This window comes from Bufo bufo, chromosome 2 (genome assembly GCF_905171765.1).
Source record: "Bufo bufo chromosome 2, aBufBuf1.1, whole genome shotgun sequence".
NCBI lineage: Eukaryota > Metazoa > Chordata > Amphibia > Anura > Bufonidae > Bufo > Bufo bufo.
In genome coordinates, this window is record NC_053390.1 from 40243593 (window position 1) to 40315681 (window position 72089).

Below are 72089 nucleotides of genomic sequence, written 5' to 3' on the forward strand. Positions count from 1 at the left end.
GGGTTGCTTTGTCCATCTGCTTTATTAAGCTTTGGATGTCGGGTGAGTCCTGTCACCCTCCCCAGTAGGAGACCTCCTTTTGATTTTCAAATATTGACATTACTATGGATATTTGCATGAAATTATTGTCAATTATGTCCACAGATTAGAATTGGCGGATTTATGGAATTTATAATATCAAGCATGTAATATGGATTTAAATTTTTGTATTATAACAATAAAATATTAAAATTAAAAAAATTAAAAATGGTTTTGAGAAACATTCTCTATCTAAACATTTAGCTTTTGAAAAAAATAGAAAAACATTGGAGAGGAGGAAATCACATCTCAAGAATGTCTCATTCAGAATCTAGGAGAATTTTTGACTTTGACAGACAGATACCTGGGGGACTCAATGCAGAGTTAGAACTAATTGGCTTTTTATGAAAATGTAGATGGGTGTCCCTCACCGACGAGACATCAGAGTCCGGCTGTTTTTACCAGCACTCCGATTTCTCCTTGTGAGGGGATCCCCAACCTAACACATACGAAAAAGAAGATAGGAGATCTTTATCTCAATATTATTAATACTCTTAATATATCATTCCCAATCTATCATCCTAATATTTCAATATATCATCGCAATATATTTTCGATTACTTGGGGATTACTGTAGAAAATGAAGATAGAAGTTCTCTCATCATCTCTTCCTAATATGTATGCATCTTGTGTGGAAGATAGATGAGAGATGAGAACATAATAGGATTTATTATTATAAATAAAGTTAAAAATATGAAAACATTATGTATCCACCATCCTATTATCTCACTGCATGTGTATCATTTTTTACATTTTCATATATTTTTCATTTTTACATATATTACTTTATATTTATATATATTTTTATAAATCTAATATATTAGAGTGAAAGAATAAGTAAGAAGGCAATCATTCCCAAAAAAACGCATATATACATAAAAAACGCATTGAAATCGCAATGTGTTTTTGGATGCAAAGTTGAGAAGACACTCTGAGGATTAACCATTTTAGGTCTGATAATGGATGAAGAAGAATATTCTTTGAGATCTCTTCCTAAAAAAAGGTGGATATCATATTATATAAGAAATAGAAGTCCATTGAGGTTTTGGTGGGGACTGGAAGAGTGGGTATAAAGTGGAGGGTTTCTAATGTATTCATGGCCACTGAAGAAGGAGGCAATAGAACTCCGAAACGGGTTTGGTATAAGTAAAGACTGCCCAGCAACATTAGCGCAATACGTTACCATAAGCAGATTGATACAAACTGCTACAGATTATTCATGAGAACTGTCTGCTTAGTGAGGAACTAACAGAGATGGTAACAGTTTAGAATTTTGGACTGGCATGCAAGGACAATAATCAAAGACATTTATTTACTGATCAAGTATATGAATGAAGATGAAAAGACTAACGTGCTATGTTTATAAAGGAGTTATTTCAAGGGGAATATTTGCACAATAAGATATAAATAATCACATAAACTTCTATGATTGTTTCAACTCACTCCCCTCATTAGTCCGCACACAGTGAGGGAAGTGACGAGAAATAAGTAGTCTGTTATGCAATACATTTAATGAATTGCAATTCATGTACACCATTTTTATTATATTTATTACATTTTATTATTATACATTTTTACTTTATTTTTTTATACTGTGTTATAATTAATAAATGAGATATTTGAATGGTATGGATAAGATCTTTCTGGATTTCTCCAAATGAAGTGTGCCTGTCTACAGCTATAAATTAAATGATACCATATAACTGAATAGGGTGAGTTATAAAGCCAGAGCACCTTATACAATACAGTTGCAAGAAAAGTTGTGAACCCTTTGGAATGATATGGATTCTGCACAAATTGTTTCATTAAAATGTGATCTGATCTTCATCTAAGTCACAACAATAGACAATCACAGTCTGCTTACACTAATAACGCACAAAGAATTAAATGTTACCATGTTTTTACTTGAACACACCATGTAAACATTCACAGTGCAGGTGGAAAAAAGTATGTGAACCCTTGGATTTAATAACTGGTTGAACCTCCTTTAGAAGCAATAACTTCAACCAAACGTTTCCTGTAGTTGCAGATCAGACGTGCACACGGTCAGGAGTAATTCTTTGACCATTCCTCTTTACAGAACTGTTTTCAGTTCCGCAATATTCTTGGGATGTCTGGTGTGAATCGCTTTCTTGAGGTCATGCAACAGCATCTCAATTGTGGTTGAGGTCAGGACTCTGACTGGGCACTCCAGAAGGCGTATTTTCTTCTGTTTAAGCCATTCTGTTGTTGATTTTACTTCTATGCTTTTGGGTCGTTATCCTGTTGCAACACCCATCTTCTGTTGAGCTTCAGCTGGTTGACAGATGGCCTTAGTTCTCTGCAAAATGTCTTGATAAACTGGGAATTCATTTTTCCTTCGATGATAGCAATCCGTCCAGGCCCTGACGCAGCAAAGCAGCCCCAAACCATGATGCCCCCACCACCATACTTCACAGTTGGGATGAGGTTTTGATGTTGGTGTACTGTGCCTCTTTTTCTCCACACATAGTGTTGTGTGTTTCTTCCAAACAACTCAACTTTGGTTTCATCTGTCCACAGAATATTTTGCCAGTACTGCTGTGGAACATCCAGGTGCTCTTGTGCAAACTGTAAACGTGCAGCAATGTTTTTTTTGGAAAGCGGTGGCTTCCTCTGTGGTATCCTCCCATGAAATCCATTCTTGTTTAGTGTTTTACGTATCGTAGATTCGCTAACAGGGATGTTAGCATATGCCAGAGACTTTTGTAAGTCTTTAGCTGACACTCTAGGATTCTTCTTCACCTCATTGAGCAGTCTGCGCTGTGCTCTTGCAGTCATCTTTACAGGACGGCCACTCCTAGGGAGAGTAGCAGCAGTGCTGAACTTACTCCATTTATAGACAATTTGTCTTACCGTGGACTGATGAACAGCAAGGCTTTTGGAGATATTTTTATAACCCTTTCCAGCTTTATGCAAGTCAACAATTCTTATCATAGGTCTTCTGAGAGCCTCTTTTGTGCGAGGCATCATTCACATCAGGCAATGCTTCTTGTGAAAAGCAACCCAGAACTGTGTGTGTGTTTTATAGGGCAGGGCAGCTGTAACCAACACCTCCAATCTCATCTCATTGATTGGACTCCAGTTGGCTGACACCTCACTCCAATTAGCTCTTGGAGATGTCATTAGTCTAGGGGTTCACATACTTTTTCACCTGCACTGTAAAGTTTATATGGTGTGTTCAATAAAAACATGGTAACATTTAATTCTTTGTGTGTTATTAGTTTAAGCAGGACTGTGATTGTCTATTGTTGTGACTTAGATGAAGATCAGATTCACATTTTATGACCAATTTGTGCAGAAATCCATATCATTCCAAAGGGTTCACATACTTTTTCCTGCAAACTGTACGCAGAGAAGGGAGGTGAGCCACCAAGCTAAAATATTGTGTATGAGGAAAATAAAAAAGTTATGGCTCCAGGAAGACAGGGAAGAAAAATGAAAACGCAAAAACCTGGGTATCCAAAGAGTTATAAAATATGAAAAAATTCTAATCACCTCTTTTCCCCAAAAATTAAAATAAAAAAATGAACAAAATAAATAACATCATAGGCATCGCTGTGTCCGCAGAACTATTAAAACATAATGTATTTATTGTAGGATGAACGCCGAAACAGAAAGAAATGAATATAAACTGCAGATCGTCCCGCAAAAAATTAGTTCTCTCACAGCTCCCTTAGACAAAAATATAAAAAAAAAGTTATGGGGGTCAGAATATGGCAATGAGAGGGAAGAAAAATTTACTTTTTCCAATTTTTTTTTTTTTTCAGTTTTAAAACACAAGAAAACTATATAAATGTGGTATCGCTTGTACTGTATTTTTCGCCCCATAAGACACCAAGAGTGGGGGGAAAATGTCCCTGCGTCTTATGGGGTGAATACTAATGCGCGCTTCCATTATGGAAGCGCTCATTAGTACCGGAGGACCAGGAAGCGGTGAAGGCTCTGTACTTGCCGATTCCTGGTCCTCGGGTGCTGTGGCTGCGCACAGCGTGAGGGCGCTCTGTGTCCTCACTTTGTGCGCGCCAGTTCACAGCAACAGCCGACAGCAGGAGGAAGGATGCTCGGGGCAGTGAAGAGCGGCGGCATCCGGGAGCAAGAGAGGTAAGTGGTTTATTTATTTTTTAAAGCATGGGGCTGCAGTTGGCTGTCTGAGGCAATGGTGCTGATATGGGGGTGATAAGAGGCATAGGGGCTGATATGGGTAGCTGATGAGAGGCCTGTGGGCTGATCTGATGCAATGGGGGCTGATCTGAGGTAATGGGGGCTGATATAGGGGTGATGAGAAGAATACGGGCTGATATGGGGGCTGATGAGAGGCATGGGGGCTGATATGGGGTTGATAAGAGGCATGGGGGCTGATATGGGGTTGATGAGAGGCATGGGGGCTGATGAGAGGTATGGAGGCTGATATAGGGTTGATGAGAGGCATGGGGGCTGATGAGAGGCACATCGGGTCTGAGCTGAGGTCTGATTGGGGGTCTGATCTGAGGTCTTATTAACATTGAGGCTGTTAGCTGTGGTCTAATTAACATAGGGGTTCTGACCATTATTTCTAAGGAAAAATATTTTTTTCTTATTGTTCTCCTCTAAAACCTAGGCGCGTCTTATGGGCTGGTGCGTCCTATAGGGCGAAAAATATGGTAATTATTCTGGCCCAGAGATTGAAGGGAATGCCATAAAAACAAAACCCATAAAACCGTGGTGGGATTGCATTTTTTCCCACTTCCACCCCATTTGGAATTTTTTTCCAGCTTCTGACTATATGTATGCATAAATGGTGCCATTACAAAGTACAACTTGGCCCTGAAAAAAGAAGCCCTCATACCTAAGAGATCTGGGTATGTTCCGGATGCTGGACAAACCATAGCTTTCAAAGGAGCATGAGCACCTTAAAGGGGTTGTCCCAAGAAAAATCTTCTGCAGTGTTACAACCAGCACCTGGATCTGAATACTTTTGTAATTGCATGTAATTAAAAAATTTTTTTATAGCCACTGAGTCATTCACTGAAATCTATCTGTATAGCGCCACCTGCTGTTTGCTCTTTTTCAAATTTCTCTGTCCTGTTCACTGAGACGGAAGCACATGCTCAGTTCTATCCTTCAACTGCCACAATCCATGTGGATCCATGTGAGGTACAGGGCTGGTTCTGGCTTTGTTAGAGGTAGTCATGTACTATATGATGTCTGATTTTCTACATTTTTTACATTATTCATGGGATAACCCCTTAAAGTCTTGGAGCTTGAGGAGACCAAGAAGTCTCTCTGTCCCATAGGAGCAGACCGAAAAGAAAAGCTGTTGAGCATTCTATTGAAGGTGTACGGGCAAGAATAATGCCAGGGAATCGGCAGTACGGTAAGTCAAAAGGAAGACATGGGTACACTCACCGTGAACGCCCCAGCTACTGTACAATATTTATGTAAAACCAATATGCAAAGGTATCTCCCAAGAAAGAGAACCTTCTCGCCAGCGCCACCTATTGGAAGTGGCTCCCTACGAGTCAATATACGATTTTCCAACAAGTCTTGGGATTTGAAGGAATATAGCCCATTATAGTCTAGGCCGGGGTTCATGAAAAACACGGACCTGTGTATAGGAAATGCTCTCAAAATTAATTTTCAGCAGTGCAGTGTCAGTGGAACATGAATGACACACGGAGAGCAAAAATGGACACTTAGACCAAACACGGTTCTTCACGGACGAATCACTGACCGCCTTATTACGGATTTCATTAAAGACACAGACGTGGGACTACGCCCTCAGACAGGTGGATATGTGCCCGAGGCATCAAATGACCAGCACATGTGAATCCACCCTAAAGCCACCTGTAGATCGCCTTCATGCCACCAAACAAGCCTGACCTATCAAGGCATGGCATCCCCAAGACTAGTGTTGAGCGAACTTCTGTTTTAAGTTCGGCGTCTAAAGTTCGGCTTCCGGTTAGCGAAGAATCCCGATATGGATTCCGAATTCCGTTGTGGTCCGTGGTAGCAGAATCAATAAGCGGCCATTATTGATTCCGCTACCACGGACCACAACGGAATTCGGAATCCATATCGGGATTCTTCGCTAACCGGAAGCCGAACTTTAGACGCCGAACTTAAAACAAGTTCGCTCAACACTACCCAAGACCTCTGAGGAGTCCTGTGCTATCAGATCCTGTTAGCAGCTTGGTGCAGCCTCAAAGGATCGGACTTATTTTTCCAGTACATCCCACAGATGTACAGGGATCTGGACTTCGCTGCAGGGGAACCACCAGGTTGCTACCTCCTGGAGTAGTATCTGTGTGGTTGACAGCTGACCCATGGGGATCAGAGACACTGTTGCGAAGCAGGCAGTGAAGGGTCACAATCCAGAAATCAGGCACAAGTCGGTGCCTTACGGAACAACCTATTGGTCCCCCTCCCATTGGACAAGGTGCCTTAAAGCTTTCAGCCCCAGCAATTTCCCATTTGCATTTTCATTTTTTTCTCCCGGTCTTCCCAGGAGCCATAACTTTTGTATTTTTCCGTTCACATTTCTCCGGGTCAGTACGATTACAAAAATACTAAATTTGTATAGTTTTTCTTCGGTTTTGGACCGCATAAACTTTTTAATAGTTCCGTCTGCGGAGCTGTGTAAGGGCTGATCTGTAGTTTTCAGTGATACCATTTTGAGGTGTGTTTGACCTTTTATTCAATTTTTTTGTTAAGGTAAAGAAACGAAAAAAGCGGCAAAGTGACCATTTTGAATTATTTTTTTTAGTTACGCTGTTCACCATATGGGATATTTTTAAAATACAAGCGTTTTGGGAAGCAGTGATGCCTATGATGTTTATTTTTATTTTAATTATAGGGAACGGGGGTTATATTAACTGTACGATGGCGGTCGTGAAGGGGTTAAATAACCTAAAGTGACCAGACATAGGCTGGAGAGAATTACGATGCGTATGCACTGGCCCTTTAAGTATCAGAGGGAACGTGAGCACCCTATGGGCAGCAGAAAGAGGCCTATGCCAGGACCTGCAGGAGGCAGCCACAGACTAGTTTGGCGGCCGGACATGCCACGGGTAGGCTTAGAGAGGTTGGTGGGTCCAAGCTGCTGGGAATCCCAGGGAAGGGTGACTGAATGGCTGTACTCGGCTATGGCCGCCATTCCCATAGATGTGAATTCATTTCGGGGGACTCCATGGGGTAAGGGGCCCTGAGTCTTGTGATCGGGGGGTCGCAGTGGTAGGACCCCCCCCATCAATCTGGTATGCCCTATCCTGTGGACAGGGGATAATTATTATCTCCCCGCTAAGAAAAGGATGGGGTATTTGGATCCAACGGGCCCCATACACATTGGATCATACTTGCCAACCTCTTCATTGCCGTCCCCGGGACAGATGGGGTTGTGGCGCACAAATATTTTTGGCCATTGCCCTGCCCCTTTTAACCCCTTAGTTACCAGCCCATTTTGGCCAAGTTGCCTTCCAAGAGCTATAACTTTTTTATTATTTTTCGGTCTATGCCACCGTATGAGGGCTTGTTTTTTGCAGGAAAAGTTTTTAATGGCTCCATTTACTGATTAACTTTTATTGACTCTTTCTGGAGAGGGATGAGAAAAAAAATAGCAATACCGCCACTAAGTTTTTACAGGAATCATTTTTTTTTTACATAAATAACATGATATCTTTACTCTCTGGGTCAGTACGATTACAGTGATACCGAATGCATATATTTCTTTCTGTTTTACCACTTTTGCACAATAAAAACTTTTTTTCTTTTATGTTTTTGCACCACCGCATCCCTTTTCATTGGTATCATTTTGGGGTACAGAACACTTTTTGATCTTTTTTATTTAGTGAAGTCATTACACACGCGGCAATACCAAATAAGTGGAGGGGAATTTATTTTTCTATTTTTTCTTCCATAAAAAAAAACTTTTTTTCCAAAGAAAAACTTTTTTTTAACTATTTACTAGCCCCAATATGATTTCTATAATACATTGCAATTGCTTATGCAAAGCAATGCATGATTCTGACAGAGCTAATACTGACAGCCACCAGCAGGCTGCGCCACAGAGGCGCAGCCTGCTAGGATACATGACAGGAAGGCCTGGGGCCCATCTTAGGTCCCAGCCTGCCTTGCACAGACATCGGCACCCTGCAATCTCATTCGCGAGGTACCGATGAGAGACTGAGGGTGTCCGCTCCCTCTGTAACAGCTTAGATGCTGCGGTTGATATTGACTGTAGCATCTAAGGGGTTAAACGACCCAGATTGGAGCTTCAGTCGTTCTGGGCCGCTACAGCAGGAGCGCAGCTCTTGTTTGTTGGGGACTGCACCAAGCCCCTGTAGTCTAACATATCCCCCCCCCCGCACGGACTTATCCCCATTGAGATTTCCACTGCAAGAACTGACATGTAAATTCCCTCTTTTTTACTACAAAATCTGCGCTGCATAAACCATGGCGCCAATTCTCATTTAAATGAGTCGGACGCTTATTTCAAGTGTTTTTCAAGCAGATTGCCTCGAAATCCACGTCTGCAAGTGACAGATATGTTGTTGGCAAATGATTGGATGCAGTTTTTGCTGCTAAATTTACACTCATACTTAGAGGGGTTGTCCCATCTTGGACATTGGGGGCATATCGCTAGGATCTTCCCCCAATGTCTAATAGGTGTGGGTCCTATCTCTTGGAGCCCCACCTATCCTTAGAACAGAGCACGCAATGTGTCGGAGGGCCCACCCGCCCTCAATTCATCCCTATGGGAGCACTGGCTCGGCTATTTCCGTCAGCCCCATAGAAGTCAATGGAGCAGTGGCTGTGCTTGCGCAGTGAGCTTCCGAAAGGGACTTCCAAAAATCGCCGAGCACGCCGCTCGGTTATATTCGGCGATGAATAGAGGGAGGCCGCGCACACGCAGTGTGCTCTCCGTCACTTTGCAGGCTCTGTTCTAAGGTGTCACAGAACCATGAACCAGACGTACAACAAGAGATAAGTGAAAATAGAAGGCTTTATTGAAAATAAAGCTGTAAAGCAAAAGTCCAAACGGATGGTGAACCGAAGCAGAGTCTTTGAGAGGCCAGGGGTCAGGAACCAGAAGGGTAGTCAGACGAAGCCAGGATCAGGAACCAGCAGGGTAGTCAGACGAAGCCAGGATCAGGAACCAGCAGGGTAGTCAGACGAAGCCAGGATCAGGAACCAGAAGGGTAGTCAGACGAAGCCAGGATCAGGAACCAGAAGCAGCAGCAATCTTAGAAGCATGTGAACACAGGAGGACCAAGCAAGGAACTGAAGCCACAGACCTCCTATATATATGAGCTAGGCATCCAGCTCCTCCCAGAGGGAAGGAGGAGCCGCAGGGTGGAAGGCTACAAGAAACCCAGAAACCAAGATGGCCGCCAGCACATGTCAAACGAAGGAGAACAGCAAGAAGGTAAGACCATGACAGTACCTCCCCCTCAAGGGCCCCTCCTCCGCGGAGCAAAAAAACGGTTTCTGAGGGAAGCGTGCGTGGAAGGCTCGGAGCAAGGCAGGAGCATGGACATCTGCGGAGGGAACCCAGGAACGCTCCTCTGGACCATAACCACGCCAATGGACCAAAAACTGCACCCGACCGCGGACCAGGCGTGAGTCCAGGATATTGCTCACCTCATACTCCTCACGATTGCCCACTCGGACCGGACGAGGCCGAGGAAGTGAAACGATTACACACCAGTGGCTTCAACAGGGAGACATGAAACACGTTAGAGATCCGCATGCCAGGAGGAAGCGCAAGGGCATAGGCTACCGGGTTTACCCTGCGAAGCACTCGGAAGGGACCAACAAAGCGAGGCGCCAGCTTGGGAGTGGGCACTCGAAGGTTGAGGTTGCGGGTGGACAACCATACACGGTCTCCGACCTGGTAGGAAGGAGCAGGCGCTCGTCTGCGATCAGCCTGGAGTCTCTGGCGCTGCGCAGAGGCCTCAAGGGACTTCTGGATCTGTACCCAAGAAGCACGTAGGACGGAAAGGTGATCCTCCACAGCCGGAATATCCTGGGGAGAGAATACCTCCGGTAACACGGCAGGTTGGAACCCATAATTGGCCATGAAGGGAGACGTCCCAGAGGAAGAGTTCACCGCCGTGTTCCTGGCAAACTCAGCCCAAGGCAGGAGGTCAACCCAATTGTCTTGGTGATCGGAGACATAGCAACGAAGGAATTGCTCCAAGGCCTGATTGGATCGTTCTGCGGCCCCATTGGACTGAGGGTGGTAGGCCGAGGAGAAGGAGAGATGAATCCCCAACTGGGAGCAAAAGGCGCGCCAGAACCTGGACACAAACTGACTCCCCCGATCCGACACAATCTCCTTGGGCAAACCGTGCAACCGGAAGACCTCCCTGGCAAAAATCGTGGCCAACTCTTGTGCAGAGGGTAACTTCTTGAGAGGAACACAGTGGCACATTTTGGAAAACCGATCCACAATCATGAGAATGACCGTATGGCCTCGGGATGCAGGGAGGTCCACAATGAAATCCATCCCCAGGTGTGACCATGGGCGCTCCCCGGTGGCTATGGGTTGCAGAAGGCCCAACGGAAGGTGCCGAGGGGACTTACTCTGGGCACAAACGGAGCATGCCGCTACATATGCGGCGATGTCGGAACGTAGGGAAGGCCACCAGAACAGACGTGAAACAGCCCAGGACAGCTGATTCTTTCCAGGATGCCCCGCGGTCTTGGAGTTATGGTAGGTTCGCAACAACCGAGTGCGCAACTCCTCAGGCACAAAACATCTGCCGTGGATGAGAACCGGAACCACCGAACCCTCGAGCAAGTGCCTCCATTCTTTAAGGGCCTGCACGATGGCCAATAACTCCCTGTCACCAATCTGATAGTTGCACTCCGCGGAAGACAGTTTCCGGGAGTAAAACCCACAAGGAAGCAGAGGACCCTCTGGTGTTCTACGCTGAGACAGAAGGGCGCCTACTCCCGTCTCAGACGCGTCCACCTCGAGGACAAAGGGCAACCCAGGGTTGGGATGCGACAGAATCGGAGCCGACACAAAAGCGGACTTTAGGGCCTCAAAAGCTCGGATGGCCTCGAGCGGCCAGACCTGGGAATTACTGCCTTTCCTGGTCAGATCCGTGAGAGGCTTGGCCAGCATGGAAAAGTCCCTGATGAACTTCCGATAATAATTGGCGAAGCCCAAAAAGCGCTGCAGGGAACGAAGACCACTGGGCTGGGGCCACTGTAAGACAGCCGAAACCTTCTCAGGATCCATGGAGAACCCCTCAGCGGAAATGATGTAACCTAAGAAGGTTACCTGGGATCGGTGAAATTCGCATTTCTCAAGCTTACCGAACAGCTTGTTCTCTCGTAACCGTTGCAAACACTCGTCTGACATCCAGAATGTGGGCCTCCATGGATTCAGAATATACCAAGATGTCATCCAAATAGACCACCACACACTGCTGCAACAGGTCACGGAAAACATCGTTGATGAATTCCTGAAAGACTGCGGGCGCATTGCACAACCCAAAGGGCATAACCAAGGATTCATAATGACCGGTCCTGGTGTTAAACGCGGTCTTCCACTCATCGCCCGCCTTGATCCTTACCAGGTTATATGCCGCCCTCAGGTCGAGTTTGGTAAAGACCGTGGCCCCTTTAAGGTGATCGAACAGCTCGGAAATCAAGGGTATCGGGTAAGCGTTCTTGATCGTGATGCGATTGAGACCCCTGTAATCGATGCAAGGCCTCAACTCACCGCCCTTCTTTTTCACAAAGAAAAATCCAGCCCCTGCCGGGGACGAGGATTTGCGAATGTGTCCGCGTGAAAGCGCCTCCCTCACGTACTCCTCCATGGCCTCATTCTCCGCTACCGACAGTGGATAGACTTTGCCACGAGGAGGAACGGCACCAGGTTGTAAGTCTATGGCACAATCGTATGGGCGGTGCGGAGGTAGAGCAACCGCGCGCACCTTATCGAATACATCCCGGTACTCCTCGTATTCAGGAGGCAACAGAGAGTAGAGGAAGTACACAGCAACTTGACAGACCCATGGATGCAACTAGCCCCACACTGCGATGACCACGAGAGGATCTCGGCCGATCTCCAATCGAAAGTCGGATTATGCTTCTGGAGCCAGGGGTACCCCAAGACCACCGAGTAGTGTGGAGACGAAATAACCTGGAGGCAGACCGACTCTCTGTGAACGGCACCAATGGCTATCCCCACTGGAAGGGTCTCATGAGTCACGTGTGGCGGCAGAAGGGGTCTGCCGTCTATCGCCTCAAGAGCCAGTGGGGAACCTCGAGCCTGCAGAGGAATGGAATTGGCGGCAGCGAACACACTATCAATGAACAAACCACCAGCACCAGAGTCCACCAACGCCTGGGTCGTCACCGAGCCCCCGACCCAGGAGAGGACAACAGTGATCAGTGGTTTGTCAACACGGGAAACCGGGGACGAGGAGACTCCACCCAAGATCTGCCCCCGACAGGATCTCAGGTGCGAGCGTTCTCCCGGACGGTTCGGACATGCCAACCGAAAATGCCCACCGAGACCACAGTACATGCATCGGCCCTCGCGTCTCCGGAGTACCCTCTCCCCCTCGGACAGGCGAGCAAACCCCAGCTGCATGGGTTCACCCCCAGACAAGTCATCCCCAGGAGGCGTGGGAGGAGAGGGAGGCACGGGTGGGACAGCAAACGTAGGCGCCAATCTGTTAGAAGACCTCCGCAGGCTCTCCTTAAAGGAAGGTCTCTCCCTGAGTCTGGTGTCAATCAAAATCAGGAAAGAGATAAGAGACTCGAGCTCCACTGGTAGGTCCTTAGCTGCAACCTCATCCTTCAAGGCATCCGAGAGACCATGAGAGAAAGCAGCGACCAGAGCCTCATTATTCCAGCCCACCTCTGCTGCCAGGGTACGAAACTCAATGGCGTATTCAGCTACGGATCGTGAACCCTGTCTGATGGACATAAGGAGCTTCGCAGCAGAGGCAGCACGAGCCAGCACATCGAATACCTTCCGAAGAGAAGCAACAAAACCGGAAAACTCGGCAACCACCGGATTGTTGTTCTCCCATAAAGGGCTGGCCCAGGCCAAGGCCTTGTCCGAGAGCAGCGAGATCAAGAAGCCCACCTTTGATCTCTCAGTAGGAAAGGCATGTGGCAGCAACTCGAAATAAATGCCCACCTGGTTAAGGAAACCTCGGCACTGAGTTGGCTCTCCCCCAAAGAGCTGTGGAAGAGGGGCAGAACCGGTCATACCCCGAAACACCGCAGGCGCAACAACAGGTGTCGGGGTAGACTCTGGCGCAACAACCGGAGCGGCAGTAGGAGCGACAACCGACCCATCGGCAACGGGAGCGAAATAAGCCGTGCGTTCAAGCAGGGTTAGCAACGCCACAGCGAACCGACCCAACAGGTGATCCTGCTGATCAAGTCTGGCAACCAGCATGGGTAGCGAGGATGACCCTGTACCGTCAGAATTCATGGCTTGGTCCTAATGTCACGGAACCATGAACCAGACGTACAACAAGAGATAAGTGAAAATAGAAGGCTTTATTGAAAATAAAGCTGTAAAGCAAAAGTCCAAACGGATGGTGAAACCGAAGCAGAGTCTTTGAGAGGCCAGGGGTCAGGAACCAGAAGGGTAGTCAGACGAAGCCAGGATCAGGAACCAGCAGGGTAGTCAGACGAAGCCAGGATCAGGAACCAGCAGGGTAGTCAGACGAAGCCAGGATCAGGAACCAGAAGGGTAGTCAGACGAAGCCAGGATCAGGAACCAGAAGCAGCAGCAATCTTAGAAGCATGTGAACACAGGAGGACCAAGCAAGGAACTGAAGCCACAGACCTCCTATATATATGAGCTAGGCATCCAGCTCCTCCCAGTGGGAAGGAGGAGCCGCAGGGTGGAAGGCTACAAGAAACCCAGAAACCAAGATGGCCGCCAGCACATGTCAAACGAAGGAGAACAGCAAGAAGGTAAGACCATGACATAAGGGTAGGATAGCACCCGTGGTATCTAATGGTGTAGAGGGAGGGCGCTCTCTTTGGCTCCAATCAGCACCCCACGAATTAGATCACAGGGGGGCCCATGTCAGTGAAGCCCCCAGGCCTGCCTCCAGCGTTTCCCAGCAGGTTGTGCCTCTCTGGCGCAGCCTGCTGGTGGATGTCATTATAGCACTGACAGTAAAATACACTGTACTGCATCCACAGTGCAATGACTTTTAGAAGCGACCATAACATTATCTATTAGGCCCCTTTCACACGGACGAGTATTCCGCGCGGATGCGATGCGTGAGTTGAACGCATTGCACCCGCACTGAATCCTGACCCATTCACTTCTATGGGGCTGTGCACATGAGCGGTGATTTTCACGCATCACTTGTGCGTTGCGTGAAAATCGCAGCATGCTCCTCTTTGTGTGTTTTTCACGTAACGCAGGCCCCATAGAAATGAATGGGGTTGCGTGAAAATCGCAAGCATCCGCAAGCAAGTGCGGATGCGGTGCGATTTTCACGCACGGTTGCTAGGAGACGATCGGGATGGAGACCCGATCATTATTATTTTCCCTTATAACATGGTTATAAGGGAAAATAATAGCATTCTGAATACAGAATGCATAGTAAAATAGCGCTGGAGGGGTTAAAAAAATAATAATATACAAACCGGATTCCAAAAAAGTTGGGACACTATACAAATCGTGAATAAAAACTGAATGCAATGATGTGGAGGTGCCAACTTCTAATATTTTATTCAGAATAGAACATAAATCACGGAACAAAAGTTTAAACTGAGAAAATGTACCATTTTAAGGGAAAAATATGTTGAATCAGAATTTCATGGTGTCAACAAATCCCCAAAAAGTTGGGACAAGGCCATTTTCACCACTGTGTGGCATCTCCCCTTCTTCTTACAACACTCAACAGACGTCTGGGGACCGAGGAGACCAGCTTCTCAAGTTTAGAAATAGGAATGCTCTCCCATTCTTGTCTAATACAGGCCTCTAACTGTTAACAATATAACAAAATAACAAACACAGGTGCACTCTGCAGTCTCACTAAACCCTCAAACTGATTTTAAAATTGAGAGATTAGTCAACATGTCCTACGGTGTAGAACATGTCTAAGCCCGGGCACCACGCCAAGGTTTCTCAAGTAGCCCGGGACCTAACACTCTCCTACCTGAGCCGTTTGGGCAATACCAGGAGCCAGTGGGCATCTTGTGGTAGTTGTGGTTCGCCGCGGGCATCCTCCACCGTATGCATTTTGCTGGGGATTGCCATTAGCAACGGGCCACAAGTGCAGGATTTGCTCCCCTGTATATATGCACGACTGCATGTGGGTTTGAGCAGCTCCTGCTAATGCCAACCTGTCTTCTTAGTTTGTATATATAGAGATTCCTGGAGGTGTATAAACTCCAATTTAAATGTGCCTGTTTTCCATCTTCAGGCCACATTTAGGTGCACCTGTGAGGCCTGGGACATATCAGCCAGTCTTGAGTGGGACTCGCAGACTCCTCCCTCCTCCCATTGCAAGCATGGCTACATGCTGGAGGTAACTGGTGAGCTGTTTGTGAGTCGGCCTTATGCTCCTGTAATTTGCCCACTGGCTCCTGGTATTGCCCATACGGCTCAGGTAGGAGAGTGTTAGGTCCCGGGCTACTTGAGAGACCTTGGCGTGGTGCCCGGGCTTAGACATGTTGACTAATCTCTCAATTTTAAAATCAGTTTGAGGGTTTAGTGAGACTGCAGAGTGCACCTGTCTTTGTTATTTTGTTATATTGTTATATTTATTATCACATCCGCACTTGTTACCTTGTGTAGGATGTCTATTGTGGTACTTGTGGTTCGCCGCGGGCATCCTCCACCGTATGCATTTTGCTGGGGATCGCCATTAGCAACGGGCCACAAGTGCAGGATTTGCTCCCCTATATATATGCACAACTGCATGTGGGTTTGAACAGCTCCTGCTAATGCCAACCTGTCTTCTTAGGCCTCTAACTGTTCAATCGTCTTGGGCCTTCTTTGTTGCACCTTCCTCTTTATGATGTGCCAAATGTTCTCTATAGGTGAAAGATCTGGACTGCAGACTGGCCATTTCAGTACCCGGATCCTTCTCCTACGCAGCCATGATGTTGTGATTGATGCAGAATGTGGTCTGGCATTATCTTGTTGAAAAATGCAGGGTCTTCCCTAAAAGAGATGACGTCTGGATGGGAGCATATGTTGTTCTAGAACCTGAATATATTTTTCTGCATTGATGGTGCCTTTCCAGACATGCAAGCTGCCCATGCCACACGCACTCATGCAACCCCATACCATCAGAGATGCAGGCTTCTGAACTGAGCGTTGATAACAACTTGGGTTGTCCTTGTCCTCTTTGGTCCGGATGACATGGCGTCCCAGATTTCCAAAAAGAACTTTGAATCGTGACTCGTCTGACCACAGAACAGTCTTCCATTTTGCCACACTCCATTTTAAATGATCCCTGGCCCAGTGAAAACGCCTGAGCTTGTGGATCTTGCTTAGAAATGGCTTCTTCTTTGCACTGTAGAGTTTCAGCTGGCAACGGCGGATGGCACGGTGGATTGTGTTCACTGACAATGGTTTCTGGAAGTATTCCTGAGCCCATTCTGTGATTTCCTTTACAGTAGCATTCCTGTTTGTGGTGCAGTGTCGTTTAAGGGCCCGGAGATCACGGGCATCCAGTATGGTTTTACGGCCTTGACCCTTACGCACAGAGATTGTTCCAGATTCTCTGAATCTTCGGATGATGTTATGCACAGTTGATGATGATAGATGCAAAGTCTTTGCAATTTTTCGCTGGGTAACACCTTTCTGATATTGCTCCACTATCTTTCTGCGCAACATTGTGGGAATTGGTGATCCTCTACCCATCTTGGCTTCTGAGAGACACTGCCACTCTGAGAAGCTCTTTTTATACCCAATCATGTTGCCAATTGACATAATTAGTGTTAATTGGTCTTCCAGCTCTTCGTTATGCTCAAATTTACTTTTTCCAGCCTCTTATTGCTACTTGTCCCAACTTTTTTGGGATTTGTTGACACCGTGAAAATTGGAATCAACGTATTTTTCCTTTAAAATGATACATTTACTCGGATTAAACGTTTGATCTGTCATCTACGTTCTATTACAAATAAAATGTTGACATTTGCCATCTCCACATCATTGCATTCAGTTTTTATTCACAATTTGTTTAGTGTCCCAACTTTTTTGGAATCCGGTTTGTATATTTAACTCACCTTAATCCACTTGATCGCGCAGCCCGGCTTCTCTTCTGTCTTCTTTCTTTGCTCTGTGCAGGAACAGGACCTGTGGTGACGTCACTCCGGTCATCACATGGTCCGTCACATGATCTTTTAACATGGTGATGGATCATGTGATGGACCATGTGATGACCGGAGTGATGTCACCACAGGTCCTTTTCCTACACACAGCAAAAAAGAAGAGATGCCGGGCTGCGCGAGCAAGTGGATTAAGGTGAGTTTAATTATTTAAAAAAAAAAAATTTAACCCCTCCAGCGCTATTGTACTATGCATTCTGTATTCAGAATGCTATTATTTTCTCCTATAACCATGTTATAAGGGAAAATAATACAATCTACAGAACACCGATCCCAAGGCCGAACTTCTGTGAAGAAGTTCGGGTTTGGGTACCAAACATGCGCGATTTTTCTCACGCGCGTGCAAAACGCATTACAATGTTTGGAAAAATCGCACATGTTCCCGCAACGTACCCGCACCTTTTCCCGCAAACGCCCGTGTGAAAGAGGCCTTAGAGTCCTCTTGTAAGACTATTTAATCGTTAAAATTGTTTTATTAAATAAAAAATCCAAGTAAAAAAATATACCCTTTTTCCATTGAAAAACACTTTTCAGTAAAAAAAAAAATCTAAAATAAAATCTCTTCAACATATTTGGTATCATTGTGTCTGTGGGTTTTGGGATGCGGAGATGCAGAAACATTCTCTTCTTTTTACAAAACGGGTTTTATAGCGCAAAAGTAATAAAACGATGAAGAAACTGTATGTACCTGGTATCGCTGTAATCGTACTGGCCCAAAGAGTAAAGTTAGTGGAGCAGATTTATCAAAACTGGTGTAAAGTAGAACTGGCTTCGTTGCCCATAACAGATGCCACCTTTCATATTTTACAGCTCCTTTGGAAAATGAAAGGTGGAATCTGATTGGTTGCCAGGGGCAACTATGCTAGTTTTGCTAAATCTCTGTATTATTTACACCGAAAAATGAACGTCCCCCAAAATTTATTACGTAAAAACTCAGCGGCGGTATTGCTGTTTTTCCCCCCATCCCCCTCCCAGAAAGAGTTAATAAAAGTTAATCAGTAATTTATGTGTACCCCAAAATGGCGTTCCTAAAAAAAAAAAAAAGGCTGCATTGAGGGAAAATTTTTAAAAAGTTATAGTTCTTGGAAAATAAAAATGAATCGCTTGGTCACTAAGGGGTTAAGGGTGCAGAAAGCAGCAGAGTCACTCATAGCACCCGCCATTTACTGGGAGATCTATATGAACCCTTGCAGCTCATGGTGGTAACCAATCGCAGCGCAGCTTTCATTTTGTAGACTGCTGTTGAACTATGAAAGCTGCGCTGTGATTGGTTGCTATGGGCAACAAAGGCGTTATTACGTTTAGAAATTTTTTATTTTTTTTGGTCTACGGGAAAATGGCGGATGTCCCATAACAGCCGGACTGTGATCAGTGCTGGGAGGGAGAGGATCATTCCCCCTCCGCCTCCCTCTGCACGCGGGAGCAGGAACGACTAACCTACCTAACGCCCTACCTCGGGTCACCCCGCCCTCCTGTCAGCAACCCTCAGGCCCGTGTGCGGCGGAGTCTAGCGCCCGATGACCCATGAGCTCGTGCAGGGTCCTCCTGTGCGGGCGGTGCTCCGGGCGTCTCATCGTCACCCGCCGGGCGCCCGCCGCCGCCGCCCTCCTCCTCCGCCCGATGCGGGCGTCTACGCGAGCCGCCCATTACGGGCCTGGTAAAGCGGGCCGCTTCAGACCGGGCAAGGTGGCCGTGGTGACCAAGACCACCCGCTATGAGTTCGAGCAGCAGCGGTACCGGTACGCGGGGCTGTCGGAGGACGAGCTGAGGGAGCTGGTGAGTAGGTGGCCGGCAGGGGGCGCTAGAAGTTTTGGGGGGTCAGGGGTGTATTATGTCGCTAAGCAACCACTTATCATGGACGCTGCGCTGGACTGTAGTCGTAGTCAGGAGGACGTTTAGAAATATTTTTTTTTATGGGGGTGGTCACGTGACTTTCCTGATTCACCTTGACGACCAAGGAAAGGGGAGCAGTGAATTGTCACCTGACCCTCTGCTGTGGTGACTCACGTGATTGGGGTCCCCCACTCTGCTCTGCACTGATCCTCTGCTCCTCCAGTATACCCCGCTCTGTACTGATCCTCTGCTCCTCCACTATACCCTGCGCTGTACTGATCCTCTGCTCCTCCACTATACCCTGCACTGTACTGATCCTCTGCTCCTCCAGTATACCCTGCTCTGCACTGATCCTCTGCTCCTCCACTATACCCTGCTCTGCACTGATCCTCTGCTCCTCCAGTATACCCCGCTCTGTACTGATCCTCTGCTCCTCCACTATACCCTGCTCTGCACTGATCCTCTGCTCCTCCACTATACCCTGCTCTGCACTGATCCTCTGCTCCTCCAGTATACCCTGCTCTGTACTGATCCTCTGCTCCTCCACTATACCCTGCACTGTACTGATCCTCTGCTCCTCCAGTATACCCTGCTCTGTACTGATCCTCTGCTCCTCCACTATACCCTGCACTGTACTGATCCTCTGCTCCTCCAGTATACCCTGCTCTGTACTGATCCTCTGCTCCTCCACTATACCCTGCTCTGTACTGATCCTCTGCTCCTCCACTATACCCTGCTCTGTACTGATCCTCTGCTCCTCCAGTATACCCTGCTCTGTACTGATCCTCTGCTCCTCCAGTATACCCCGCACTGTACTGATCCTCTGCTCCTCCAGTATGCCCCGCACTGTACTGATCCTCTGCTCCTCCAGTATACCCTGCACTGTACTGATCCTCTGCTCTTCCAGTATACCCCGCACTGTACTGATCCTCTGCTCTTCCAGTATACCCCGCACTGTACTGATCCTCTGCTCCTCCAGTATACCCCGCACTGTACTGATCCTCTGCTCCTCCAGTATACCCCGCACTGTACTGATCCTCTGCTCCTCCAGTATACCCCGCACTGTACTGATCCTCTGCTCCTCCAGTATACCCCGCTCTGTACTGATCCTCTGCTCCTCCACTATACCCTGCTCTGTACTGATCCTCTGCTCCTCCACTATACCCTGCTCTGTACTGATCCTCTGCTCCTCCACTATACCCTGCTCTGTACTGATCCTCTGCTCCTCCACTATACCCTGCTCTGTACTGATCCTCTGCTCCTCCACTATACCCCGCTCTGTACTGATCCTCTGCTCCTCCACTATACCCCGCTCTGCACTGATCCTCTGCTCCTCCACTATACCCTGCTCTGCACTGATCCTCTGCTCCTCCAGTATACCCTGCTCTGTACTGATCCTCTGCTCCTCCAGTATACCCTGCGCTGTACTGATCCTCCGCTCCTCCAGTATACCCCGCGCTGTACTGATCCTCCTGCACTGTATGCCTCTGCTATGTTGTGGGTGCCATTGGCTGCTCCGATGCCTGCAGATGGTTAATCTCTGAGAGGCGCAGTGGTGACCCAGACATAATACTGTCACAGCTTATGCCGGATTCACCTGCGTTTAACCCCGTCATTCATAGCTGATCCTCAGCCGGCTTTACTGAGACCTCAGTCATTTAAAGGGCCCCTGCTACATGTCAAGTGTTTCCAGTGTATTGATGCTTGTTTGACGCTGTGATTCCTGCGGATCCGTCCGGGTAACATCTGACTTTATTTTCCAGCTTGCACTGAAAGGCTCCAGTTACAATGGGCTGTTACAGCGACACACCATCCATTCAGAAAACGTGGAGCACGTGGTGGAGAGTCTACGGTCAGTGTTATTGTAGCCCCCGGTGATTTGGGGCGAAGTGGGGTGGTCAGCGAGCAGCAGATCTCCAGGTCGTTGTCTGCACAAAGCACGCTCTGCGAGATGTAATGTTTGTACTGGGCTCTGGCGGATGTGTCCTGACCATAGGGGGTCCTATGGACATCATGGAGCTCGGGACCACCTCCACTAACCAGAGCGGACCGCAGGGTTCCCACTCTGGCAGGCTCGGCCATGATGTATGTGACTGACCACAACCCCAGTCTCTCTTTGCTCCTTTCTTTCAGGAAGGAAGGCATTGATGTGAGGGTGGTGAAAAGGCGAGACTACGACGAGGAGACGGTGCGGTGGGCCGACGCCATCATCTCTGCAGGAGGTAGACATTTATATTGCACTTTCCTAATAACCGGCCTGCCTTCACATTGGCTTTCCCATACCTGCCATTCCTTCTCGTCTGACTCAAATTCTTCCAGCCTCCCTCAAATCCCGGGCAGCTCATGTTGCACAACGAGTCATAGGACCGGCCGTGTCCCTGAACTCGCCCCCATTTCTGCCAAAAATCACAGAGCGGCACAAAATGCAACTGAGCGTCTGACATAGGGATGTCACAATATGAGGAGTGAGCCAAGTGATCACCATGTCACCTGCGAGAAGAACATGGGTCTGGGTGCTGCCCGCTCATCAGCGCCCCTCTGCTGCCAGAAGGGGCCACGTGCAATGTACAAAGCAGAGGCTTGATTGGTTCGGGAGGAGATCACATGGCCACGTCATCATCAGCACCCCCTGCAGTCAACAAAGCAGAGGCTTGATTGGTCGGGAGCAGATCCCATGGCCACGTCATCATTTCCCCCCTGCTGTCAGAAGAGGCCACCTGCAATGTACAAAGCAGAGGCTTGATGGGTTGGGAGCAGATCCCATGGCCACATCATCAGCGCCCCCTACTGCCAGAAGAGGCCACCTGCAATGTACAAAGCAGAGGCTTGATGGGTTGGGAGCAGATCCCATGGCCACATCATCAGCACCACCTGCAGTCAACAAAGCAGAGGCTTAATTGGTCGGGAGGAGATCACATGGCCACGTCATCAGCTCCATCTGCAATGTACAAAGCAGAGGCTTGATTGGTCGGGAGGAGATCACATGGCCACGTCATCAGCGCCCCCCTGCTGCCAGAAGAGGCCACCTGCAATGTACAAAGCAGCGGCTTGATTGGTCGGGAGGAGATCACATGGCCACGTCATCAGCGCCCCCCTGCTGCCAGAAGAGGCCACCTGCAATGTACAAAGCAGCGGCTTGATTGGTCGGGAGGAGATCACATGTCCACGTCAGGACTTTTTCCTGGTGACCTGGGAGGGCTACATAGAGCTGGTCCACTCTGGATTTCCTGCAGCCCTTTGTAAGCGATTTCCACTGTGGCCAGAGGGTCCTAAACAGGAGATTCCCCCCATTAACCCCGAATTCACAAATAGGATGTGTGCATTCTTAATACATTCTACAAAAATAGGTGAAAGTGATCCCAAGTTTCAAAGAGGTTGTCCAGGATTAGAAAACATGGTTACTTTCTTCCGAAGACGGCACCTTACCTGTCTATAGGCGGTGTGCGGTTTTGCATCTCGGCTCTATTCATGTGAATGGGGCTTAGCTGCCATACCACCTACAAACTATGGACTAGTGTGGTGCTGTTTTTTTGGAAGAAAGCAGTCATGTTTTTCTCTGGGCTCATGCACACGACCATATGTTTCCTGCGATCTGCAAAAAATACCGATAAAGACCGTGTGGCATCTGTATCGCATCCGATTTTTTTTTTTGGCGAATACATTGTAACAATGCCTATCCTTGTCTGCAAAACGGACAAGAATAGGACATGTTCTATCTTTTCTGCGGAACGGCCAGGTGGACATACGGAAATGGAATGCACACTGGGTCATTTCCGTTTTTTCTTGCAGACCCATTGATGTCAATGGTTCCGCATACGTGCCGCAAAAAAAAAAAAGGAAAGGACACAGACAAAAAATAAGTTTGTGTGCATGAGCCCTAATCCTGGGCAACCCCTTTAATGCACGGTGGTAACATCCACCTGGTTGGTCTCTGGTGTGATATATGCTCCACTTACAGACATTTATTTGACTTTGTCATATCTTGTTAGGGGACGGGACAATGCTCCTCGCTGCCAGCAAAGTGCTCGACAAGTCTAAGCCTGTGATTGGTGTGAACACTGACCCAGAGAGGTAAGTTCCTGCAGCCCACACAGTGTCAGAGACGTAACGCCACTTTAAGGTGATTTCCATCAGTGATTTGTGAGCCAAAACCAGGTGCGGCTCTAACCACAGAACAGGGGCAGATCTTTCCCTTACACCTTATGTCTGCGGAGACTCCACTTCTGGTTTTGGCTCATAATCACTGATGGAAATCACTGATCAAATACTGACCGTGTGGAAGAATGCCATGCCAAAGGCTGTTTTCAGAACCATTGCAGTCTATGGGTTATTCACATGGGCCCTTTTTTTTTTTTTTTTTAAAGACCAGTGAATAGCGGGCGTAAAAAAATTGTACTTGTCCTTTTTTTGGCGGTTTTCACATCCAGACGGACCCCATTGAAATCAATGGGACTGTTTTGAATGGCAATATAGACAGGAGTGCACCCGTCTAATGAAAAAAAATTACTTGCATGTGCAGAGACAGTTCCTTTTTACTTGATGCGGAAGGACCTGCACTCCCAGTGCGTGATGACGTCATCATGCTGAGAGTGAAGGTCCTTCTGCATCAAGTGAAGAACGACTGTCCCTGTGCTTGCAAGTGGATGGGGGGGACATTATTACTGATGGGGGGCCACCATGAGGAATGTTACTAATGCTAGGGGCCACTATGGAAGAGATTTATGTATACTGCAGGGATTGGAATTTAAAGGGCATCTGTCCGCAGATCTGTACCAGTGAAACTGGCTGATCTGTTACATGTGCGCTTGTCAGCTGAAGGCATCAGTGTTGGCCCCATGTTCCTATGTGCCCGCATTGCTGAGAAAAATGAAGTTTTAATACATGCAAATGAGCCTCTAGGAGCAACGGGGGTCTTGCTGTTACACCTAGAGGCTCTGCTCTCTCTGCAACTGCTGCGCCCTTTTTACTTTGACAGGGCCAGGCAGTCTCTCGCCTAACCCTGTCCATCAAAGTCTAGAGGCTCGTTTATATGTAGTAAAACATAATTTTAGCCAGCTCTGTCCAGTCCACAACATATGGAGTGGCGTACTTCCAGCGCCGGAGCTACTGTAGTACAGCTGAGTGGTGGATGATGTGCGAGATATCGGACCCCTGCTGATCACTTGTAAAGTGGTGGACAATAGTGATGGACGAACATCTGCCGGGTTCGCGAACCACAAGTTCGCGGCGGGTCCCATTCATTTTAATGGCAGGCGAACCTGAAAAACCTTTAGCTCATATTTGCAGCCGAGAAATAATTACTAGAAGTGCACAAATAGTCCCACAACATGGACAGTGACATACCAGATGTATTATTCAAATTTGCGATCTCCATTTATTTATTTTTTTTTCAATGCGAAATATCGGCAATATATTTTTCGCGTACGCGCATGCGCAAATGCACTATAAAGAACGTATATTGATATATAACACCCCGCTTCAATCACTTTTTTTGGGGGGCGACTGGTATATCACACCAGTAGAAATTATTTGTCCCAATAACGCTTGTCCCTCTATATACCTGCGGTATCGCAGCAGAACCGCACACAACTGCCGCACAATACAAATGCGCTATAATATACTGTCTAACATAGAAACGGTACGTATATTATAACATTGTACAAGGAAGGCAATCCATTAGAATATACATGAAGATAAAACGTAACCTTTAATAATGTTACTATGAGGGTCCATTCACAGGTCCGTAAGTGTTTTGCGGATCCGCAAAACACGGACACCGACAATGTGCATTCTGCAATTTGTGGACCGCACATCGCGGCACTATAATAGAAAATGCCTAATCTTGTCTGCAATTGCGGACAAGAATAGGACATGTTCTATTTTTTTGCGGAAACGGAAGCACAGATGCGGACAGCACATTCCGGCCCCATTGAACATGAATGGGTCTGCACCCATTCCGCAATTTTGCGGACCCATTTTGTGGACGCGTGAATTGAAAAGATATCCTTCAAAATGAAAATAAATTATTAAAGTTAAAGGGGTTCTGCACTTTGTTTTAACTGATGATCTATCCTCCGACACCCGGGACCCCCGCCGATCAGCTGATTGAGAAGGCAGCGGCGCGGCCTTCTCGCTGTTTACCGCCGGCCCAGTGACGTCATGACTAGTATCAACTAGCGTGTGCGGTGCTAAGCTCCATTCAAGTGAACAGAGCTTAGCCCCGCCCACGCTAGTTGATACTAGTCGTGACGTCACTGGGCCAGCGGTAAACAGTGAGAAGGCCGCGGCGCTGCCTTCTCAATCAGCTGATCGGCGGGGGTCCCGGGTGTCGGACCCCCGCCGATCAGATGCTGATGATCTATCCAGAGGATAGATCATCAGTTAAAACAAAGTGCAGAACCCCTTTAAGCAAAAAGCATAGATGTGGTCGGCAATAACAAGTGCTCGGCGGCACCAAATCAGAAACCATATGTCCTACCACAATCCGGGGGGTTCCAGTGCACATCGATGAATTCCGGAGGCAAAGCAAAAAACATCTATCCCTGGGCAAGATGATGATGTGGTATTGAAGGACAGGGTGGGCAAAGAACTGTCCCTTATATTGCCCTACAGGGGGGTGCACGTTACTCTTTATATTACTACATCGTGTGATTTGTTATTCTACATTGGAATCACCTTTCTATATTTTCTCTCCCTCCCAAGATCTGAAGGCCACCTCTGCCTACCCGTGCGGTACACTCGCTCTTTCCCGGAGGCACTCCACAAGCTTTATCGCGGTGAGTTCAGGTACGATTCTTGTCATGCCCTTGGCAGAGGTTTCAGTATTTCAGGACGTGCTTTAATGATTAGCTTCGATCTAGAGATGAGCCTATTTCTTGAAATTCATTTTGGAGTCTGATTTGCTGAATTAAAAAAATAAATTCTATTCAGACCCGAATTAATTCTACACAAATCGAATATGCTCCAATTGCTCTAAGGGCAGTGGTAGGTGGGGAGTTTGACTGGGGCGGTACACCTGCCAAACCGTAATGCAGGTGTCCTAGGGCGAGCTCCTTTTGATGCAACCCATTATCTTATTGGCCTTGGCAGCAGCTGCCTGACACTGGTTTTGCAGCTTAGTTTGTTGTTCACTAAAATTCCTAGGTCCTTTTCCATGTCGGTGTTACCCAGTGTTTTACCATTTAGTATGTACGGGTGACTTGCATTATTCCTTCCCATGTGCATAATCTTACATTTGTCAGTGTTAAACCTCATCTGCCCAAGTCCTCCAAACTATCCAGATCCATCTGCAGCATTCTACTGTCCTCTGTAGTGTGTGTGTGTGTGTGTGTGTGTATGTATATATATATATATATATATATATATATCACACTGCTCAAAAAAATAAAGGGAACACAAAAATAACACATCCTAGATCTGAATTAATTAAATATTCTTCTGAAATACTTTGTTCTTTACATAGTTGAATGTGCTGACAACAAAATCACACAAAAAAAAAAAAAAATATTGGAAATCAAAATTTTCAACCCATGGAGGTCTGGATTTGGAGTCACACTCAAAATGAAAGTAGAAAAACACACTACAGGCTGATCCAACTTTGATGTAATGTCCTTAAAACAAGTCAAAATGAGGCCCAGTAGTGTGTGTGGCCTCCACGTGCCTGTATGACCTCCCTACAACGCCTGTGCATGCTCCTGATGAGGTGGCGGACGGTCTCCTGAGGGATCTCCTCCCAGACCTGGACTAAAGCATCTGCCAACTCCTGGACAGTCTGTGGTAACATAGTAACATAATACATAAGGCTGAAAAAAGACATTTGTCCATCCAGTTCGGCCTGTTATCCTGCAAGTTGATCCAGAGGAAGGCAAAAAAAAACCCTGTCAGGTAGAAGCCAATTTTCCTCACTTTAGGGGATTAAAAAATTCCTTCCCGACTCCAATCAGGCAATCAGAATATCTCCCTGGATCAACGACCCCTCTCTAGTAGCTATAGCCTGTAATATTATTACGCTCCAGAAACACATCCAGGCCCCTCTTGAATTCCTTTATTGTACTCACCATCACCACTTCCTCAGGCAGAGAGTTCCATAGTCTCACTGCTCTTACCGTAAAGAATCCTTTTCTATGTTTGTGTACAAACCTTCTTTCCTCCAGACGCAGAGGATGTCCCCTCATGTGCTCAATTGGATTCAGGTCTGGGGAACGGGCGGACCAGTCCATAGCATCAATGCCCTCGTCTTGCAGGAACTGCTGACACACTCCAGCCACATGAGGTCTAGCATTGTCTTGCATTAGGAGGAACCCAGGGCCAACTGCACCAGCATATGGTCTCACAAGGGGTCTGAGGATCTCATCTCGGTACCTAATGGCAGTCAGGCTACCTCTGGCGAGCACATGGAGGGCTGTGCGGCCCTCCAAAGAAATGCCACCCCACACCATTACGGACCCAATGCCAAACCGGTCATGCTGGAGGATGTTGCAGGCAGCAGAACGTTCTCCACGGCGTCTCCAGACTCGCGTCTGTCACATGTGCTCAGTGTGAACCTGCTTTCATCTGTGAAGAGCACAGGGCGCCAGTGGCGAATTTGCCAATCTCGGTGTTCTCTGGCAAATGCCAAACGTCCTGCACGGTGTTGGGCTGTAAGCACAACCCCCACCTGTGGACGTCGGGCCCTCATATCACCCTCATTGAGTCTGTTTCTGACCGTTTGAGCAGACACATGCACATTTGTGGCCTGCTGGAGGTCATTTTGCAGGGCTCTGGCAGTGCTCCTCCTGTTCCTCCTTGCACAAAGGCGGAGGTAGCGGTCCTGCTGCTGGGTTGTTGCCCTCCTACGGCCTCCTCCACGTCTCCTGATGTACTGGCCTGTCTCCTGGTAGCGCCTCCATGCTCTGGATACTACGCTGACAGACACAGCAAACCTTCTTGCCACAGCTCGCATTGATGTGCCATCCTGGATAAGCTGCACTACCTGAGCCACTTGTGTGGGTTGTAGACTCCGTCTCATGCTACCACTAGAGTGAAAGCACCACCAGCATTCAAAAGTGACCAAAACATCAGCCAGGAAGCATAGGAACTGCGAAGTGGTCTGTGGTCACCACCTGCAGAACCACTCCTTTATTGGGGGTGTCTTGCTAATTGCCTATAATTTCCACCTGTTGTCTATCCCATTTGCACAACAGCATGTGAAATTGATTGTCACTCAGTGTTGCTTCCTAAGTGGACAGTTTGATTTCACAGAAGTGTGATTGACTTGGAGTTACATTGTGTTGTTTAAGTGCTCCCTTTATTTTTTTGAGCAGTGTATGTATGTGTGTGTGTGTGTGTGTGTGTGTATATATGTGTGTATGTGTATATATATATATATATATATATATATATATATATACACACATATATATACACACATACACACACACATACACACACACACTACAGAGGACAATATACTGTATATTAGGGTTGTCACGACACCAAAATTTTGATTCGATTTCAATGCCATAAAAAAGTATTGCGATACTCGTCCAGACGAAGGTCCGCCGAAACGCGCGTCGGCATTGGCACCATCCCAGAGGAGACACATAATGGGTAAATAGACTCTTTCTTTTATATGTATTTGATATTCTTATGCACTTGCACTTTATTATTGGTTATATATGTAATTGAGTCACCATTTGTGTCTCCTCCTATGTGGATGTCGCCTCTTTCCCTGCACTTGTTTTTTTGTATGAATTGTCAATTATGTCAATAAATTATATTTATATTTCATGCGATCTGGTAATTATATATATATATATATATATATATATATATATATATATATATATATATAATTACCAGATCGCATGAAATATAAATATAATTTATTGACATAATTGACAATTCATACAAAAAAACAAGTGCAGGGAAAGAGGCGACATCCACATAGGAGGAGACACAAATGGTGACTCAATTACATATATAACCAATAATAAAGTGCAAGTGCATAAGAATATCAAATACATATAAAAGAAAGAGTCTATTTACCCATTATGTGTCTCCTCTGGGATGGTGCCAATGCCGACGCGCGTTTCGGCGGACCTTCGTCTGGACGAGTATCGCAATACTTTTTTATGGCATTGAAATCGAATCAAAATTTTGGTGTCGTGACAACCCTAATATACAGTATATTGTCCTCTGTAGTTGGTGGGCTTGGCGATATTGCCTAAAATCTATATTGCGATATGATTTGAAGCATGTGCGATATAACTATATATCGCAATATATTATTTTCTTCTGTATGTATACAAATTACATGGCCATCATCATCCATGTCCCCCAGCCAGCGCCACCAGCCCCAAGTGCCATTGCCACCATCGTGTCTCCCAGCCAGCGCAATCAGTGACCCAATCTGAGTGTGTACCGTTAATAACCACCCTCTGTTTTCTATCACTCAGCCAGTTACTTACCCACATACAGATGTTTTCTCCCAGTCCAAGCATTCTCATTTTATATACTAACCTTTTATGCGGTACAGTGTCAAATGCTTTGGAGAAGTCCAGATACACGACATCCATTGTCAAGTCTAGAACTTACCTCCTCATAGAAACTGATTAAATTAGTTTGGCATGACCGATCCCTCATGAAGCCATGCTGATATGGCGTTATTTGCTTATTTCCGTTGAGATGCTCTAAGATAGCATCTCTCAGAAAACCTTCAAACAGTTTACCCACAACAGATGTTAAACTTACCGGCCTATAGTTTCCAGGCTCTGTTTTTGGACCCTCTTTGAATATTGGCACCACATTTGCCATGCGCCAATCCTGTGGGACATTCCCTGTCAGTATAGAGTCTGCAAATATCAGAAATAAGGGTCTGGCTATGACATTACTTAAAGGGAACCTGTCACCTCCCAAAACCATCCCAAGCCGCCAGCAGTACCTGCGTGTAGCCAGCTGTGTGTTTCTGATGATGCCTTTCTTCCTGAAGGCCGATGCAGCTAAAGTACTGAAAACGTTCTGTAACCCCCTGCCGGCGTGCTTCTCTACACATGCCCCCTTCACTGCCCCTTCGCTGTGACTGGCAGTTCGGCTGGCTTTGCCGAACTCTCTGCATATATTTAATAGCTTTGCTTTCCCCTCATCACTCTGTAAAGGGCCGACACCTTCAGATTTATACTTTTTACCATTTATATAATTAAAGAACATTTTAGGGTTAGTTTTACTCTTTTTGGCAATTAATCTCTCTCTAAAAATATTTATTCCATACTAAAAACAGCGAAAATGGAAAAAATAGTCAAAATGGCAGTTTATTGGTTGTTTCTCCTCCCACAAAAAAATTTAATAAGTGATCAAAAAGTCATGCACACCCCAAAATGGTATCGATAAAAAGTACAGCTCACCCCGCATAGAGAGACCGTAGCCTCCAAGTGTAACGGCGAGAGAATATGGGTCAGAATATGGCGATTAAAAAAGAAAAAGAAAATTTACAGGGTTTTTATGAAAAAAAATATTTCCGTCTAAAAATGCAAGAAATTTTTTTTATCCGTATGTGGTATCCCTGTAATGGTACTGACCAGGAGAATTAAAGTAATAGGTCAGTTTTACTGCATAGCGAACACCTAAAACCCATAAAACTGCTGCAGAATTTGGAATTTTTCCCCCCCGCTTCCCACCAAATTGTATGCAACTGTAAATAGTGCCAATGGAAAGTGTATCTTGTCCCACAAAAAACAAGCGTAAAAAAAAAAAAAGCTGAAAATCACCAGGTCTTGAAAGGGTTAATTAACAAACAAACAAAAAAAAAAAAATCGAGATTCAAATCCAATATCATCCATAGGGCTGTAAAAAAATGTTTGATTTTGGCAAAATCACCCAGCCCTAAAATGAGGTTATACCAGCCCTTCTGCAGTAATATATGACATCAGTGGAAGTCGGCCTTGAATTTGCTGCCTGCAGTAGAGTGCGACCACGCGGCGCGGTCGCGTCGCAGCTGCACGGGCTGGAGCGGCTCTAATTAAGCTGCCATGTTAATGGCCGTGCGGTATTGAGGGTGCCTGTGCGGCCGTTAACAATGCAGACTGATTAAATAGTCTGGTCTGATTTAGTTTAATTAGAGCCCGCCATGGCTGCACGGTACTTCACCGTAAGGTGGCCGCATCGCAAGCGTAACACGACCGCCCCTTGTCGTAGTATCCTTAGGCTTCTTATGATTAGGACTAGGCTTAACACTTTAGTTTCATTTTCATATTCTAGGAAGAGAGACTTACTAAAATGGAGAACTCACCAGTTGCAGCAGATACTTCCACATTTTCCCCTCTTTTGATTGTTAAAGGGTTTCTACCACCAGAAATACTGTTGTGTAGCTGACTGATATAGCGATGCGCTAATGTCAGCACTACATAACAGTATGTTTCTAACGTTAGTCCCTGCAGCCGTTTTTATATTAAAAAAAAAGCACTTTTATAATATGCTAATGAGCCTCTATGTGCTATGTGGGCGTATGTCTTTATGCCTATCTACGTTCCCTGTTCTAGGCTGATCACGCTGACAGATGCTTGGAGGGCTTTTGTTACTTTGACGTCTGGTGTTGAGTCTATTTCTACCGTCACTTTGATCCAGAGGTCGAATCTCTCGGCTTGGGATCGGCAACCTCCGGCACTCCAGCTGCTGTGAAACTACAACTCCCAGAATTCACACTTACTCAGCTGTGCTTGTAACTCCTACAGAAGTGAAAGAAGGGTTCTGGGAGTTGTGCCGGAGATTGCCGATCCCTGGGATAGAGGAACACTCCCTGACCAATGTGTCTTGCTCTGGATATTGAGACCGCTACAAGGTATATGGTCCTCTGAATGAGAATCCAAATGGCCTGTGTTAGTCGCCGACTCAATCGGACTGTGCACAGTCAAACAAGGCCTTGCTCACAATACGGTACCCTGGGTAGGGTATACTGTCGGCCATGTAATATTTGTACTCTACCACATGGGACCAGGGTCTACCTATCTGACTATAGTGAGTAACTACGTGTGACAGGACGAGACTAATAAGACCTTCCTGCAAACAAGGATGTCTGTCTAGGAAGGACTGGAAGGTTAATGTCTCCAAAATCAAGATTTTACCCGTTCCTACACCAGCGATGAATGAACAAATACACTTGAGACGAGTCACGGTCAGCAAAAACAGGGGAGGGATCAGCTTCACACTCAACTGCGGGGAATCCAAGTCAGGAGATGTGTTGGGACATCTAAATGTCTGGCCGACTGGGTGACACGGCCTCCCTTATTCAATGTCCGTCACAAATACCCCTCTCTCTGTGTATCAGGACTTTTCCATCTAAAAGAGGCACCTGTGGGTCAGGTGTAAGACGTGTATGTCCAGTCTCTGAAATCTTAGATTTATCCAGCAGACAGGGCTGGTATAACTGAACAAACACTGACTACAGGACCTACCTAGACGCAGAACAGTCCTCAACAGAATCGCCAAGGCCCCTAACCGGAATCGGAGCCGTTTTTCTCACTGTCCCTTCAGTTTACCCCTGAGTGTGGCCCATGCAGCAATTCCACTGCCCGATTTTTCAGCAAATAAGGCCTGTTTCACACTGGCTTTACTCGTTCCGGCAGGGGAACAGCCTGCCGGATCCGTAACTACCGTGCGCTGCCTACAATGGAGACTGGCGGAGATCCGGCCACAGCATAGCAAATATGCTGAGAGGCGGCTGGACAAATACCGCTGCACACAGTGGTTTTTGTCCAGTTGGCTCTCTGCATATTTGCCATGCTGCGGCCAGATCTCCGCCAGTCCCCATTGTAGGCAGCGCACGGTAGTTACGGATCCGGCAGGCTGTTCCCCCTGCGAGTACGAGTAAAGCCAGTGTGAAACAGGCCTAATTGCTAATGAGCGTTCTCATGAACGCTCGTTAGCGATCATCTGGCAGTGTTATACTGCCGCCAATTGCCTGATGAACGAGCGAACACTCAATCATCCGGCAAACAAAATCTTCTGACAGGTTATATTATCGTTTGCAGACGGCATATCCTGGCGTCTAATCGCGATCTGCTGCCGGCAAACCACTATACAGCATGTGGACGAGCGATGGCATAGCGGAGGAGTTTGCCGCATGTGATAGCGAGCAGGTGATTGCCTGGTGGGAACGCTTCTAGTCGTGTGGAAGGGTACTTTCACACTAGCGGTTTTCTTTTCCGGCATAGAATTCCGTCACAGGGGCTCTATACCGGAAAAGAACTGATCAGGCATATCCCCGTGTATTCTGAATGGAGAGTAATCCGTTCAGGATGCATCAGGATGTCTTCAGTTCAGTCATTTTGACTGATCAGGCAAAAGATAAAACCGTAGCATGCTACGGTTTTATCTCCGGCGAAAAAAAAACTGAAGACTTGCCTGAATGACAGATCCGGCATTTTTCCCCATAGGAATGTATTAGTGCCGGATCCGGTATTCAAAATACCGGAATGCCGGATCCATCCTTCAGGCCTGTGCATGCGCAGACCGGTAAAAATGTGAAAAAAGATACAAGACGGATCCGTCTGTCCGCATGACAAGCAGAGAGACCGATCCGTTCTTGCAATGCATTTGTGAGACGGATCCGCATCCGGATCCGTCTCACAAATGCTTTCAGTCAGTGGCAGATCGGCGGATCCGGCGTCGGAACTGCCCGCCGGATCACACTGCCGCAAGTGTGGAAGTAGCCTAATACAGTCTTTAATCTTAGCACGTCCTATAGTGTCTGGCTTCACATGGATGGCCCCAAACCTCAAGTAGGATTAAAGATTCAGTCACCTAGAGGCCCCAATCCAAATGCAGGGTGACTTTAAACACTGTCTCTTCACCGGGTCCCTGGGCGGAGTGTGACGGGGTCCCAAGTAACCACTAGGGGCTCCTCCGGAGACACTACCAGCCTGTGTGCTCAGAGGTTAACGGCTTAACTCTCATACACCTATAGACTATAAGAAGCAGAAGTAGTGGAAAGGTAGAATGGTGGCAGCAATAATATTCCCAGGATTGAGCCTCTAACCCCGACTGAGATCGCCCACACCATTGGGGAAAAGGAGAGACTTTGCTGGATGTTAGCAAGTTGGTCTGGGATCTCAGAGGTGCTTCCGAAGAGCCAGTACCAGTCATTTCTGTAATAATATGAATATATTACAGATGAAAACCATCAGAAATGAGGGGAAAAAAAACAGCAGAGGGATAAACTGGACATAGAGCCAATCCACCTGACACATTCCTGAAATCTAGAGAACAATGAGGGGAGGACGACGGCCGGCTCATTGCCATGAACGCACAGACCCAGAAAAGTAACATTTAATGAAACCATTACCCGTGCCAAGAAAACGTTATCGCTAATTGGAATTTGACCTTGAATTTGCTACTTGTATTAAGCGTCTTATAATTGGGACTACATTTAACCCTAAAAGGGGTCGTCTCACTTCAGCAGATGGCATTTATCATGTAGAGAAAGTGAATACAAGGCACTTACTAATGTGCTGTGATTGTCCATATTGCTTCCTTTGCTGGCTGGATTCATTTTTCCATCACATTATACACGGCTCGTATCCAGGGGTTACGGCCGCTGCGCATGTGTGCCTGTGCGCACGACCACCACTAATGGATTGCAGGGTGGTTGTAACCATGGAAACGAGCCGCGTATAACGTGATGGGGGGGGGAAATGAATCCAGCCAGCCAAGGAAGCAATATGGAGAATCCCAATACATTAGTAAGTGCCTTGTATTCACTTTCTCTACATGAAAAATGCTATTTGCTGAAGTGAGAGAACCCCTTTAAAGTTTTGTGTCTTACAATATGAAGACGAAACTTAAAGCTATGTATTAAAGTGGAGAACGCACCAGTACGGCAGATACTTCCACACAGGTATACACTGGGGATTTTGTAATACATATCATGTAAGTGTTTCCCCCAGATTTCCGCCTTTGCAGTACTTGGAGTTAAGCACCAAAATTTATATACACAAAAAGCCAATGGGACCAAAGCGTATAAAAAAAAAAAAAAATAATAATTTCAAGCTTTATTAATCTAACAAAATAAATACACAACAAGAAGAAATCCGAGCCGGCACTACTGAGCGCGGTCCAATGTCGGCAACGCTTCTCTTCCAGCAAACATGCAGTGAAATAGGTGGTGCTCTGCCAGAGCTAACAGTCCGATAATCGCATAAATAAGTAGAAGGAAAAAGCGTCCCTCACCGAATCTTCACAAATCGTAGCTTTATTACAGGTTAGAACGCAGCGGATGCCGGTCACAAATGCAGCAACGTCAGGCAACAGCCGTTTCTCGCCAAGGCTTGACAAAGCGCGATCTTAGCGCGAAACGGCTGTTGCCTGACGTTGCTGCATTTTAACCTGTAATAAAGCTACGATTTGTGAAGATTCGGTGAGGGCCGCTTTTTCCTTCTACTTATTTATGTAACAAAATAAATAATAAATGAGAGAAAATAAATTAGCGTGATGGAAAAAGATAGAGAGCATAGCAAAAGGCGTAATGCCGGATCGAGTGATCCGTGTCTTTAAAAGGCCACTGATCGTCTGACAATACCAATAAATACAGTTCTATAGAAATCTGCTAATCCCCAGGAGCCCATAAAAGGGAAACCACAGCACCACAAACAGCGAAAGTATGTAGGTCAAATACCAAACACACTAACTGTATCGTATTAGCGGTGTTGCTGAACCATTAAAAAATTTAAAAAAAAAAAATATATCAAATATACAAGATTGTGCAGCAACGTCGCAAATACGAGACTCCCCCAGTATCGATAACAAGTCGGACACATACAAATATATTAGAATATGTCCCAAAGAAAACGAAGGGGGTAATGTATACATATCCTATTAGAACATACCCTGTGACATGGTTCACTCAAAAGCTGGGATTCCGCCCCAAGCGCAGGCACCTCGACGTGCGTTTCGCCTCAAAGGCTTCGTCAGCGTGACTTATACGGATTGCTGCAAAAACTCTGCAACGGAAAATGTCCATGAAGTGGACTCTGCCTACGGGTACAGGTAGCGGTCACAGAACTTATGCAGTGCGGCTACAAACTGCAGCTTCCTGCGGTTTTATCCCAGACCAGCGCGACGTCCAGACTATGCGGCAATGAGCAATCAATAGGACAGTCGTGCCAATGGGCGATATAACCATAGGTCTTTGCCACTTCCAGATGTGTCTGTACCCAAAAAGCAGCCTAAGTGACTCCATCTCCCTGGGGTACAGTGCAGGACCGGGTCAGTATTATGAAGGGGATCTCAGGATATTTTCTTCTTTTTTTATTCCCAGGTGGCAGTGGCGTCAGCGGATTAGACTGTTCCTGGAAGGCACCGGCATAAACCTCACCCCTGTAGACTTGCACGAGCAGCAGCTGAGCCTGGAGCAGCACAGCAAGGCCCATAGCGTTGGGGGTCAGCAAGAGCAAAGTAAGGTGAAGACCCCGCTGTACGTAACACTGCACGAGTCAGCAGACCCCAAAATGTCAATGGATATGCTATCATTGCACACGTGGCAACAGTCCCAGATCACCCAGCTTTCCAAGACTCTGATGACTGCAGAACAGACGCCTAGGAGAGTGTGTATCTGTATCTTCTCGGACCACAAGTGCATATCCATTTACATTTCAAGGTTTACAGAAAATAATATTCCCCTCCTTTAAGATCTGTGCTCACATCTGACATTGGCAGTAAAGGGGTGTTATCATTTATTACATTTTTATGATCACTTGGGGCCCCCACCGATCCGGAGAATTGAAAGGGCCACAGCGCAGATCGCGGGCTAGAATGCTGCGGACACAGGTGAACCAGAGCCGCAGCGCCTTAGTTTTCAAAATTCATAGGGGTCTCTCCAGTGCCTTCAGTGGTAAAAGTAGTCCTCGTAGAACCCTCCTTCTCTGGGGCCCCTCGTTCCTAAGTCATTCATTAGAAAAATTCAGTTTGTGTCGCCAATTAGAGGAGTCGGAGAGAAGCTTTAGTTGGAGTCGGCTTTCAGGATAAATATATATATATAACCATTTATTTTTATACATTTTATTCCCCCAAAAATGTGTCTAAAAGCTCTTAAAAATGATGCCACAAGTGTAAATGCCGCAGCCATGTGCCATACCGTCAGTGATTGTCCCTCAGTGGTCCTTGCGCTGTACTTTTATAATGCCCCCCAAAATGCCGGGCCCCTCACACAGATTGTATTTACCTCACTCCCCGGCACCCGTGTCGCTTCTGACGGCCGCCGCTACATCTCCCCGTTGTGTGGATGAAAACATCCGGTGACGGAGGAAGCAGCCAATAGCCGGGCGCGACGAGGATGAGCCTCCCTAGCGTCACCCGCAATGCTAGGGAGGCTCATTCCCATCACGGCCTGTTATTGGCTGCTCCCCTGTCACCGAATGGGAGATGCAGCGGCGGCGGCCGTGCGGGCATCAGAAGCGACACTGGTGCCGGGGAGTTAGGTAAGCACAATCTGTGTGAGGGGCCCGGGCATTATAGAGGTTGGATAACCCCTTTAACCCAGAATTGCATATGATTTATGTAAAGGGATTGTCCAGCATTAGAAAAGCCTGCCTGCTTCCTTCTAAAAACAGCCCCACCACAGTTTGTGTGCAGTATTGCAGCCGCGCCCCATCGACTGCAGTGGAGCTGAGCTGCAATACCAGACGCAACCTGCGGACAGGGGTGATGGTGTTTTGGAAAAAAAGCTGCCATGTTTTTCTAATGCTGGACAACCCCTCTAACTGTATGTTAGGTAATTGCTCCGAGCATAGCTTCCCACTGCTGTAAGTACACCGCACTTCACTCTTGTCAGAGTCTTCATCTTTTGGTGTGTGTTCTATTTTCTTGTTCCTCAGCTTCTGCAACTACTTCGGGGCCCCACCTTTTACCTGTCAGAGCATTAAATGAAGTATTCATCGGGGAGTCTCTGTCCTCAAGGTACAGTTACTTGCATCTGACTAAATGGTATTTCTATTGGCAGCGATCGCGCTGTATGTAGTGGGGCTCGTCAGTGATGACGAGGACTGTTAGTGGCTGTGCGGTCCGCCGTTTTTCTTCACTGCCACATGTCAATGCGTACAGTTGTAGAAACGGCTGAGATGCGCCCCATCAGGCCGACAGGCTCCACCGACAAATTGCAACTGCCTGGTACGTCTTGGTCCTGGTGTCATTCACACTCTTGAATGACGGTTCAAGGCTCAGTTCGGTGGGTGCCACACCAGTAGATATCCTTAAAGGGAATCTGTCACCTAGTTTGAGCATATTAAACTGTTAACATAGCAATGTGCAATAAACTACCTTCGTTCCAGCATGCGTCCTCTTTCTTTTATTCAAGTTTTCATTTTGATCAAAAAGCGATTTTTCTCATATGCTAATTAAGCTTCAAGGTGCCCAGAGGGGCGTTATTCCTCTCCTCTAGTGCCCAGTAGCGCCCCCCTGCAGTGCCCAGCCCGCCTTTATTTCAAGCCCAGCACGCCTCCTCATAAATTAATTTACTCCTAAATCGGAGCCGAACGGTGCCCCCCCCCCCCCCCCCCCTCCGCTACGTCATGTAATTTATTCACCCCATGATCCTTGCGTCCTCTTTTCTTTCCCCAGAAATCTCGCGCAGCCGCAGTATCCCCGACTGCCTGCGCCTGTACGATACTCCGGCTCCTGAGGGTAACAGCCTAAATAGTGTCACTGGGCATGCGCCGAGCCCAGTGACGTAATCAGAGCGCTGTTGCCCTCAGGAGCCGTAGTATCGTACAGGCGCAGGCAGTCGGCGATACTGCGGCTGTGCAAGATTTCCGGGGAAAGAAAGGAGGACGCAAGGATCGTGGGGTGAACAAATTTATATGATGTAGCGGAGGGGGCGGCTCCGATGTGGGAGTAAATTAATTTGTGAGGAGGTGTGCTGGGCACTGCAGGGGGGCGTTACTGGGCACTAGAGCAGAGTAGTAACGCCCCTCTGGGCACCTTGAAGGTTCATTAGCATATCTGAAAAATCGCTTTTTGATCAAAATGAGAACTTGAATAAAAGAAAGAAGACACATGCTGGAATGAAGGTAGTTTATTGAACATTGCTATGTTAACAGTTTAATATGCTCAAACTAGGTGACAGATTCCCTTTAAATAACCCACATTGCAGTCTAGCGACACAAATGAATGGAACATCTGGTAGCTTGCAGCATAATTCCAAACTGTTGAGAGCTGTCCCAGTGTGTACTCAATAATCATATAAGGAGTAGGATGGTTTGTATACCAGAGGGGAGAATGGCTGCAGCCATCATCCTCCTCCTCTAGAGACAGGAGAATGGCTTTGATATACCTGCCATTTTTGGCAGCCACTTTCTTGCCATAGTTTACGTACTGACGTCACCATTGTATGGGCTGCTGCAAACAAAGGCGCATCTGGTGGCCCCAGTATACAAGTGTTTTCCACTTCTTGTTGAAGCATATTGTCATGGGTCAGAAAACCTCCTTGAAAGGTAAGCCAGATTACTTGGACAAGGGGCGTATAACTCTGCCCTCTCCGTGGTAGCAGACTACAAACGCCCCCTGTGTAGTCTGATCCTGCAGCCGCTGTACATTAGCGGGAAGCAAGGAACAGATTGAAGCATGACTGCAGGATCAGACTACACAGGGCTGGTTTGTAGTCTTTTACCATGGAGACACATGGATCTGCCTAGGAGCTGTAAATGCTAAATGACTGATGGTGAAGTTACAGCATTTATTAAAGGGTTTCTATCACTTTGTTTCACCTATTTAGCTTTCAGACACTAGCGATCCGCTAGTGTCTGCTTTATCTAACCATCCTAATATAAGAGCTTATTGTCCTGCCGTTTAGCTAAAAAAATAACTTATATAGATATGCAAATGAGCCTCTAGGTGCTATGGGGGCGTGATTAGCACCTAGAGGCTCCGTCTACCTTAACAAACTGCCGCCGCCCAGCGCGTCCCTCCAGCCCGCCCATCTCCAGCTGAAGCGATCCTCTCCGTGCGCGTCTCTGTTCTGCGCATGCGCAGTGAATGTCTGATCGCTTCCCTGCTCAGACATCTCCACTGCGCCTGTTCCTCGGAGCACTATGACGTCATCGGCGCAGGCGCAGTGGAGATGTCTGAGCAGGGAAGCGATCAGACATTCACTGCGCATGCGCCGAATACGAGGAGCATCGCGTTCCGGAGGAGATGGGCGGGCTGGAGGGACGCGCTGGGCGGCGGCAGTTTGTTAAGGTAGACGGAGCCTCTAGGTGCTAATCACGCCCCCATAGCACCTAGAGGCTCATTTGCATATCTATATAAGTTATTTTTTTAGCTAAACGGCAGGACAATAAGCTCTTATATTAGGATGGTTAGATAAAGCAGACACTAGCGGATCGCTAGTGTCTGAAAGCTAAATAGGTGAAACAAAGTGATAGAAACCCTTTAAATCCTTTTGATGCATGGAGCAATAAAGAAATGTAAATGACGTGTTGTATGCTTTTAATAGATAATTACGCTTTTAATAGATAAATTGTCTTCTGCTGTAATTATGTTCTCTGCATTCTACCCTGACGCTGTGTCTTTATTAGGCTACTTTCACATGGGCGCTACAGCCTTCCAGCAGGCTGTTCTACTCGGCCGGACAAAAACCGATGTGTGTCTGCGGCCAGATCTCCGCCGGACCCCATTATAGTTAATAGAGCTGGCAGGCATTCTGGTAGCATCCGCCAATGCCATATCCGGAGAAGTCCAGCAGGCTGTTCTCTGTGCCACAGATGTGAAACTAGCCTTACTAACCTCTATTCTCAGCCATGCTTTGTACGCTTCAGCTTATGGCTTTATGCTGAAATGCCAAGGTCTTTTTCTTGACTAAACGCCTCTTTGCTCTGTCCTTTTAAGGGCCCATTCACACGGCGGAATTTTGTTGCGGAGTCCGTGCCAAATTTCCGCCAGAGGACGCTTAGTGTCCACCTCCCATTGTTTGCAACGGAAAGCAGTGCTGCTATTCTTGCAGCCGGCGGTTTAAAGCCACGACCTTGCCAAGAAAGGACACGTCCCTTCTTGGTGGGTGTCTGCGTGTGATGTAGCTCCAGTCAGTGGGACTAAACCGTGAGCAGGGCCGTAGCATTCAAAGCGAAAGGACCGCATCAAAATCCGCCATGTTCACACAGAATGTTTTCACCGTGGATCTTTCCACGCGCTGCAAAAGCTGCCAATGTTGCATGTGGATTTAGTTGGGAATTCAACTCCGATTTTACACCTGGTGCATTGAAAGTGGTCGGATCCACTGTGGAAATCCAAAGCAGAATGAGCGTGCACGTTTGAGAAACCGCATCATGCTCGTTTTTCTGTGCGGAAAATGCCCACCGCACGACTGAGATGTGTAAAATCTCACCCACTTGCCTTGTGCTGTAATCTGCTGTGGATTTTACCTGTGCAAATCCCCTCACTTGTCAATGCTTTACATCGACATGGGATAGTTATCTGGTCTTTAAAGTGAAACTCTAACCAATTTTTCATGATCTGTAAAATGAAGCAACTAGGTCTATGTGACATACCAGAACCGTAAATTCTGTCACTCCAGTCTTCCAAATATATTAGAATGACTCCCCCTTCCTTCTACTTGACATAAAGTTGACTGAAGCTGCACCTCACAGACTTCCTGCATGTAAGAGCTGAGCATTGTCCGCTTAATTTTCCTTGTTTCCTCAGCATTTGGAGCAAAAAAGCAGAGAAAACTATCTAGAAGGAGGAGAGTTCTTAGTATTACTAGTGCTGTATGCAGAATGCATGCAAGGGGCGGCAGAGCGGAAAGTCTGTGAGGTGCAGCTTCAGCCAATAGCTGCAGAGCAGGAAGTCTGTGAGGTGCGGCTTCAACCAATAGCTGCAGAGCAGGAAGTCTGAGGTGCAGTTCCAGCCAATAGCTGCAGAGCAGGAAGTCTGTGAGGTGCAGCTTCAGCCAATAGCTGCAGAACAGGAAGTCTGTGAGGTGCAGCTTCAGCCAATAGCTGCAGAGCAGGAAGTCTGAGGTGCAGCTTCAGCCAATAGCTGCAGAGCAGGAAGTCTGTGAGGTGCAGCACCAACTAATAGCGGCAGAGCAGGAAGTCTGTGAGGTGCAGCTTCAGCCAATAGCGGCAGAGCAGGAAGTCTGTGAGGTGCAGCACCAACTAATAGCGGCAGAGCAGGAAGTCTGTGAGGTGCGGCTTCAGCCAATAGCGGCAGAGCAGGAAGTCTGTGAGGTGCGGCTTCAGCCAATAGCGGCAGAGCAGGAAGTCTGTGAGGTGCGGCTCCAGCCAATAGCGGCAGAGCAGGAAGTCCGTGAGGTGCGGCTTTAACCAATAGCTGCAGAGCCGGAAGTCTTAGGTGCAGCTCCAACCAATAGCGGCAGAGCAGGAAGTCTGTGCGGTGCAGCTTCAGCCAATAGCGGCAGAGCAGGAAGTCTGTGAGGTGCAGCTTCAGCCAATAGCGGCAGAGCAGGAAGTCTGTGCGGTGCAGCTTCAGCCAATAGCTGCAGAGCAGGAAGTCTGTGAGGTGCAGCTCCAACCAATTGGGTCAGAGCAGGAAGTGATGTCATTTTGTCAGCCTCTGCTGTATGGCCCAGTAATATGCAGCAGTAGTTATTTCCAGTTGATTGTTTTTACTGGATAGGTCATCAATATCTGATTGGTGGGGGTCTGGCGACACCATCGATCAGGTGTTTGAGAAGGCAGCGGCACTCCTTTGAGGTCTGCGGCCTTCTCTCTGTATTTCCTAGGCCACTGACGACACGTTCATCTGTCACGTGGCCTAGCCGCAGCTCAGCCCCATTCAAGTGAATGGGGCGAAAGTGCGATAGAGTACAGCCATTTTTCAATGTACGGGGCCAGTGCCTTCTCAAACAGCTGATTGGCTGAGGTCCTGGGTGTCGGACCCCCACCAATCAGATACTGATGACCTATGGGTAGGTCCTCAGTAAAAAAAAATCCTGGAAAACCCTTTTAAAGCCTATGGCACATTTCAGGGCAATATTTTAGGATTGCATTTTACTCTCGTTTTGGCTAAAAATCATTAGTTTTCAATTGGTTATCAAAAATGTTCAGCCGTTTCTGAGATACAAGGGTTAAAAATCAGTCTGTTTTCTTTGTGATTGAGCTATGAGTGTTTATGAGGTCAGAAAATCAGAGATAAGAGTTAGACATGAGCCGTCAGGCGACTGATTTAAAGAAAACAAAGCGAGAGCTTGCGAACAGACCGTGTTTTTTTTTTTTGTTTCTTTGTTTTTTTAACCCCTGTATCTCAAAACGGCTGAACATTAATAAATATCAATTGAAAAAATTATTTGGAGCCCAAAATGAGTAAACTGCAATCATAAAAAAAATTGCCCCGAAGGTTTTCATAGCCGTTAAGAATCTGAGCACCTTGGGAACCTTCTTTTTGGGGGAAGTACATGGGTGCAGCGTACTTGGTGTGTCACATGATCCTAGTAGCTCCATTGTGTAGTCGCCACCTTCAGCATGGATTTTCTGATTTTCCGTGAGCTTCCTTTGGCTGGGCTGCCCTGCTACACTGCAGTGTAATATCCATGTGACCCGCTGTGCGGTTAGCTCCCCTGATACACACTTATGTTCTGTCTTATTCAGGGTGAACTATAAGTTCTGCAAACCACGTTTTACCTTCTCGCTTCATAGGGCCTCCTACTACGAGATCTCAGTGGACGACGGGCCTTGGGAAAAGCAGAAGAGCTCAGGACTAAATGTCTGCACAGGGACAGGATCCAAAGCCTGGTAACTTCTGCCTCTAAGCACGACTCGGGTCACCGATGAGACCAGAGGGTTAAGTGTGCACCCCACGAGGCCCTGTGACTACAGGAGCCTTCAGGGATTAAAAGGGTTATTTTCATTGTAGACCTTTAAAGCATGTTCACACACTGTATCAGCACCCCGTGCGTCGCGTTCAGTCAGACTTCTGTATAGTGCGGAATATATGTTCTTACTTGCGCTGGAGCCAGTCAAGGTTTAGTCGCGGTTTCCTCCATTTTGATGGAATTCCTAACTCAGATGTGAACATTACCTTACTTTTGGTTCAGGTCATGGCAGCCTACCTGGGAGCTCGGCTTCTATCCCTCTGTCATATCTACTTAAAGGGGTTGGCCAGTTTCCCATGGCATTTCTCAAAATGGCAAAACAGTCATGTCTGGTCCATACAAGCCTACTTGACTATATACTGCCCCCCCTGCTGTCCTGGTATAAGCGGAGTAAACATACTTGTCTGTCATCTCCCCCCCTCCCCCCACATCCAGGGGCTGTAGTATGGCGGTGCTGCGTCCTTGGGCTGTTCTTCAGGTACCTGTAATTCTGCACAGGCGCTGAACGGCAAATGGATGCATACAATGCATGTGCAGATACAGCGGATTTTGCTGCCTGCATATGCGCTGGTCTTGCCCACTCGCTGGTCAGCGGCTGTGCAGAATTACATGTACCCAGAAACAGCCTGAGGAAGCGCCAACGCCATCTTGCAGCCCATGGACGCAGAGGATGAAAAGTGAATGTTAACTCCATTGGTACCGGGACAGCCGGGGGCCTTCAATGAGACAGGAGGGGGCAGTACATAGTCATGTAGGCTTGTGTTGACCAGACAGGATTGTTTATGGCATGGGTTAGTGACCCAATGATTGCATTTAAAGGGGCCGTCTAGAGTTAGAAAAGAGGTGTTTTTTTTTTTTTTTGTTTTGTTTTTTTCTCCCTTCTAATCCTAAACCGTCACATGGCCTAGGTGCAGCTAAGTCCCTTCAAACAGCTGACTGCTAGGGGTTCTGGGAGCCAGACCTTCGCCGATCAGACATTGATGAAATATCCTGAGGGTAGGTCATAGACCTCTATCTCCTAAAAAAAAAAAAAAAATTCTAACCACTTCACGGCCGCCCATTGACTATAAATGTCCTATGGGCGGTTGTTTATCTCTGAATGTATCTTCTGGAACATCCATTTACAGATGGCAGCTGCACACTAACCCCAGAGAGAAGGCAGGGACAGTTCCCAGGTGTCCCTGCCTTCTAGATTGCTGTATATACAGCTCTCACTGAGCGCTGTGTATACAAATCAGGAAGCGCTATGTCCCGACCCGGTGGTCATGTGATGGCCGGGAGAGTGCAGGAGCTGTCGGGTCTTCCATAGACCACGATCAGCTCTGCACTGAGGCTGTACAGCCTCTCTGGGGGTGTATTTCCCCTGTAACTGGGGCTACTATGTCAGCCCCAGTTACAGGAGAAATCAAGAGTGAACAAAAAAAAAAAAGTGAAGTTAAATGTCCCCCAGAGGTCATGTATGACCTTATGGGGAACACAAAGTCTAAAATAAAAAAAATTAAAAAAGTGTTTTATAAAAAAAATAAAACATTTCACATGTAAAATAAACCTATAAATTCCCCAATTAAGTAATGGGGGGAAAAAAAAAGTAAAATAGAAAAAAATAAATTAAATAGACATATTTGGTATTGCCGTATCCGTGACGGATGGCTCTATAAATATATCTCATGATCCACACCGTCCAAAAAACACCATAAAAAAGAAAAGCCATTTTTTGTCACCTTAATCACAAAAAGTGCAAGTGATCAAAAAGGCGTATGTCTCACAAAATGGTACCAATAAAACCGTCACCTCATCCCGCAAAAAATGAGCCCCTACATAAGAAAATTGCTCCCAAAAAAAAAATGTAGCTCTCAGAACATGGAGACATTAAAACATTTTTTTGTTTCAAAAATACTATTATTGTGTTAAAGTGAAATAAATGAAAAAATTTGACTTTAGGTATTGCCGCTTCCGTAACAACTGGCTCTATAAATATATCACATGACCTAACCCCTCAGGTGAACACCATAAAAAAACAATTTTTTGTCACCTAACATCACATAAAGTGCAACACCAAGCGATCAAAAAGGCGTATGCCCCTCAAAATAATACTAATCAAACCGTCAAATCATCCCGCAAAAGAGACCCTAACTAAGACAATTGGTCAAAAAGTTAAAAAGCTATGGCTCTCAGACTATGGAGACACTAAATCATCATTTTTGGGGGGTTTCAAAAATGCTATTATTGTGTAAAACTTAAATAAGAAAAAGTACACACATTAGGTATTGCCACGTCCGTATTGATCTGCTCTATAAAAATGTCACATGACCTAACCCCTCAGGTGAACGCTGTAAAAATAAATAAAAACTGCTAAAACGACCAATTTTTTTGGTCACCTTGCCCCATAAAGTGTAATAATGAATGATCAAAAAATCATATGTCTCCAAAAATGGTACCAATAAAAACGTCAACTCTTTCTGCAAAAAACGAGCCCCTGCAAAAGACGATCGGCAGAAAAATAAATAACAATATGGCGTTCAGAAAATGGAGACACAAAAAACATAATATTATTTTTTTTTTAAATGCTTTATTATGTAAAACTGAAACAAAGAAAGTAGACATATTTTATATCCTTGCGTCCGTAACAACCTGCTCTATAAAAAAAGCACATGATCCACCCTGTCAGATGAACGTTGTAAAAAATAAACAGTGCCAAAACAGCCATTTTTTGGTTACCTTGCCTCACAAAAAAGTAATATAGAGCAATTAAAAATCATATGTACCCCAAAATAGTACCATTAAAACTGGCAACTTATCTCCTGGTTTCCAATATGGGGTCACTTTTTGGGAGTTTCTACTGTAAGGGTGCATCAGGGGGGCTTCAAATGGGACATGGCATCTAAAAACCAGTTCAGCTAAATCTGCCTTCCAAAAACCATATGGCGTTCCTTTCCTACTGCGCCCTGCCGTGTGCCCTTACATCAGTTTACAACCACATGTGGGGTGTTTATGTAAACCGCAGAATCAGGGTAATGAATATTAAGTTTTATTTGGCTGTTAACCCTTGATGTGTTAAAGAAAAAAAGGATTAAAATGGAAAATCTGCCAAAAAAGTGAAATTTAGAAATTTCATCTCAGTTTTCCTTTAATTCTTGTGTAACACCTAAAGGATTAACAAAGTTTGTAAAATCAGTTTTGAGTAACTTGAGGGGTGTAGTTTCTACAATCGGGTCATTTATGGGGGGTTTCCACTATGTAAGCCCCACAAAATGACTTCAGAACTGAATTGGTCCTTAAAAAAGTTGACTTTGGAAATTTTCTTAAAAATTTAAAAAATTGCTTCTAAAATTCTAAACCTTCTAGCTTCCTAAAAAAAAATAAAAAATTACATTACCAAAATGATGCCAACATAAAGTGGATATATCGGGAATGTTAATTAGTGAATATTTTGAGGCATCACTATCTGTCTAAAAAGCAGAGAGGTTCAAATTTAGAAAACAGTGAATTTTTTCACATTTTCGTAAACTTTTGGATTTCTTTTTATAAATAAAGATTAAACATATTGACTCAAATTTACCATTAACATGAAGTGCAATGTGTCACGAGAAAACAATCTCTGAATGGCTTGGATAAGTAAAAGTGTTCCAAAGTTATTACCACATAAAGTGACCCGTCAGATTTGCAGAATTTAGGCCTGGTCAGGAAGGGGGTAAACGGCCTGGTCTGGAAGTGGTTAAAACCCACAAGGGACTGTTCCCCTGCCTGGTCATACAGTAAAGCCGATTTAGAGCAGCCATGTTGACTGGCAGCTAAGGAACAAGGTCAATAGGATACTTACCTTTTGAGGATTGGATTTGAAGTTTTTGGCACCCTATATTCTGTATACAGCCCTTGAGGTGTGTGTGTGATATATATATATATATATATATATATATATATATATGTGTGCCGGCGGCTGAGTAGGCGATCCACCTCCAAAAATGTAGAATTAAAGAGGCTTTATTCACCAAGCATGCTTGGTGAATAAAGCCTTTTTTACTTCTTTACTACTTGGATGTGCTGCGGAATTCTTTAATTTTATATATATATATATATATATATACAGCGAGGAACAGAAGTATTTGAACACCCTGCGATTTTGCAAGTTCTCCCACTTAGAAATCATGGAGGGGTCTGAAATTCACATTGTAGGTGCATTCCCACTCTGAAAGACAGAATTTTTTTTAAAAAAATCAGGAAATCGCATTGTATGATTTCTAAAGAATTTCTTTGTCTTGCACTGCTGAACATAAGTATTTGAACACCTGAGAAACAGCAAGAATTCTGGCTCTCAAAGACCTGTTACTGTGCCTTTAAAAAGTACACCTCTACTCCACTCATTAATCTAACTTAGTAGCACCTGTCTGAGCTCTTTAAATACCCCTGTCCACCCTACAGTCAGTCAGATGCCAACTACTACCATGGGCAAGACCAAAGAGCTGTCAAAAGACACCAGAGACAAAATGGTGGACCTCCACAAGGCTGGAAAGGGCTACGGGGCAATTGCCAAGCAGCTTGGTGAAAATAGATCAACTGTTGGAGCAATTGTTAGAAAATGGAAGAGGCTAAAGACGACTGTCAGTCTCCCTCGGCCTGGGGCTCCATGCAAGATCTCACCTCGTGGGGTATCACTGATGATGAGAGGTGAGGAATCAGCCCAGAACTATAAGGGAGGAGCTGGTCAATGACATGAAGAGAGCTGGGACCACAGTTTCAAAGGTCACTGTCGGTAGAACACTATACCATCATGGTTTCAAATCATGCATTGCAGGGAAGGTTCCCCTGCTCAAGTCATCATGTCCAGGCCCGTCTGAAGTTTGTCATTGACCATCTGGATGATCCAGAGGAGGCATGGGAGAAAGTCATGTCGTCAGATGAGACCAAAGTAGAACATTTTGGTCTAAGCTTCACTCGTTGTGTTTGGAGGAAAAAGAAGGATGAGTTGCATCCCAAGAACACCATCCCTACTGTGAAGCATGGGGGTAGTAACATCAGGCTTTGGGGGTGCTTTCCTGCGAAGGGGACAGGACGACTGCACTGTATTAAGGAGAGGATGAATGGGGCCATTTATTGTGAGATTTTGAGCAACAACCTCCTTCCCTCAATCAGAGCATTGAAGATGGGTCGTGGCTGGGTCTTCCAACATGACAACGACCCGAAGCACACAGCCAGGATAACCAAGGAGTGGCTCCATAAGAAGCATATCAAGGTTCTGGAGTGGCCTAGCCAGTCTCCAGACCTAAATCCAATAGAACATCTTTGGAGGGAGCTGAAACTCTGTGTTGCTCAGCGACAGCCCCGAAACCTGACAGATCTAGAGGAGATCTGTGTGGAGGAGTGGGACAAAATCCCTGCTGCAGTGAGTGCAAACCTGGTGAAGAACTACAGGAAACGTTTGACCTCTGTATATGTACTGTATATGTATGTGGAATCAGAGCTATATATCAGGTATATTCTTGGCTTTTATAGGTCTTATAACATAAACAAGATGGTTCCGCAGACGGTGGAAGAAATCCTGAACATTGGTGAGTGTCCTGTTCTTGTACACATACAGATCCTGGTACTTGTGTGTGCCTCCTGCTCGATATGCTGTGGTTATCTTCTGTACTATATTCCTGCATCATTCACTCTGCAGTGGCGGCTGTCGCCTTCTTAACCCCTTCAATCGAAGGTGTTGTGTATTTAATTTTAATCCCAATAATTAGATTTAAAGGGGTATTCCCATCTTGCTACTTCATCCTCAATTGCTGCTGGGTGGGCTTAGGCAGCTAGAGTGAAGGCCGGCCACACCTCCTTATGACATCACACTTAGAGCTCAGTCCTTGCGTGCTAGTTCATGTGAAGAGTATGACTCATCAGTCTGGCAGCCTGCAGTGTCTGTGAGGCCCCTCCCCCTGTTGGGGAATCATCAGAGAGCCATGTGAAGTGAGCTCAGTGTACAGGAACACGTGGCTGTTCTGCACAGTTTTACACACAAAATCTCAGTCTGATCTTTTACAAACCCATTCTGTGCATCAAAAACCATAATTCCATATTATACATTAGCTCAAAAGCTTGACCAACCCCCACGCATCAGCACTGATGCAGATTTGTTTCCATTACAGCTGTACTCCAGTTGTCTATAAACCTTACACTATGTATCTTTATAGATGCATATACAGCTCAGCTACATGTGTCTTCTCCAGTCCTCTAACATCACTTTGGCTGAATGGCTTCCTATACAGCCCTGCTACATCTTTATTCTACTCCCCCACTAGCACTGTGTCTGAAAAGCTTCATATACAGCCCTGCTACATCTGTCTGTTTATCTCTTCAACCAGCACTGTCAGAACAGCTGCATATTCAGCTCTGCTACATCAGTTTCTCTCTTCCACCAGCATTGATGCTGACCCGCCACATATACAGCTCTGCTCCATCTGTCTGTTCCCTTCCCCACTAGAACTATGGCTAAACAGCAGCATATTCAGCTCTGCTACATCCAACAGCCCCCCATGTGCCTCCATCAGCCCCAATCGTTGGTGGAATTGGTGGTGCATGTAAAAATAATACTCACCCATTATGAAGTAGGGTCCCGGTCCTCCGCTTGCTCTCCAACGCTGTCCGGACTCGTCTGAACTATTTGGGGGGCCGCGCATGCGCAGGACTATCTTCCTTTGTGCTGCGTTGGAGCCGAGCATGCGCCGTTCTGTTGTAGACGCGGCACAAAGGAAAATTGATCAGCGCATGCGCAGCCGCCCGACGTGTGCGCTCCCTGTAAAGTAAGAGAGGCCGGCCACTGGATCACCAGGGTAAGCTCTGCGCAAGCGTGGCCCATGGATGCGGCCGGCGATCGGTGGCCGTATCCATGGGCAGCGAATATAAACAATAGAATTTGTTTGTTCGGTTTTTGAAGAAAATAGGATTTAAAAAATAGATTATATTGAAACGCTCAATGGGGGGTATATGATTGATTCAAACATCATCTAGAAGATGGGAATACCCCTTTTAAGTTTATATATGATGCAGAATGTGTGTTCTTTATATAAAAAAATATAATTATTTCTGGTGGTGGCCATATTTGAGACATGTATCCATTTCCTGTACTGTTTGTATAGACAGTGCTTTATGTTAGCTACAATTTAAATTGGCAGAGAAATGGTATTAAAGACAGGAAGTGGAGTACAGCCCCTCCCACACAGACCGGGGTATGACGAGGTACCCGTGTATAGAGTTATCCTGCCTTATGTAACCCCCAGCCGAACAACAGAGCCATCATTAACTCCTCAGCTCTCTAATGATAGCGAGATTACTCTGCCCATTATGTGCCAGTCTACACAGTAAGGCCTCATGCACACGACCGTTGTGTGCATCCACGTCCGTTCTGTCATTTTTCACAGTTTAGCGGAGGTCCCATTCATTTCTATGGAGCTGTGAAAAAAAAACTGATAGTCCTCCGTTTTTTTCTCCGCATCCGTGATTCCAGTCCGTCAAAAAAATATAACCTGTCCTATTCTTGTCAGAGTAATTACAGATAAGGAGTGTGAATGTTTTACTGTCCTCTAATAGATATCCAGTCCATGAATGCGATGAACCCAAGAGGTCTGAGGGAGACATTCCTTAAAGGGGTTGTCAGCTTTTGACTATCTATGACCTATCCTCAGGATGGGTCATCAATGTGAGATCAGCAGGGGTCCGACTCCCGGCATCTCTGCCGATCAGCTGTTTGAAGAAAAGGCGGCCCACATACAAGCACTGCCTTCTCTGCTCTGTTTCCTGCTCGCCGCAGCAATTGCAGTGGTGAGCAGTGTAATTAAAAGTATGGCGTCCCCACTCACTTTTAGGGGATGCCTCCGTCTGTTCAAGTGAAATAGTACAGCGCCGTTCCATACAAGTCAATAGGGACGCCATACTGATAACTACACCTGCTCACCACTGCAATTGCTGCGGCGAGCAGGTAAACAGAGCAGAGAAGGCAGTGCTCGTACAAGCACTGCCTTCTCTTCAAACAGGAGTCCTGAGGATAGGCCATACTAATGTATTGTTGTTATCCATATTGCTTCCTTTGCTGTCTTGATTTATTTTTTCCATCTTTATATGCTTCTCGTTTCCATGGTTACGACCACCCTGCAATCCATCAGCCGTGGTCGTGCTTGCGCACTATAGGACAAAATGTTGGCCTCTCTGGTGACCAGGACCGTGGGAGCTCACATAGGCTGGTGCTTTTTTTATAGTATGCAAGCACGACCTCTACTGATGGATTGCAGGGTGTAATATGATGGAAATATAAATCCAGCCAGCAAAGGAAGCAATATGGACAACGACAATACATAAGTAAGTGCCTGGTATTAACTTTCTCTACATAATAAATGTTGTTTGCTGAAGTGACAAAACCCCTTTTAAAGAGGACCTTTCATGGGTCCAGACATTATGAAATTAAGTAGGGGGTTATGTAGGGCATAGTGCTCGGATGTAAGATCGCTTAGTAGCTTATCTGTCCGGCGCTCCGTTCCCTCGCTGTGCCCCCCTTCTACTTTTCCCGTCTGGTATGGAGATGAATATCATAGGTACAGGGAGGAGGAGACGCCAGGGTTTCTCAATGGGCGTCTCCTTCTCTCTGGCTGTAGCGCGGTCCAATCACAGCGAAGAGCGTCACAGCCAGGGAGAAAAAAAAAAAGCTCACCTCCTTTGTGTGACGCTCTCCGCTGTGATTGGACCGCGCTACAGCCAGGGAGAAGGAGACGCCTAGGAAGAGACCACAATATTCACGGGAGTGCCATGGCCTTTTCTAACAGCTGATTGGCGGGGGTGCTGGGAGTCAGACCCCTCTCAGTCTGATATTGATCGAGGATAGGTCATCAATATCAATTCCTGGATGACGCCTTTAATTCCAACACTTCTGTCTTGAGATGTTGCTTGACTTAAAACCACACATTAGTCTGACCTTCCTGTTTTCTGTAGTTCCCTTCTCAGCTTTGCTGTATAGACTGGGACAAACTAGCACAGTCACCTCATGATCATTACAAGCTGGCATCTAATGATTGAGACATTCCCTTTAACTACAAATAATTTTTGTTTCTTTTAGTGAAACGTCATGAGCTTGTAAACCTGACTCTGGACAGGGAGCTCATGGAGAGAGGTGAGTTTTATACAGAGACCTTCATAGCCTGTCTTTTTATATGCCATTTAACTCCTTGTGTGCATAGGTGTATAGCATGTGTATATAAGACGTACTGCGGATGTCAGCTCATCCTTTGTTCTGCAGCGAAAATAAGTAAAGCTTATCCCGGGAGCCGTATGACCCTGTGATTGGGGGGGGTTGCAAAATGTGTTATTGAAACGGCGCCATAACCATCCATGGTTTGAATCTAGTATTGCAACTTCACTGCACAGGTGTGGCACTACTTTTGGAAGAAGACAGCCATGTTGTAAAGACGGGCCAGTCATACTGAATATGGTCTTTTGGGGTGGGTAGCATGATTGATATGCATTGGGTGGCCCTACTCTGTGATTGACAGCTATCTCTGTATGCATGCTCACAATCATTCTGCAGGACCGCCCACTGCAAATGCTCTCTCTTAAAGGGGTGCTCCCACCTCTTTCGTGACTACCTCACAGTGAATTGTGGTGCAATTACTGACGCGTGATCTGAAGGTTTCTCCTTTTCTTTTACAGTTGCAAACGAATACAACGACTCTCTAATATTCAGCCCCGAGGAGCAGAGGATGTTTTTCAGCATACGGGAACCCATTGCAAACAGAGTTTTTTCCAGTAGCCGCCAGCGCGGTTTTACCTCTAAGTAAGTGATTCTCAGTTATAATTTTTGACTCCAATCTTAAAGGGTACAGTGAAATCCTTTTTCTCTGTGGCCTCCTGTGCAGAAACTGCACCAAAAACTGCATGGAAAAAAAAAACCTGATGCGACGAATTCTGCATCAGATTTTTTTCAGCATTGAAAATACTGTGTGAACCTAGCCTTATGCTAGCACTGTGATCCTCGGGCCCGACACCTGTCATGTGACAAGATGGCCGTGTAGCCGAACCCTTAGCGATCATATAGGAAACGTAACCTGTGCTACACCTTTCTTCACAGGGTGTCCGTGCGCTCTCGGTGTTGGGACGCTTGCATGGTGGTTGATGGCGGGACATCCTTTGAATTCAATGACGGAGCAATTGTGACGATAATCATGGATGGCGAGGACGCTCTTTGCACCGTACTTCTGGATGAGTAATGAGCGGGGAGCCTCCACCTACAAGAACTGTAAAGCCTTCCCCGCCCTCAGGACACCCAGATAATGTGCAAGGAGCTTGTGGGATCAGTACAGCCATGGAAGATGCACTAATGTCTGTTACACAGAGCGCTGCTGCCAATCCTGCGCAAACCTCAGTCAAGTGACTGTTGTACATTTGTATAAAAAAAAATGAGAAAAAAATATCCTGTTATCCTGTTCTGGGCACAACTGCTGCCATTTTGATAGATAATTACGCACTTTACCGTTTTTAGCTTTCTTTACATTTGATTTTCTAGCACAGCAATCAGTTGTGGAATTTGCGGCTGAGCTTCGTTTCTCCAGCTGCTGCTTCCGTCAACTAAATATATAACCTGCCTCCAAAGTGAATTGTCAGTGTTTCCTTTGCCAGGCTTGGTCGTCTGTCAGTCATTGAAAGTTTCGTTTTCACTTCTATGGCGCAAGCCCTGTCATTTACATCAGTGTGGGGCCGACAGCCCAGCCCCGTCCTCACTGCTGGCAGTTCTCAGTAACACTGTTTACTTACAGCTATTATCCCATGAGTAATGTAAAGAATGTAAATCAGACATCATATAGGACTGTGATGGCTAACCTCCGGCACTCCAGCTGTGGTCAAACTACAACTCCCAAGATGCACACTTGCTTGCCTGTTCTCAGAACTCCAGCTGTGGTGAAACTACGACTCCCAGCATGCTTCATTCATTTCTGTGGAGTTCTGAGAATAGGCAAGCAAGTGTGCATCTTGGGAGTTGTAGTTTGACCACAGCTGGAGTGCCGGAGGTTAGCGATCACTGATATAGAACCTGAAAATCTCTTCCTAACAAACTTAGAACCAGCTCTGTACCTGACATGGATCCAGAGATCTCACCATTCATTGCTGTAATTGCTCTGCTAGCCTTATTTCAAGCTGGCAGCTCAGGGAGTGTGTCCTTTCTGCTGCAGCTGGTGACAGTTGAAGGATGGAACTGAGCATGTGCGTCCACCTCCAGTAAGCTGGACAGAGAATTTAGAAAAAAGGGCAAACAGCCGGTTGCACTATACAAATAGTCTTCAGTGAAAAACTGGCCATACAAAATGTTTAATTACATAAAATTTCAAAATTATTCAGATCCAGGTGCTGGTTTGAAAACTGTAGAATATTTTTCATGGGACAACCCCTTTAAAGGATTTTTCTGTAAATAAAGCTGCATCATTATAAATGAAACGTTCTACAATTAATAGACCTGTTGTCAGCTGAGAAGTGGAGACCATTGTATCCAGTCTAGACAATGCTCTGTGAGCTAAACAGCCCGGACTCCAGACTGATACATTGTAACAAACTAGCAGAGCTGTATCCAGTCTAGACAATGCTCTGTGAGCTAAACAGCCCGGACTCCAGACTGATACATTGTAACAAACTAGCACAGTTGTATCCAGTCTAGACAATGCTCTGTGAGCTAAACAGCCCGGACTCCAGACTGATACATTGTAACAAACTAGCAGAGCTGTATCCAGTCTAGACAATGCTCTGTGAGCTAAACAGCCTGTACTCCAGACTGATACATTGTAACAAACTAGCACAGTTGTATCCAGTCTAGACAATGCTCTGTGAGCTAAACAGCCCGGACTCCAGACTGATACATTGTAACAAACTAGTACAGTTGTATCCAGTCTAGACAATGCTCTGTGAGCTAAACAGCCTGTACTCCAGACTGATACATTGTAACAAACTAGCAGAGTTGTATCCAGTCTAGACAATGCTCTGTGAGCTATACAGCCCGGACTCCAGACTGATACATTGTAACAAACTAGTACAGTTGTATCCAGTCTAGACAATGCTCTGTGAGCTAAACAGCCCGGACTCCAGACTGATACATTGTAACAAACTAGTACAGTTGTATCCAGTCTAGACAATGCTCTGTGAGCTAAACAGCCCGGACTCTAGACTGATACATTGTAACAAACTAGTACAGTTGTATCCAGTGTAGACAATGCTCTGTGAGCTAAACAGCCCGGACTCCAGACTGATACATTGTAACAAACTAGCACAGTTGTATCCAGTGTAGACAATGCTCTGTGAGCTAAACAGCCCGGACTCCAGACTGACTGCAGGGTCATCTCTCAGAGGATGTAGGCCTTATTGAGAGTAGTGTATCCATAAACCTGTATATAATATCCCCCTTTTGCCCTTTTCATATCTCTCAAGAAGTATCTGTATAATATTTGTATAATTGGATTCATTGCCTTCCTTTCAGTGCTCTTCTAAGGAGCTGCTTCTTGTAAGGCCTCGTCCACATTTCTGCAGACAGGACACGTACCCATTGATGTAAATGTGTCTGTTCACATTTCAGTATTCCTTTTTACTGACTGTGGGTCAGTAAAAAAAATAAAAAAATCACGGAGTTATGCACTACCTTGATCAAGCACGTCTATTGGTCCGGAAAATCACGGACACAACACAGATGGCAGACTGATAGGAGATTGGAAATTCATTTTTTCAGCTTAGCAACGTCCGCGAATTACAGATGACGCACGGCTGGTAAACTGACATAACACTGATCCTTATGAAATACGCACGCTTTTTTTCATGGACGTGACATTGACACGGAAATGTGGGGCGAGGCCCACACAACAGTTAAAAACGTCCATTTTCAGAACCATTGCAGTCTATGGGGTTATTCATGTGGCCATTTTTTGCTGCCAGTGAATTGCGGCCGTCCAAACATAGGAAATGTCTGATTTTTGGATTTTATGACCACCAGATGGGCGTTTAGACACACGTGCAACCGACTGATGGCTGTTAAAAATCAGTACTTTATGAAAAAAATATCACATCTAGTTTTTATATATATAATTATTTTTTTTTTGACTTGTCACTAACCAGGTGTGGGTTGATGGCACTATCTATCTCTATATATACACACACACACACACACACACACACACACACACACACACACACACACACACACACACACACACACTGCTGGGGTTGAGGTTAAAAAAAAAATAAAAAATTCATGTACATTAAAAATAAATGGCTAGAAAATGGATACGTACACTGATTATAAAACGGCCATGAAAAACGGACCATGTGTGAATTGTCCCTTCCTGCCATATACAAGATGGTACAGCTAAAAGTCACTATCTGTCCCTCTGCAGAGCACCCGCCCTGATAAGGGCAATCCCACTTAGTAACCCTGTTGGGCCCTACGCAGCCCTAGTCTAAAATAGGGATAAGCCATAATGTCTGAGGGGTAATGACAGGTCCCAATAACTGCTCAAGGACGAGGCGATTTTCTCGTGTGTTGTACATTGTGGAGACAGAGGACATTTACCCTGCAGTTGTCCTCAGACAGCTCGGAGTCCCCAGAGCCTAGGGTTGGTAGGAGAGACGTCGCTGGGTGAAGATCTGTTCTTTCCAGTTACATTATCCTGTGGTGGTACTTGGTTCACCATGTCGTCTCTCAGAGTCCATATAGTTTGTCACTATGCCCTTGGATCTGCAAGTAGGTGTGTCCCACTCGGAGAAGATCTCTCTACTTGTGCTTCCAAAGTTATCTAGTTCTTTACTATTGGGGCTGCCATGGCTCCATAAACATAATCATAATCTGGATTGAAGTTCCAGGCAAGTTCTTAGTTGGGGATCAACCTGTCACTGCAAGTGTCTAGCTCCTGTTCAACCTCCACCTTGAACAATTACTTGTAGCCTACTGCCATATTACTGGTGTTTCTGATAAGGTGGCGGAGTCTTCACCACCTTATCGTCCTTGTGATTGTCAGATGCATCCACACTACCTTATGGTCGAGGATTGAATTTTCATGATATGAAGAAAGAAGGGAAGAAAGAGGACCGGCACTCGCGTTGAATTTTCAATGTTATTTATTCAGTCACTTATTATAAAGCATAGTGACGCGTTTCAGCACATACTCGTGCTTTCTTCAGACTATATAATACAATCCTATCGTTGCATCTTATATACATCCAATGAACAAAAAACGGAACTGACATCATATATTAAGCTCCTCCCACATGGGGGCCGATACGGATTGAATAATTGTAGATATCATGAAACATAGAAATCAATGTAGAGCGGTAGAAATTCAAATCCCCTGTAAATAAAACATAAATTGAAATATAAGTATTGTATATTATATACACATGATCAAGAACTAAATGAATCCAGAAATGTTATAATCACGATTAAGCCCTCTTGGTTCCACCTTTTGTAACCGGTGGATCCAATAGGCTTCTCTCTTTAGAAGTAACACTGAGACATACAAGATTTTACAGTTAGACCCAGTATAACTACAGAGAATAGTAACTGAGGCTAGAGAAGATGGCATCATCGATAAAAAATTAAGTGAATTTTTAATAAACCAGTATCCAATCACACCAGTGTTTTACACTCTCCCAAAAATTCACAAATCTATGACAAGACCACCAGGACGCCCTATTGTGGCTTCCTCTGATTCCATCCTCTCTCCCCCAGCTATTTTTCTGGAGAAAGTGCTTACACCTCTGACTATGCTATCACCTTCCTATATACGAGACACAGGGCATTTTTTGAGTGAAATTCGCCCCCTTAAAATGGACGGAGACTGCATACTCGTCACGTTCGATGTTTGCAGTCTCTATACCTCCATTACTCATGAAAAAGGTCTTGAAGCAACATCTACTGTTGAATATGAGTCAATATACGAAACTTCAAAAGGATTTTTTCCTGACACTTTTAAAACTTGTGTTAGAAAAAAAAAACTTTTTATTTCAGGACACGTTTTTTCAACAGTGCCGTGGGACCGCGATGGGATCGAACGTCGCACCGCCATACGCAAATAGTTACATGTCATCATTTGAAAGTGAATTTGTCTATTCTAATCCACTATATTTGAAACATTGTACATTTTGGCGTCGATTCATTGACGACGTGTTTTGCGTGTGGCGAGGCGACGTTCGATCCCTCACGGAATTTAATAGTTATCTTAATTCTGTTTGGAGTGAACTCCAGTTCACCATGCACTTTGATTTTCATAAAAAATCCTTTCTTGACACACGGGTGATACGTAATGATGATGGCACGGTTTGCACTGATTTATTTATTAAAGAAACTGATCGCAACAGTTTACTCACTTTTACAAGTAGTCACCCCCCATTAATCAAGAAAGCCATCCCTTTTTCACAATACCAACGGGTGAAAAGGATTGTTACTGATCCTGACACCTGTCAGATTAGGATGAATGAAATGACAAGTAAATTTCTCAACAGAGGCTATCCTAAACACCTATTAGAATTTCAAAAGAAAAAACTTGATAAGCCGCAGGGACCAAAAATCAATAAACCGTACCGCATTCCACTAGTGGTGAAATACCACCCATGGACACAAAAAATTAGGGGTATCATTAATAAACACTGGCACATAGTCTCTAGGTCATACCCTCAGATAGAGGCTTTTCAAAATTTACCAATGATGTGCTTTAGGCCTCTTTCACACTTGCGTTGTTGGGATCCGGCATGCACTTCCGTTGCCAGAGGTGCCTGCCGGATCCGTAACAACGCAAGTGTACTGAAAGCATTTGAAGACGGAACCGTCTACCAAATGCTTTCAGTGTTACTATGGCACCCAGGACGCTATTAAAGTCCTGGTTGCCATAGTAGGAGCGGGGGAGCGGTATACTTACAGTCCGTGCGGCTCCCGGGGCGCTCCAGAATGACGTCAGAGCGCCCCATGCGCATGGATGACGTGATCCATGTGATCACGTGATCCATGCGCTTGGGGCGCCCTGACGTCACTCTGGAGCGCCCGGGGAGCCGCACGGACGGTAAGTATACTGCTCCCCCGCTCCCCGCTACACTTACCATGGCTGTCAGGACTTTAGCGTCCCGGCAGCCATGGTAACCACTCTGAAAAAGCTAAATGTCGGCTCCGGCAATGCGCCGAAACGACGTTTAGCTTAAGACCGGATCCGGATCAATGCCTTCCAATGGGCATTAATCCCGGATCCGGCCTTGCGGCAAGTCTTCAGGATTTTTGGCCGGAGCAAAAAGCGCAGCATGCTGCGGTATTTTCTCCGGCCAAAAAACGTTCCGTCCCGGAACTGAAGACATCCTGATGCATCCTGAACGGATTTCTCTCCATTCAGAATGCATTAGGATAAAACTGATCAGGATTCTTCCGGCATAGAGCCCCGACGACGGAACTCTATGCCGGAAGAAAAGAACGCAAGTGTGAAAGAGCCCTTACAAGAGCGGACAATATCCGTGATAAAATTGTTCGAGCCGATATAGGCACTAACAGATTAAGTTTGAGGCAAACTACACTGACTACGCCGCGTCAGGGCACATTTCCATGTCTAAATTGTAACAATTGTTCCAGTGTGATTAGAGGTACCACCTTCACTCATCCTCATTCTGGTGAACAAACATGTTCACATGCGACAGTAAAAATGTCATATACGATCTTAAATGCCCCTGCGGCTTACTTTATGTAGGGGAAACTTCAATGCAGATAAAAGACAGATTGAGCAAGCATAAATCCACCATCCGCACTGAAAATGTATTACTTCCCTTGCCACATCATTTTCACGAAAAACGACATGCAATTTCGCAGTTACGATTTCAAGTTATTGAAAGCATATCACTACCCCGCCGCGGTGGAGATAGAAACAAATTACTTCTAAAGAGAGAAGCCTATTGGATCCACCGGTTACAAAAGGTGGAACCAAGAGGGCTTAATCGTGATTATAACATTTCTGGATTCATTTAGTTCTTGATCATGTGTATATAATATACAATACTTATATTTCAATTTATGTTTTATTTACAGCGGATTTGAATTTCTACCGCTCTACATTGATTTCTGTGTTTCATGATATCTACAATTATTCAATCCGTATCGGCCCCCATGTGGGAGGAGCTTAATATATGATGTCAGTTCCGTTTTTTGTTCATTGGATGTATATAAGATGCAACGATAGGATTGTATTATATAGTCTGAAGAAAGCACGAGTATGTGCTGAAACGCGTCACTATGCTTTATAATAAGTGACTGAATAAATAACATTGAAAATTCAACGCGAGTGCCGGTCCTCTTTCTTCATTTCGTAAGTTGGGACGCCTGCCTATCGACACGTGCACCGCAATCATATAAGCAGTGCCGACCTTTTTCTACAACATGAAGAAAGAAGGGTCTTGGGAACAGTGGAGAACACTGATGCTTCCCTTTTTGTCAAGAAGTGTTTGCCTATATCCGGCCTGAAGAAGGGGTGTAAGGGGAAGGGGTGGTGGTACAGCTGTCCATGGCCCATGCGGGCACGGACACTGTGCTAGTCACCATGCTTCTGACTAGTACTCCAGCCTCTGTACACACACTTGCAAATCGTTCTCCAGCCAATAGTGAGGGGTTCCTGAGTATTTAAGATGCCCTCTTCATGCAGAGGGTGCCTGAGCTTTAACGTGTTGAAGTCGAGTGCTTCTGTGATTCTCCTGTGTTTGTTCCTGTCTATCCTCCAGCCCTGCCTGTGCGCTCCTACACTTCCAGTTTCTGTTCTGTTGGTTAACCCTGTCTGTCTGCCTTGTTCGTGTTCCTGTATCCAGCATGCCTGCCCTGTCTTTGTCTTCACTACTAGTGTTAAGCGAGGCGAGCTTGGGATGCTTCATCCGATGTTGCTTTGTTCAAAACTTCGGAATAATACTGGACGGAGATCCGTCGATGTACAGTATTAGAATGTATGGGCTCCGATGAGCCGAAGTTCCGAGGTATTAGTTGGAACCGAAGCGGAGTTTGGTTTCAAGTTTTAAAGTGATTTTCCACTTTAAAAATCAACTACTGAAGTCATTCAACAAAGTCGCATGCGGCTTCGTAAATAACTTACTTCAACTCATCGGAGCCCATACATTCTAATACTGTACTGAGACTGATCTCCGTACAGTATTATTTTGACGTTTTGAATGAAACGACTTCAGATGAAGCATCCCAAGCTCGCTTCGCTCAACACTATTCATTACTGACCCACCTGCGTCTTTATCTACACTACCAGCGTCCAGTCCAGATATAGTAACTAGGGATGAACGAATTTCATATTTTGAAATTCGAGTTCGGTTTGTGGTATAATCTGAAATGCACAATGGATTCCATTACCACGGACCATAACGCAATTCCATGACGGAATGCACAACAGAATGCCTTTAGAGGCATTCCGTTATTTATTCCGTCATAATAGAAGTCTATGGCCTGCATAACGGATCCGTCCCGTTATGCTGGAGTCCTCTCCTGCATAAAGTAAACGGGACGGATCCGTTATGCAGGCCATGGACCTCTAAAGGCATTCCGTCATGGAATTGCGTAATGGTCCCTGGTAACGGAATCCATAAAGCAATAAAGCTGCCAACTACACTGGGACTATCCCAGGAGGTAGTGGTTTGGTTGCTTACCTGCAGCGAAGACCAGTTCCCTGGACAGGGAATAAAGGGTGAATACCAGGGAGAGTTAAAGTAACGCCCTTAGGGTTAGCCCTATGCCAAACCGGTTAGCTGTCAGAGTGGGTCCACACTCACTGTTCCGTAACAATGGCACATAGGGAGGAACCTTTTATTGGGACGATTCGACCTTTCATACGTTGGTATAGAAGATTTTTCACACTAGTGTGAAAAGCATCAGAAGTGAATGCTTGGGATTTGCTGAATACATCCGTTGTCATTCTATTAATCCGAGATTCACCGTTCATCATTGATAGGAATCTCTGAGTCCCACTTGGTACCCCTGGCACCAAACTTCTAGTATCGGCTTGGTTTGAGTCCCTTTCTGACGTCAGGAGAGCGCTTCACTCAGTAGGTAACAAAAGACACAACAGTGATGTACTGAATGAACACTCTGAGGTTTATTTTTAATGCACACAGGTTATATAGAGGGGGCTTTACCCTCTTTATTAGCATATCATCGTATGTTATGTATTTAACCTATCATATTAACACGTTTCATTCTACGCTCAGAGAAATAGAAACAAAAACGGAACTTCCATATTAGGAATATTGTCCGGGAGTAGTGCCAAAGAGATAAGATTCAGGGTTACAGAGAATAGAAACCTTACAGTATATTAGTTTCACAGCAATCAGAGTTAGTACCTAACATAGAAACAAAACTTCAGCAAAAAGCAGAATTCATTTTGACATAATAAAGAACATGGATTCCTTTCAAATCCCCTCTTAGAACCTTTAGTGGATCACACTACATGGTTCTTTCCTTTCTTGTCCTTTTTCTCTATATATGATATTAGGTAATTCTTATACCCATCTGGGCTTCGATCCTCCTGGGGTACAGTAGTCTGATATAATGACATATTAGAGAGCCCTTTTTCTAGCATTCGTCTCACACAGGGAATAACACATAATGCTACTACACCTATTACTACAATTACTATTAGTATGACAATCCCTAGTTGCATGAGACCTTGTTTCCAACTTGTGAACCATCCAAAGTATTGATCCCATGGATCATTTATACCTGAGTTCTTTTTCAGTTCTACTGACAGATCTTCAAGCTTCTTTATAGCTATTGTGACCTTACCAGTGGGGCCAGTATTATTTGGTATGTATGTGCAGCAGGAGGTTGGATCAATCAATACTCGGCACACCCCGCCCTTCTCTGCAAGAATCATATCCAACACCATTCGATTCTGGAATGTCATGATTGAGTCTGCTTGTAGTTCTTCTGCTACCCCTTGTAATGCATCTCTGGTATAGTTTACAAACCTTTGCTGATTGTAGTATATGTAATTTATCCAATCAACATTTTTATTCACAGTAATAATGGGAAATATTGATTCAAATCCGGCGGCTACTTGATCTCTAGCTTTGAACTCATCTGGGACCTCTCTTGGAACACCTATTGCATCTATATACACATGGGGGTCAAAACTTGAAAGGGGGTTGCTTCTTTTGTTTATCTTTAGCACCCCTTTGTCTATAATATCTGATTCAGTAAAAATGTGCATGTTCATTATAGCTTTGGCAAGCGCACATTCACCTTTCCAGGCACCTTCCAATCTGGATCTTATTTTTCCATCTCCACAGATCCAGTACACAGATCCAGTACTCCTATGGAGTACACTTGGTTCTGAGTGAGGGATATGTTCAGATTGCTGTATTTGTGACAATAACCTTTGGTGAAATTCTGTACATTCCTCCCATGTGTACTCCCCTTGTAACATGTGTAGTTACCTGGATATACCTGGATACCTGCCCCTGGGCGAGGATTTTTTAACAAAAGAGGGTATTTTGATTTCCATTCTGTACATGCACTGTGGTTATAAGACATATTAACAAAAAGAGTCAAAAAACATTCTTCAACACTTCCTGGTAACACTAGGGGTACAGTACCTAGGTGTGGCTTGGCAGCACCACATATGTAACAGTTACTTTTATTCACAGAGGCTGCACTATACTTCATCCACTCCAGCCACAAATTAACATCAGAAAAACCCGTCCCCATGGCCAAAGTATCCTCATATGTGGGATTAGATATGGCCCTTAGGTTTTTTAGAGAAACTATATGCGGGGCTAGTGGGTTTTTGGAGACACCTGTGATGGGCTGGTATTCCTTAGACTTATACATATCTCTAAGTTTGAACATTTGTGTTACCCGGGAAGTCGCAGCTCCCCACATTTTATGGAAGTACCATCCCAATACATAATCTCCTTCATCATATTTACCAGGGTTGTCTATTGTCAATACAATTTTCATTTCCGCTGACCTTTTTTTTGCAATAATTCAATGAGGAGGTGTCCACATAACACGTCCCTCTCTCAAGGAGTGTCATTCTAGTCAAAAGGGACTTAGAATTTTTATCCCTCCTTTTGAGGGCACTTTCTGGTTTATATCCCCATTCTGTCCCTGTATTCCACCCTACTGATCCCCAGTATCCACAACCTTTTCCCCAGTATGAGTCTGTTACACATATATAGGCCTGTCCTTCTACATAGTCATTAGAACAATAGTTATAATATGAACATGTTTTCAATATATCACAAAGGCAAAAGGTGTAGGTAGCTACGTGAGTGTTAGATGAATTATACCAAAAGGTGATGACGCCGCCCTTGCTAGTTGCGGCTACTTCTCCCTTACTACTAATTGGTAAAATCAACAAGATTATTGAAGCAATCTTAGTCAGTACATTCAACCATTTCCCAGAAAGGGGTGAGGAGCTCATCATGTTGGAGGTCAGGGCTGTCTGCCCCCGTTAGTACCTCTGGGCCTTGTTGGAGGTCAGGGCTGTCTGCCCCCGTTAGTACCTCTGGGCCTTGTTGGAGGTCAGGGCTGTCTGTCCCCGTTAGTACCTCTTGTCCTTCTTCAAGGCCAAGGCTGTCTGCCTCCGTTCCTGCCTCCTCTCTTGTTCTCACAAGCTTCACTCGGGTGGCGTGGATCCAAGTTGGAGACTGTTCAGTCAGCACGGCTGTTCTGGTTACTGCGACCACGGTAGTGGGTTGGCCATATGCGAAGTCACCTTGGGATTTTCCTTTCTTCAGTGTTTTGATCACTACCTCATCCTCCACTCTGTATGGGTGGGTGGGTTCCTGTGGAAGAGAGGGAGACTTACAAGCAACTTTTTCCTCAGTTTTATTAAGAACCTGTATCAATTTGGTGACATATTCTTCCCTTATTAAATCAAGATCACCTTCCTGCACTATCATTGGGCGTCTTGCCCAGGGGGTGGGGAAAGGCCTTCCCATGAGTATCTGTAAGGATTCTCAATACTGTTATATCCTACCCCCTCTTTGCAGACTAATCCTGTCTTAGGATTTTTCTGCAATACTGGATAACACCAGTCTTGCTGTTCCTGTTCAGTGGAATATCTTTGAAGATCAGTAAGCATTTGTGACATCTCAGGGGTTGGAGGTGCCAAACATGGCATCTCCCAATGGTTACATGGACCTGTGGGGTTGCATTTGGCCACTCGTTTCGCCACCTTATCTGCCAGCGCATTGCCCTGTGAGACATGATCCTTACCATCTGCTGCCGTGAATCCTCTCCTCTGTCAAATCATACCATGGTCCCACACTACCCCATGTGCGTACCTACTATCAGTATAAATGGTGACAGATCTATCAGTATGTAGAATACATGCTCTAGTGAGTGCAATGAGCTCAGCTGCCTGCTGTGTTGAGTGTGGATGTCCTTGAGTAGGCCTATAACATCATGTGTAGTGTGCAAAAATGGTGTAACGTCACATTGTGAAAGGAGTTGCCAGCTCTACCATCATAGCACAGGCTGCAAGAGAACACAGACATGCCGGCATCCCTTGAACATTACCTTTGAGAAAAATACACAAGGACGCAACTTTCCTCCGTGTTCTTGTGTCAGTACACCCGCCATGGTTTTACAATTTTTTCGTGCAAACATGTGGAAGTTTGTAGTCAGGGAGGCCCAATCCTGGACTTGACATTAATAAACATTTCAGATAATCAAATGCATTGTACATTTCTGAAGACCATCTTATTAAATCAGGTTTGTCCTGCAGTGTTGCCTGTCTCTAGATATTATCATAGTAGGAACAGTCTGGGATCCATTGTCTGCAGTAGTTTATCATTCCAAGGAAGGATAGCATTTCCTTCTTGGAGTGCGGGGTGACCAATCCCGCTACAGACTGAACTCTCCCTGGACTGATCCTCCTTTCCCCCTTTTTCAGGACAAACCCCAAGTATTCGACTTGCTGTTTACACCATTGCATTTTCCCTAATGACACTTTGTGTCCACATTCAAACAACCATTGTAACAGTGATATACCATCCTCAATGTTGGCCTCCACTGACATACTGCACAACAGTAAATCATCCACGTATTGCAACAACACGGAACCTTGGGGGGGGGTGCCATGGTTTTAACGTGGCTTGGAGGACTATGCTGTACACTACAGGTGAATCAGCATATCCCTAGGGAATTTCTGCCCCAGGTCAGTTGACATCTGTCAAAGGAAAAAGCAAAAATTAGTCTGGTCTTCTTGTCAACTGGGATAGAAAAGAATGCGATTTTCAGATCTATCACACTGAACCAAACAGCGTCTGCTGGAATGGCAGATAGTAATTGAGTGATGTCAGGTACAACAGGGGCTATAGGCACAATGATGTTGTTGATGGCCCTTAAATCCTGTACAAAGCGGGTAGCACCATCTGCCTTTGTCACTGGATTCACGGGCGTGCTGTAGGGTGAAATCACCTCTTCCAGGATTCCCTTTTGTAGGAATTCTTTTATCATTGGCCTAAGTCCATCAAGTTTCTCTTTTGGCAGTAGGTATTGTTTCTGGAACACTGAAATGACACCTGGTTTTACAGTAGCTTTGTAAGGTGTGCAATCTATGAATCCTGTGTCATATTCATTTGAAGACCATAATGCAGGGTTAATGTTGTTAAGTTCTGGGTGGTTCTGTATGTTTGCAAGAATCAGTGGCACTGGTGTAGAGACTGGAATGAGATCTGAGTGTACTCTTATGCCCTGATTTTTGGCTGACACTTGTAAGTCAAGCTTAATGAACAAATCTTTACTTAACACACTTGAGGTTGCACTGCTATCTACCATGAATCCTACTCTCAGTCATCTAAGTCCACCCCTTTTAGTCGGACGCTGTGGTCCACCTTCTGTCCGTGAGAACAGAGCTCTGATGTGAAGCACAACACTTAACATGTAACACATAACTTCAAACATTGAAACAAACAGATCTGACAATACAGACATAAACGCACAAAAGGCCCATAAAAACTTTTCATTGACTTCAATAATAAAAAAAATTTACAGCTTGATCAATGCTGTTGGCACCAATAAAAACCAAAAACTTCCAAGAAAAATAAAATAAAATTCTCAATGCGCATATTATATGAAAACAAATATCGTACTCCATACACATTCATATACATTTCATGTATTCATCTTCACAAAACAGCTCATAACCACGCCCTTACACATAAAAACTGAATTGCACACACAGCTCTCCTAAAGCATCCATTAGGGCTCTTTCACACTTTCAACTCCACTACAACTCAGAGCCACACCCATTCACATTCCACTGAGTCATTTGTCTTCCAACCTAATCACACAATTGTCTTTGTTTCATCCCAAAACTTGCAGCACAGACAAACACAGCTTTCCACACCACACCCAGAATTGCTGATGGTCTGTCGCGGTAAGACAATATACATGTTATAATCATAAAGTCATTTTGTTAAACCCAAATCATTTTATATGTCAGGTGTTCTTAGTTAATGTTGTACATATTTAATAATTCTTGTTAAAAACTGGATTCTCACATTACACTGCTGGGGAAAGAAAATTATTGAACAATTTTTGTCTTTTATAATAATATTACACATATAACATCACTTACTCTGCAGGATTCCCTACTCATTTGTATCATGTAATCCATATCCTAGGACGGGTCATGGTCAAAATGTGGCCATGCTTCTTTGTCTCCCAGACAAAGACCCTTTATCATGTCCATGTGGTACGGGCTATTATCGCCGTCCCTGGGAAAAAGGGGCTAGCAGCTTGCATGAACTCAGTCCATCCAGCTAAGTTATCCACCCATGGGTTAAATAGGAAGTAATTTGTGGGACTACACCGTGCAACATAAACTTTGCATGTTTCTCCCGTCTCAGGTTTGGGATGATTTGTTTTAGACCCTTGTGACCCCATTCCGTCTGATATTTTAATGATGCTACTTTCCTAGGACTGGCTGCACTGAAGCGTTAAGGATTCGACAAATTAATGCTGTCAACTAGGCAAAGGACTCAGGTCTGATCAGAAAATATCAGAGTGTCTCATCAAACATATAATTTGTTGCTTTGGTCTGCCGCTTGTGTTCACCTATCTGCGGGTTAATGCTCCCAGCCGGGGGTGGGGCGTATTGCAGACCTCCGCAACACAGTAAAACAACAATGCAATGTCCTTAAAACTCTATGCAAATAGTGAACTTCAGTCCATACACTTACCACCCGGACATCAGTATCCTTATCTCAACTCTAATAATCCTATACTTTAAAACAACGTTAAAAGAGTCAAACCAAGCTCCATCCTTGTCTCCCTGAGACAATATTATGTAGTGCGCACTATATTTTCTCTGAGTGATCCTCACGGCGGACTCCCGGAGTCCCCGGGTCACTCCCCCAGACTCCCGGAGTCTGTACCCTGTATCCCTGATACAGTAATTATACTAGAAGTTGTAGGTTCTACTTACTAGATCGAGACGTGGTCCTCGGATCGGCCAGAGGACAATAACAGATGCCTTCCTTACCGAACACGAGGAAAACCTTCTCGATCCCGGACGAGCCCCCAAACTGATAGGAATCTCTGAGTCCCACTTGGTACCCCTGGCACCAAACTTCTAGTATCGGCTTGGTTTGAGTCCCTTTCTGACGTCAGGAGAGCGCTTCACTCAGTAGGTAACAAAAGACACAACAGTGATGTACTGAATGAACACTCTGAGGTTTATTTTTAATGCACACAGGTTATATAGAGGGGGCTTTACCCTCTTTATTAGCATATCATCGTATGTTATGTATTTAACCTATCATATTAACACGTTTCATTCTACGCTCAGAGAAATAGAAACAAAAACGGAACTTCCATATTAGGAATATTGTCCGGGAGTAGTGCCAAAGAGATAAGATTCAGGGTTACAGAGAATAGAAACCTTACAGTATATTAGTTTCACAGCAATCAGAGTTAGTACCTAACATAGAAACAAAACTTCAGCAAAAAGCAGAATTCATTTTGACATAATAAAGAACATGGATTCCTTTCAATCATCAGTCGTGAAATTTCATTTCTTGATATCAAGCCGCTGTAGGCAGAAAATTTGATCCTCCTGGTAAGTTCATGTCATCCTAGACAGAAGACATTTCCCTGAGACAGCTACAGGAGGTTAGAGAACTTTGGGTCTGGTAGCAGCAGGGTGGGGCGAAGACGAAAATGGAGTTAAAGGGGTCCTCTCACTTCAGGAAGTGGCATTTATCTTATAGAGAAAGTTAATACAAGACACTTACTAATGTAATGTTATTATCCATATTGCTTCCTTTGCTGGCTGGATTCATTTTTCCATCACATTATACACTGCTTGTTTCCATGGTTACAGACCACTCTGCCATCCATCAGTGGTGGCCGTGCTTGCACACTACAAGAGAAAGCGTCGGCCTCTCTGGTTGCCTGGACCATGGGAGCGCACATAGGCTAGTGCTTTTTCCTATTTTGTACAAGCACGGCCACTGCTGCTGGATTGCAGGGTGGTCATAACCAAGGAAACGGGCAGTGTATAATGTGATGGAATCCAGCCAGCAAAGGAAGCAATATGGATAATAATATATTAGTAAGTGGCTCATTAACTTTCTCTACATGAATAATGCCACTTACTGAAGTGAGACAACCCCTTTAAAGGGAACTTGTCACCAGGATTTTGTGCATAGAGCTAGGGACATGGGCTGCTAGATGGCCGCTAGCACATCAGCAATACCCAGTCCCCACAGCTCTCTGCGCTTTTATTGTGTTATAAAACCTTTTTGATCAATATGCAAATGACCTGATATGAGTCCTGTGTCCGGAGATGAGTCAAGCGGAAAGGAGCCCAGCACCGCCCCGCGTCCTCCGAATCTCCTCCTTGCTAGCTGACGTCACAGAGCTGGAGCGCCGAAATCTCGCGATGCGCGAGCTAGCGCATGCGCAGTGTCGGCATCATGTTCATTCCCTGTGCTGGCATCAGCACAGGGAACGAGCTACGCTTGCGCTAGCTCGCGCATCGCAAGATTTCGGCGCTCCAGCTCTGTGACGTCAGCCAGCAAGGAGGAGATTCGGAGGATGCGGGGCGGTGCTGGGCTCCTTTCGATTCACATAAAACTTCGTTCTACAGTACAGCATTAGAATGTATTGGCTCTGATGAGCTGAAGTTATTACTTTGCGATATCTCGCGAGTTTTCGCATAATAACTTCAGAAATTGATTTATACTGTGAAAAAAACATTTCCCGAACTCGGGTTTGGTTCCAAGGTACCACTTGGAACCAAACCAGAGTTCAGGAAATAGTTTTTTTTACAGTAGAAATTGATTTATGAAGTTATTACCCGAAGTCTCGTGAGAATTCGCAAAGTAATAACTTCAGCTCATCAGAGCCAATACATTCTAATACTGCACGGAGTGTTCGCTCTATACAGTATTTAAACAAAGTATTATGCGAATCGACTTCGGATGTTTCGCTCATCCCTAATAATAAACCTCAGTGCTGGATCTTCAGTTTTGACATAGAGTAAAAAAAACACACCAAAAACCAAATAGGCTTTCTCTTTATGTTTCTTTATCAAAAATCTTCAATGTTATAGTGCATACATAAAAGACTCATAGTCAGAAGTAGGGTTGAGTGGTATACCAGTGTTCACGATATACCGCGGTTTTAAAAAACGGCAATATGGCGATATCTCTGTTTTCTATTGTATTTTGTGATGTCATCGAAGCGGTCATGTGCGCTGACAGCTTCTAAATCTGCGTCTGCCCGCCCCTGCTCGCTCCTGGCTCCTTCTTGCTCCGCCTCCCTTATTCAAGTCTCCAGACTCCACCCACCATCTGACATCACCGTCCGTCACCCACCCATGCCGATTCTATTGTATGTGGCGAACTCTGCTTGTGTGCTCTGATGACAAAATTACAAACTTATTACCTCCCGCAGCGGCCACCCCCGGCTCTCCCTCCTCCTTGCTCCCATATTCAAATCTCCGCCCACCGACATCTGATGTCAGAATCGGAGCACCCAAGCGAAGCAGCCGCGGAAAAAGTCTCTCCAGACTCCCTCCGCAGA

General features: G+C 45.5%; 1 protein-coding gene across 2 annotated transcripts; it reads left to right on the forward strand.

Moving 5' to 3' along the window:
- The first annotated feature begins 18744 nt into the window (after nucleotides 1-18744).
- On the forward strand, nucleotides 18745-54652 carry NADK2 (NAD kinase 2, mitochondrial). Of its 2 annotated transcripts, none has more exons than XM_040420968.1 (12): nucleotides 18745-19191; nucleotides 21012-21100; nucleotides 21382-21470; nucleotides 23238-23319; nucleotides 25951-26034; nucleotides 36536-36672; nucleotides 38091-38172; nucleotides 43818-43961; nucleotides 49532-49587; nucleotides 53124-53177; nucleotides 53714-53837; nucleotides 54132-54652. In XM_040420968.1, exons 1-12 carry the CDS (start codon nucleotides 18940-18942, stop codon nucleotides 54268-54270), a joined length of 1332 nt encoding a protein of 443 aa, XP_040276902.1. In that variant the 5' UTR covers nucleotides 18745-18939; the 3' UTR covers nucleotides 54271-54652. The 2 variants fall into 2 exon arrangements, with proteins under 2 accessions (XP_040276902.1, XP_040276903.1); XM_040420969.1 differs by having other exon boundaries at nucleotides 43866-43961.
- The last annotated feature ends 17437 nt before the right edge of the window (nucleotides 54653-72089 follow it).

Coding starts and splice junctions, on each gene's coding strand:
- NADK2 (XM_040420968.1), top strand. CDS start 18,940: ATGAGCTCGTGCAGGGTCCTCCTGTGCGGGCGGTGCTCCGGGCGTCTC. Junction 19,192..21,011: donor AGGACGAGCTGAGGGAGCTG/GTGAGTAGGTGG, acceptor TTTATTTTCCAG/CTTGCACTGAAAGGCTCCAG. Junction 49,588..53,123: donor GGAAGAAATCCTGAACATTG/GTGAGTGTCCTG, acceptor TGTTTCTTTTAG/TGAAACGTCATGAGCTTGTA.